We start from the raw sequence: 72,089 nt of genomic DNA on the forward strand, positions 1-72,089 counted from the left end.
ATCAGTGCGAGGGTATGTGAGGCGCGCTGTGCTATAATCAGTGCGAGGCTCGCTGTGCTATAATCAGTGCGAGGGTATGTGAGGCGCGCTGTGCTATAATCAGTGTGAGGGTATGTGAGGCGCGCTGTGCTATAATCAGTGCGAGGGTATGCGAGGCGCGCTGTGCTATAATCAGTGCGAGGGTATGCGAGGCTCGCTGTGCTATAATCAGTGCGAGGGTATGCGAGGCTCGCTGTGCTATAATCAGTGCGAGGGTATGCGAGGCGCGCTGTGCTATAATCAGTGCGAGGGTATGCGAGGCGCGCTGTGCTATAATCAGTGCGCGGGTATGCGAGGCGCGCTGTGCTATAATCAGTGCGAGGGTATGCGAGGCGCGCTGTGCTATAATCAGTGCGAGGGTATGAGAGGCTCGCTGTGCTATAATCAGTGCGAGGGTATGCGAGGCGCGCTGTGCTATAATCAGTGCGCGGGTATGTGAGGCTCGCTGTGCTATAATCAGTGCGCGGGTATGGGAGGCTCGCTGTGCTATAATCAGTGCGCGGGTATGCGAGGCGCGCTGTGCTATAATCAGTGCGCGGGTATGCGAGGCGCGCTGTGCTATAATCAGTGCGAAGGTATGGGAGGCGCGCTGTGCTATAATCAGTGCGAGGGTATGTGAGGCGCGCTGTGCTATAATCAGTGCGAGGGTATGCGAGGCGCGCTGTGCTATAATCAGTGCGAGGGTATGCGAGGCGCGCTGTGCTATAATCAGTGCGAGGGTATGCGAGGCGCGCTGTGCTATAATCAGTGCGCGGGTATGCGAGGCTCGCTGTGCTATAATCAGTGCGCGGGTATGTGAGGCTCGCTGTGCTATAATCAGTGCGCGGGTATGCGAGGCTCGCTGTGCTATAATCAGTGCGAGGGTATGTGAGGCGCGCTGTGCTATAATCAGTGCGAGGGTATGTGAGGCGCGCTGTGCTATAATCAGTGCGAGGGTATGTGAGGCGCGCTGTGCTATAATCAGTGCGAGGGTATGTGAGGCGCGCTGTGCTATAATCAGTGCGAGGGTATGCGAGGCGCGCTGTGCTATAATCAGTGCGAGGCTCGCTGTGCTATAATCAGTGCGAGGGTATGCGAGGCGCGCTGTGCTATAATCAGTGCGAGGGTATGCGAGGCGCGCTGTGCTATAATCAGTGCGAAGGTATGGGAGGCTCGCTGTGCTATAATCAGTGCGAGGCGCGCTGTGCTATAATCAGTGCGAGGCGCGCTGTGCTATAATCAGTGCGCGGGTATGTGAGGCTCGCTGTGCTATAATCAGTGCGAGGCGCGCTGTGCTATAATCAGTGCGCGGGTATGCGAGGCTCGCTGTGCTATAATCAGTGCGCGGGTATGCGAGGCTCGCTGTGCTATAATCAGTGCGCGGGTATGTGAGGCTCGCTGTGCTATAATCAGTGCGCGGGTATGCGAGGCTCGCTGTGCTATAATCAGTGCGAGGGTATGTGAGGCGCGCTGTGCTATAATCAGTGCGCGGGTATGCGAGGCTCGCTGTGCTATAATCAGTGCGAGGGTATGTGAGGCGCGCTGTGCTATAATCAGTGCGAGGGTATGTGAGGCGCGCTGTGCTATAATCAGTGCGAGGGTATGTGAGGCGCGCTGTGCTATAATCAGTGCGAGGGTATGTGAGGCGCGCTGTGCTATAATCAGTGCGAGGGTATGCGAGGCGCGCTGTGCTATAATCAGTGCGAGGCTCGCTGTGCTATAATCAGTGCGAGGGTATGCGAGGCGCGCTGTGCTATAATCAGTGCGAGGGTATGCGAGGCGCGCTGTGCTATAATCAGTGCGAAGGTATGGGAGGCTCGCTGTGCTATAATCAGTGCGAGGCGCGCTGTGCTATAATCAGTGCGAGGCGCGCTGTGCTATAATCAGTGCGCGGGTATGTGAGGCTCGCTGTGCTATAATCAGTGCGAGGGTGTGTGAGGCGCGCTGTGCTATAATCAGTGCGCGGGTATGCGAGGCGCGCTGTGCTATAATCAGTGCGCGGGTATGCGAGGCGCGCTGTGCTATAATCAGTGCGCGGGTATGCGAGGCGCGCTGTGCTATAATCAGTGCGAGGGTATGCGAGGCGCGCTGTGCTATAATCAGTGCGCGGGTATGTGAGGCTCGCTGTGCTATAATCAGTGCGAGGGTGTGTGAGGCGCGCTGTGCTATAATCAGTGCGCGGGTATGCGAGGCGCGCTGTGCTATAATCAGTGCGAGGGTATGCGAGGCGCGCTGTGCTATAATCAGTGCGAAGGTATGGGAGGCTCGCTGTGCTATAATCAGTGCGAGGGTATGCGAGGCTCGCTGTGCTATAATCAGTGCGAGGGTGTGTGAGGCGCGCTGTGCTATAATCAGTGCGCGGGTATGCGAGGCGCGCTGTGCTATAATCAGTGCGCGGGTATGTGAGGCGCGCTGTGCTATAATCAGTGCGCGGGTATGCGAGGCTCGCTGTGCTATAATCAGTGCGAGGGTATGTGAGGCGCGCTGTGCTATAATCAGTGCGAGGGTATGTGAGGCGCGCTGTGCTATAATCAGTGCGAGGGTATGCGAGGCTCGCTGTGCTATAATCAGTGCGAGGGTATGCGAGGCTCGCTGTGCTATAATCAGTGCGAGGGTATGGGAGGCGCGCTGTGCTATAATCAGTGCGAGGGTATGTGAGGCTCGCTGTGCTATAATCAGTGCGAGGGTATGGGAGGCGCGCTGTGCTATAATCAGTGCGAGGGTATGCGAGGCGCGCTGTGCTATAATCAGTGCGAGGGTATGCGAGGCGCGCTGTGCTATAATCAGTGCGAGGGTATGCGAGGCGCGCTGTGCTATAATCAGTGCGAGGGTATGTGAGGCGCGCTGTGCTATAATCAGTGCGAGGGTATGCGAGGCGCGCTGTGCTATAATCAGTGCGAGGCTCGCTGTGCTATAATCAGTGCGAGGGTATGCGAGGCGCGCTGTGCTATAATCAGTGCGAGGGTATGCGAGGCGCGCTGTGCTATAATCAGTGCGAAGGTATGGGAGGCTCGCTGTGCTATAATCAGTGCGAGGCGCGCTGTGCTATAATCAGTGCGAGGCGCGCTGTGCTATAATCAGTGCGCGGGTATGTGAGGCTCGCTGTGCTATAATCAGTGCGAGGGTGTGTGAGGCGCGCTGTGCTATAATCAGTGCGCGGGTATGCGAGGCGCGCTGTGCTATAATCAGTGCGCGGGTATGCGAGGCGCGCTGTGCTATAATCAGTGCGCGGGTATGCGAGGCGCGCTGTGCTATAATCAGTGCGAGGGTATGCGAGGCGCGCTGTGCTATAATCAGTGCGCGGGTATGTGAGGCTCGCTGTGCTATAATCAGTGCGAGGGTGTGTGAGGCGCGCTGTGCTATAATCAGTGCGCGGGTATGCGAGGCGCGCTGTGCTATAATCAGTGCGAGGGTATGCGAGGCGCGCTGTGCTATAATCAGTGCGAAGGTATGGGAGGCTCGCTGTGCTATAATCAGTGCGAGGGTATGCGAGGCTCGCTGTGCTATAATCAGTGCGAGGGTGTGTGAGGCGCGCTGTGCTATAATCAGTGCGCGGGTATGCGAGGCGCGCTGTGCTATAATCAGTGCGCGGGTATGTGAGGCGCGCTGTGCTATAATCAGTGCGCGGGTATGCGAGGCTCGCTGTGCTATAATCAGTGCGAGGGTATGTGAGGCGCGCTGTGCTATAATCAGTGCGAGGGTATGTGAGGCGCGCTGTGCTATAATCAGTGCGAGGGTATGCGAGGCTCGCTGTGCTATAATCAGTGCGAGGGTATGTGAGGCGCGCTGTGCTATAATCAGTGCGAGGGTATGCGAGGCGCGCTGTGCTATAATCAGTGCGAGGCTCGCTGTGCTATAATCAGTGCGAGGGTGTGTGAGGCGCGCTGTGCTATAATCAGTGCGCGGGTATGCGAGGCGCGCTGTGCTATAATCAGTGCGCGGGTATGCGAGGCGCGCTGTGCTATAATCAGTGCGCGGGTATGCGAGGCGCGCTGTGCTATAATCAGTGCGCGGGTATGTGAGGCGCGCTGTGCTATAATCAGTGCGCGGGTATGCGAGGCTCGCTGTGCTATAATCAGTGCGCGGGTATGCGAGGCTCGCTGTGCTGGGTGAGGCGCGCTGTGCTGGGTGAGGCGCGCTGTGCTGGGTGAGGCGCGCTGTGCTGGGTGAGGCGCGCTGTGCTGGGTGAGGCGCGCGAGGGTCGGCGAGGCGCGCTGTGCTAGGCGAGGCGCGCGAGGGTCGGCGAGGCGCGCTGTGCTAGGCGAGGCGCGCGAGGGTAGGCGAGGCGCGCTTGCTATTTCATATCCCTCTGCTGCTTCCAGTGGTGCTGCTCCATTTAAATGTTTAAATAGGCGCAGTAACACGTCACTTTCATTCTTACCAATCAGTGGTTGTCTCTTGGCTGTCACCTCTCATTCTGACCAATCAGTGGCTGTCTCTGGGCTGGAACGTTAGCTGCAACTCCGGACTGAGGACGTCCAGCTCCATACACGAGGCAGCCAATCAGATGGGGGGCTCGGGCTCGCTCGGCCAATGGGAGGCCTGCCTCGCGAAGCGCGCGGAGGGTTTGATCGCTGAGGAGAAAGGGAAGATGGCGGCGTGCGGGAGGGCGGTGTAGTGACGGCTCGGTGTCTCCGGGTAGCCAGCCCTGCACTCCCAGCCCTCTCCCGGGATACGGAGCGCGGGCGGTACTGTAGCGGATGTCCCCGTGATGGGCCGGCGGTAGCCATGTCCTGCTCACACAATGTGGTGCTGCTGCTGGACACCGCCGAGCCGGACCTCCAGGACCGGGTCAGGCTGCTTTCCCTGCGGCTGCTGAACTTCCTGGCCTGCCGCGCGGGCCTGGGGCAGGTCCGGTGGAGTTACCGCTTCCTGGACTCGCTGGGGGGCCGGTGCCGGCCTCCCCGCCGCTCCGACCTGCGGGAGCTGGGCCCCCGCAGCTGGGAAGAGTGTGAGGAGGAGCTGGGGGCCTGCTGGGAGCGGGCCCGGGGCAGCCGGACCTCCCGGGCTCACAGCTCCCGGGCCCTGCTCACCCAGACCGCCCTGAAGGAGACCCTGTCTGACTTCCAGTGGGACCGGCCGGACATCACTTCCCCAGCCAAGCCCGCCGCGCTGAGAGGCCGCCGGGGAATCCCGGTGGATGAACCCCTGCAGGCTCAGTCTCCCTCCCAGAGCCTCGGTGCCCCGAGCAGCAGGAACGCCGTGTTCCTCCTGTCCCCGTGCCCGCACTCCTGCGCACAGCTGGGACACTTCGCCGCGGCCAGCGAGGGCATTGGGCTCCAACACCTAGCGGACAAGCTGCTGCCCAAGGGGGTCCAGGATATGCTCACTAACAAGAGGGTCACCTTGTACTGGCTGGACACGTCTGATTGGGCCAAGGTAATGACCCAGCTCCGGATAACGTGTTTCTCTCCGGCTGTATCTCCTCCCCCGTATTATTACTTTTAACAACTGAACTAGAAACGTCACCGTATTTTCCATTTGCTTTGTATACAATGTGTGTGTGTCTTTATTTATTTAGTGCCATTAATGTACATGGCGCTTCACAGCAGTAATACACGTGACAATCATATAAATAAGAAATAATATAAATAACACAGGCTGCGTCCATAGACACTGCAGTCGTGCGCTTTCCCTGGCCTTACTATGCGTGGCGTGTCTATGGGCGGGCCAGAGGCGTCACGGAGCTGGTTTGCCCTCATTGCGCAAACCGCTTACGTGACCGCCCTTTCGTGCAAGAAATCAGTTTTGACTAATTTCGCCCGCACACTGTATAGACGCGATCACTGCCTTTAGGCAGTCTGATGGTCTGCCCCTGTATGGACGCAGCCTAAAGGGGAGAAGTGCTTCAGACATAAAATTAACATTTAGGAAGAGTCCCTGCTCCGAAGAGCTTACAATCTAATTGTATCATCTGTTTGTTTTTGTTTTGGGAGATATAAATCCCCAGATTATCAAAGTAATACCAGTTAAGTTTTATAAAGGGAAGGTAGAGTGCTCAATGCCACCTGTGAGCCACAATCTTGCTCCTTGTTTGCTTAAAGAACACACCAATGAGTCACATGCCCCATCGTGCCAAAGGTTGTCCCAAAACAACTTGTCTCCAATGCACTTGTGTATTCTTTCGTACACCAATGGAGCACCCCCTTCTACTGCACAGGTCTCTTAAAGATTAGTACGATAGAACCGAGAACTGAAGGGCTAAGTACCTCATAGAAAAGGGTTAACTATATTGGGATGATTTGAATGAGTGAGACTTTACTAGAGTAGGTCCGGGAAAGGTGATTAACATGTGGCCACCCTGACTCCTGGTAAACTGGCTGAACCTTCCATAGTCTGTTTTCATCCTGTGGCTGTATTGTGCTAGGATCCCATTTTACTGGAAAGGATGCATTGAAGTACCGTTACTTGGTGTAAGTTTCAAAAGCACAACTACCATAAAACCACTGTTCTCTCTTTATAGGTTTGGAGTTCCTCTGATCATTCTGGTTATTGGACAATGATTGAACTGATGCAGCTTGTAGGAGGACGAATTTTGCCATCAGAATCTTTAATGCAGTGTTTCAACCACCAAACAGAAAATGGCCCCCTTCTCCCCTTTGATTCCTCTATTAATTACTTAATATGCAATGAACCTGACTACCGGATACGGTTTCCCCAGCAGGAGGGCATTGTATTCTTCATGGAGCATGGTAATGTATATGCACAACTTACTAAATGGCCAATTGTCCGATAAATAGTCCACACGGCAATTACCCCATGGATTGGATTTTTGTGTGTACTGGATTGTAACCGGGAGGGGGGGTTAGGGGGTGAACAGCTAAGGCCATAGAGGGGTGAGCAGTTCGGAGCCGCGCTGACACTGAGACTCGCCTGTTGAAATCTGCGCGATTTCATGCCCATGCAGGCGAGCCAGCGTGCGCGATCGGGAGGCAGAGGGAGGCGGGGCAGTGACGTCGCTGGGCCAATCGCCCGCGACGCACCAACATCACAGCGCCGTGACGTTGACGCTGCTTCGCGCCGATTGGATGTTTTCAGCCGACAGTGCTCTGAAAAACAGCTTGGCTGTCGGCTGAAAAATCCAACGCCTCAGCACGCCTGCAGACGCTCGCGTGAGCCCCCTCTAAAGACATCCTCATTGAGGATGCAGGGGCTCAGCGCGGAGCGTCCGCACAGCTCAGCGCGGCTTGTCCTTCTATGGACTCGGCCTAAAGCAGAGTTCAGAGTGGATGCTTCGGACGCGAGCGTCCGTGCGCGCCTCCCCCACGTGCTCCTGCAGCTCAGCAATCTGTGTTCAGGCTGCAGGAGTCGGGTTGCGGCGCTTGGGAAAGGGGCGAATGTGTCACGGAGCTGGTTCGCTGAACCAGCTCACATTATGCGACTGCCGCCCCAAATATAATTTCTGGTTGTAGCGGCAACATTTTGCAGCGTCAACGCTGCACTTTGCCGCCAGTGGAGTTTTCAGTTTGAACACTCCTACTGAACAACCTGAAATTGCGACGGGCGTGCTCGCGCACATCGTGTAGCAGCCACCCTGAACACTAAGAATAGTGCAGTCTGGCCTAGAGGAACCACCCAGTTCCTAATATATTTATCTTTTTATGTGCCTGTAAGATCAAGATGGCCACTGTAGTCATCCAATAGGAAGCTGCAATGTTATTCTCTGATGACATTGTGGTTTCCCATCAACCCGTTGGACTGAGCTTTAGCTGGTGGCAATATTGGTTTCCTAGAACAGGGGTGTGCAAACTCCTGGGGGCGTGAGATTTTCCAGGGTGGGCGTAGAGCTTACAGAGGTCCCGTGCTCTTCCCCAAGGCATTTAAATGTTGGGGGACCACGCGAGGTCTGCAACTTCCCTTCCCTTACCTTACCTTACCTTACCTTACCTTACCTTCCCTTACCTTTAAGCGACAGCGTAAAAATAGGCAGATTTCTGCTTTTACATTTTGGTGATTTTCAGACTAACCGTTTTCTGGGGAAGGTTATATTTGTTAGGTGCATTGACAGAATGATTCATTCAGTTATCCTGTTGGATAGGTTGGGGTTAGGTGTGGCATCCACTGCAATAGATGATAGGAGTCTGGGTCGAGACTTTGTGCAAAAATTGAGATTAAAGACTAAACAAGTCTAGAGCACAGTCATGGGATTCATTAAATTCAGCAGTGCGTATCCTTTGAAATGACTATATGTTACAAAATGTGCGTTCATATAGTTTACCGTTAACAGTAGTTAGATAGCCAGACAAGTAGATGGACACCGCCATTAGTCTGGGTTTGAATGTTGTTTTTTTTTTTCCTGCTCAAGTGAACCATTTTCTGATATTGAATGTTGTGTTCATATGTTTAGTACTACAGCACTTTAGATCTTTTTTTTTGTTTGTTTTAAGCAATTACCTCTCATGATATTGAGAAATGAGCATTCAAAGGTTAATAAACTAGAATCTAATTTGATCTATTTTTGGTACATTTGAAACTTGTCTCATTCTTTGTGCCAATTCTTGCGATATCAGTGATGCAGGTTACCAGAGAAAGATTCAAATTCCCACAGGAGCCAAGAAAAAAAATGATTACAACATGTTTAAGAATTTTATTTTTATTTTTTTAGGGGGCGGAGGTTATGGGTTACGTTATATGTATTGCCAATGCATGTTTAAGGGGATTGCTTCCTAAAATGTTTTCTATTTTAGGTGTAGATGAACAGTGGGAATGTGCTGTTACTTTAGAGCCTATTTCAATGAATGAAATCTACTTCAGAAGCTTAATGAATATAAAATTAAAAGGAACAGTGCAAAATTGGAACCAGAACGGTTCTATTGCAATGGACACCTGGGTGCTTGGTCATTCCTCGAAAGACTCCTTGCCATGCATTTGCTTTCAGCATCTTCTACAGACACTGAAGTCTAGAGGATTACACATGGTAAATCTAACCTTCTTGTGGTTTTTAGTTGGTCTGTTGATATTTGTATACAACAAAAGACAGGGGAGCCCAATGCTACATCAAATTGACAAAACATATGCAGTAATTAGTATAAAGTTAAATACTTCAGTAATAATATTTTCTTGGTTATTTAGTTAAACCCTTTGGCCAAAGCGTCATAAGCGTGCATACCACGTCAAGGTATACCTCCAAACAACTGATGCCAGTAAGAAATTGAATTAACACACTTTCCCAGTAAGCTCAAACCTCACACCCACCACGTATGTATGTATGTGTCAAAGGGAGTGCTACTGAGCGTGGCAAATGTATACTACAAAAGACAGGAGCCCAATGCTACATCCAATTGACAAAACATAGTTAAATACTTTCCTAATAATATTTTCTGTGTGTGTGTAGATATGTATGTGTGTGTGTATATATATATATATATATATATGTGTGTGTGTGTGTATATATATATATATATATATATATATATATATATATATATATATATATATATAATTCCTCTTCAGCGCGGGGTGCTTTTTCCGCCCGTAATAGTTAACGTAGGCCTATAAATCATTCCATAGTAATATTGTAACTTGTCTTTTTATGTATTTGTGGGATATGCTAATTTGTTTAGCAGTGAAATATACTGTATACATTCCCTTTTTGTTCATTAGTTGCATGTCCTTTCTTTCCAGGTTGCTGATGTATGCACAGGGGAAGACTTGGCACTCCGCACAGGCATCCTTTCCCCCATTTCAGAAAGTGTTGCAGTTCTTAATGTGATCTGTAATGAAAGAGCTATTGGGATTGACCAATTGTTATTACATAGAACAGTTAATGAAGCCAGCCAGGATATCCCCTATGACCTCCCTGACATTGTGAGCAGTGTCCTAAGTCACGTGTATAACTCTGACAACATATCCACCACTGGTAAGAGATGTATTACTCTGCCTACATGAGTAAAATAATTGCTATACCAATTTTAAAATATTAATGTTGTATTTTTATTGTAAGATTTAGATCAGTATGCTCTGAAAATAGCTTTACTCTTAAGAAAGTAGTTAATGTCTAAACCTTGCCTTCCCTCCCCCCACTTCACAAAGTAATTGGAAGAAGTGCAAATTAAGATCATATTGCTATTTGCTTTGAATGAGCACTCTTCTTCCTACCCCCTTAATAGTATTGAAGCAGGGGGTCTCCAGCGCTGAACCACATTGATTTCAGCTCTGGGGACCCTCTACTTCCCGAGATACTTAGCTCCTGCTCTTAAACTAGAACGTGGCAGGCTAAGGGCAAACGTGAGGCAGTACCACGTGGAAAGGGTGGGGATTTTCCCAACAGAGGTGCTAGGGGCTACTACAGTAAGGGAGTTGGAACATACTTGGGATAGATGTAAGGTTATCCTTAATACAAAATAAGGATTAGGGTCAAATGGGGCCTGCGGTTTTACAGCAGTTGGGAAAATGGTGGAAGAGGAGGTGGGCCAAGTGGTTCTTATGTGCTGCCAAATTCTGTTTGTGTTACATCATATTATTTGTTATATTCTCAGCCTTTGCAGAGCTCCCGGTACCAGAGTGGGTTGAGCAAGAACTTTCTCAAAGCAGTCAATGGACTTCCTCTATTGTTGAAAGATGGTACCCTTTATCTGATGCCTCCGGAGCGAGCTGTAACCTGATGGAAGCTTTTCGGTAAGAAACACAATGAAGTGTAATTAAAATGACTTGCCATAACTTGGCCCAGCATACATAATGTCACTCCAGATACATTTTTAGTATTTTAAATGATGAATTTTCAATGATTATGTTCAGATTGATAAATGCAGCCTCTTCTGATGAGCGGGATGAACAGTCGACATCTGATGTAGAAATTGGCTCTTGTTTGTCTGAATTCTATCAGAAAAAATCCAATGACGAGTCTGGAATTGCAGGACAAGGGGAAAACCGAAAGAAACGTAAGTACAAACAGACCTGCACGGCTTGCATATTGGGTCACTGATGCACAAATACATGTTGCAAATGACTCATTTACTTTCAGTTAGTTGTGAATGATGCATTTGAAGTTTACTGCCCGGCTATGTTTCTGAATAGACACCTGCATTAGTCTGGGGTTTTTTCTTCAATAATGCTCCAATCGGCACAATCGCTGTTCTTAATAAATAACCCTGTGTCTTAAAATTACTATTTTTAGAATTATTTCAAAAAGATTGTCTTCACTTAAGGTTAGCCCTAACTCATCTGCGTGCGTGATATCCTTTTTACCCAAATCTGACACCTAGAAGTTTTTTTAAAGTGAGACTTGGGAGAGTTTGATTTCCTCTGGCTGCTCTCTTTTGTGAGATGTCTGTGTGCTCAGGCTACGGCCCCAGTCACTGCGTGCACTCTCGTGTCGGAGCGCCTAACAGCGCGTGCACCAGTTTCAGCCACGATCTGAGGTTTAGCGGTCGCGTTGGGATGCGCGTCTTGGCAAGAAGAGCACAGGGGGAGGCGTGGTGGGGCGCAGCCATGATGTCACGCGGCTGGTTCGCCCTCATTGCTCAGCCGCTGCGCCAAAAGACAGATTCCTGGTCTTTTGGAAAGGTAGTCGCGCTTTGTGCGCACACACTCCGACTGGGGCCTGCCCCATAGAGGACTGTACTTGCTGCCACCGGTGACGAAGCCTAAGTGCTTGTACAGCCAGAGTCCCCCCATCCCCACTTCCCCTTATCTTTATTCCCTCTGATAAGCACAGGATAGGATAAGGATAAAACTAAAACTTCCCTATTCAGAAGACGCTACGAAATTAAACTGCTGGAATGTACCTTAAGGAGCACTCGTTTAACTGCAAACCTTCTTAACCATAAAAAAAAAAGTTCACCATCATGATACACAAGCCGCGCTTTACAAAATAAACACACTTTTTTCATACCGTGCATAACTTTCTTTTAAGGGGGACTTCCTCGCACCCCGGTGAGGCAAAAAATGAAAACAATGCCCCGCTCTCTGCAGATGCTAAATGTCGCCAGATTGAATGTTAAGGCTCAAAAATCGCATCCAGAGGGAGTTCTACCTGCAACAAATGAGAAGAATTCCCTGACGAAACGGAGATCAGCAGATCAACAGGAAGAAAAGGGGAAACCATTGAAACCTTCTGGTGAGGTTTTCCCCTTTTTACATTACATTTATACTTTAGCATTGCACGCACTGCTTTTAACCTTCAACATTTTTATTTGGGAAAAGGTTCTATTATAATTTAGGTTTTTCTTCCCATTCTAACAATTACTTTCAACTTGTATGTATATCTTTATTTATATAGCGCCATTAATGTACATAGTGCTTCACAGCCGTAATACACGTGACAATCATATAAATAACAAGTAATATCAATAACATACAGTATCATGGGAAAAAGCGCTTCAGACATAAAAGTAACATTTAGGAAAAAGTCTCTTCCCCGAAGAGCTTACAATCTAATTGGTAAGTAGGAAGAACGTACAGAGACAGTAGTAAGGTTTCTGGTAAGTGCATCTGCAAGGTGTCAAGGGCGATGTATGAGATGTAAAGTTTCAGCCATGGAGCTATTCATATGCTTTAAGGTGGTGTGTTTTAAGGTGGGTCTTAAAGGTGGATAGAGAGGATGCTAGTCGGGTACTGAGGGGAAGGGCATTCCAGAGGTGTGGGGCAATCAGTGAGAAAGGTTTACGGCGGGAGAGGGCTTTAGATACAAAAGGGTTAGAGAGAAGACATCCTTGAGCAGAAGGCAAGAGTCTGGATGGTGTATAGCGAGAAATTAGGGCGGAGATGTAAGGCCTGTTCTATAGTGCGTGCACGGCAGTTTTATTTGGCTGAGGATAGTCAGCCATTCTATAATTGTTCCGCGCGCGCACACGGCAGGGAGCGTGGAACTGGCCAACAGGGGGGAAGATGAGAAAAATAAAATTTGCGCCGCTGAGTGTGTGTGTGTGCACAATGTTATTTAAAAAAATATTAAAGGATTTATTTATTTATTTATTTATTTATTTGAAAACTTTAAACACACATACATACATACATACATACACACACACACACACTACCTCACTTGCGCACAGTATACACACAAAACGTGTGCGGCACGCGCGCACGGCCGCACACAGTATATAACAGCCCTAAGGAGGAGCAGAAGTGTAAAGCTTTAAAAGGATGAAGAATTGAGTGTCTGATATGGGATTTGTTAGAAAGACAGGAGGGGAGACGCTGAGACAGATTTAGGAAAGAGTAGAGTGATTCTGGCAGTAGCGTTTAGGATAGATTGTAGGGGAGGCAGGAAGGCTGAAGGCTGTGATGGAGAAGAGGATGTTCCACAGTATCAAATGCTGCAGAGAGGTTGAGTAATATGAGCAGAGTGTATTGACCTTTGGCAGCATGAAGGTCATTGGTAATTTTATTGAGGGCTGTTTCAGTGGAGTGAGCAGTGCGGAACCCCGATTGCAGAGGGTCTAGGACAGAATAGGTGTTGAAAAAATACAAGACATTCAAGGAGTTTAGAGACAGGGCGATAGTTAGACAGGTAGGGTCAAACTTGCTGTTAGGGTTAGTAATGGTATGACTGTTGCATGTTTGAAGGAGGAGGAAAATGTACCAGAGTAGAGGGAAGAGTTAAAAATGTGTGTGAGCTTCGGGATTATATTAGGAGCAAGAGGTTTTAGGAGATGAGACGGAATGGGGTCGAGGGCAAGTGGTAAAGGGAGAAGAGAAGATCAGTAACGATACATCCTCCTCTGTGACAGTGGAAAAAGAGTCGAGGCAGGCAGGAGAAGAGTTAGGAAGATGGTAGGATGGGAGGAGGATACAGAGGGGATGGCCTGATGTTATTACAGTTTTTATTGGTTGGTACAGATATACGTCATATAGCATTGCTAGAATTACGTTCATGCAATCATATAGCTTCTGGACAATGATATTATGTTCTGTTTAAAGCAAAATTGCTCTTGGGCATAAGATTTCCCTTTCTGAAGGTGAACATGATACACTCTGAGTTTGCTTATCCAGTTTCAAGCTCCATGTAATATCCCAAATATGTATTCCTCTATCTTTGGAACATATTAAGTGCATACAGTAGGGTCAGCAGTTGCTGTTACTGGGATCTGTCTGCAGATATATTTGGGGTCTTTGTCCAAATCATGCTTCTGCTTGCTAGGAATCTGATGCTTTTAGATGTCATGGTGTCATTACATTTCAGAGTGCTCCTTTCTCCCCTTGATTTATATCCATTTACCTGTATCCTGATGTCACACTAAATAATGCGATTTTACTTCTCAGGTTTTAAAACTGAAGAGGAGCTGATTTCCTTTTTAAAGGAAGACTATGATAAGACTGTTTTTTCAGGAAATGATTCATTGCTAACACGTGCCAAGGATGCAATAACCGTAATTAAATCCTATCTGAAATCCAACAGCAGCAAACAAGTGGAGGTATAAGCCAGCCTGTGGCTTCTTGTTTCTTCCTGAGTTGTTTGTTTTTTTTTTTTGTTTTTTTTGTATAGTCTTTTTATTGGAGGTCTTACAATCAAATATCTCATACATTTCCAACTGTACACATAGTCACATCTGTCACTGCATATACATTCTGAGTGTTTTGTCTATGTGTCCATGCTTCTATTGTAAGTTCCATAATTTTAACATTGTAACATAATAATTGTTCTTGCATAGCGCTGCTTGTTTTTTACGTAGCGCTTTACAAAGACATTTTTGCAGACACAGTCCCTGCCCCATGGAGCTTACAATCTGTTTTTTGTTGCCTGAGGCACAGAGAGATAAAGTGACTTGCCCAAGGTCACAAGGAGGCGACACCGGGAATTGAACCAGGTTCCCCTTCTTGATACTTAGTGCCAGAGTCCGTGTCTGTACTCACTGAGCCGCTCCTCCCATAATTGACTTGATTGTTTCTTGTCAGCTTTTAGTACTTTCAATGTTTTTTTTGCATTTGACACCACCGCAAACGGCGAGTCGAACTGTTTGATATGATATCGCTGTCTTCTCCACAAAAATTGTCTGCCAGTCTTGATACTCCCTGAACTTCTTTCTCCCCTCCCTCCTTTTCTTAGATTTACAGACCTCCTGCTTGCCAGCTTGCTTGTCTGTTACCTTTGTCTTCCTCCCTCCTGACTCTCTCCTCAGGCATATCTTCTTGTGTCTTCTAGATTGGATGCCCACTTTTTACTGTGTGTATCCTCTGAGTTTCAATATTTATATCTATATAAGATAAGGCAAATTTCATTTTATACAATGTGTTTAGGAAACATTTTATACCAATTTATGCGTTGTATTTTCATTTTGTCTACAGATCGACTGTATGGCTAAAATCCGAAATCTTTTGAAGACCAGCAAAGCTATCAGACGGCATTATGGGAATAATCAAAACAAAGCAGCTAAACTTAGAGAGTAAGAAACCTGTTTATTTTAATTATTTTATGGAGAAGTAATTATTTAAGTCATTCTGTTTGCTATTGTTTAAATATTTTATTTGGTCATTTAGATGTCAGATTCAAGTAATTTTACGTCTGGAGATGTGCGTGCAATGTCCATCTCTACAAACTAATGCAGATGAACTGGAACAAACTGTTGAAGAGGTAAGTATCCTATTGGTTCTCTCTGTTTTTTTTTTTAAATGTGTGTATACAGGCATACCCCGCATTAACATACGCAATGGGACCGGAGCATGTATGTAAAGTGAAAATGTACTTAAAATGAAGCACTACCTTTTCCCACTTATCAATGCATGTATTGTACTGCAATCGTCATATACGTGCATAACTGATGTAAATAACACATGTGTAACAGGCTCTATAGTCTTCCTGCTTGCGCACAGCTTCGGTACAGGTAGGGAGCTGGTATTGCTGTTCAGGGCGTGCTGACAGGCGCATGCGCGAGCTGCCGTTTGCCTATTGAGCGATATGTACTTACTCGCGAGTGTACTTAAAGTGAGTGTCCTTAAACCGGGGTATGCCTGTATATATATATATATATTCTCAACATCGCAGTACCGAAAAAAAACAATAAACACCGAAAAACATACTTTTACACAATTGTTTTAAGTATTGCTCATCCATCATACGTATGATTTGAGAAATTCAACACATTAACACAAATAATATAAAGAAAAAACAGATAATCGCATTTTCGAAGCTATCAGCACATGGTCTCCTAACAGAATCTGGTGTTAGATCCCCACTCGCCATCTCCCAAATCAAAAATATACTATCATATTTCCTCAAGGTCGACATTATCTGTGGAACAGGGGGAAACCCGGGCGCTCCCTCAAAGATGTGTGACCGGGGACATATAAACAGATAATTACGACCGTGAAAACATGTACAAGGGTCCCCTCAGTTTCGTCGTCTCGTCCTGTGGCTCTGACCCCAATAGGATCTATCCAGGATCCTTGTTAGTCCGGGGATACAGAAAAGAAGGGGGAGCACAGGGTGAGGAACCCTACTATGGTATGTTTGGCCTCTAATGGATGATAATGGGTGTAGTGAAAATATATAAAAACACTTACACGGCCTTGTGTAAATGCTATCACATCAAGGTATCTTTACATTTTTCTTTTTTCTCTTCCTCTGCTGGAAAGGTTTTCCTTCTCCCCTCTCTTCAGGTCTGGTTCTCTTCTTACATTCGCCGACAGCTCACAGTTGTAGTGTCCCCCTCAGAGCAAAATGGACATAAAAACAATATGTAAGGGAAAAGATAACTCAGACTATGATAAAAAAGCAACCAAAGCTGCAATCACTCACACGGCAAGTGTGAGTGCAATCCTGGGAGGATATATCTTATCTTGCTTCTTGGATTTCAGCGTTTTAATGACATGGGGGTGATATATAAATAATAAAAATGTGTATACAGGATAATACTCACACGGCCTCGTGTGAGCAAGCACACATAAAAATGTCCTTTTGTTCTATTTGGGTTTCCAGTGTTAACTCCCAAATGTGGGAAGTGTAAGAGGTAGCCCCTCCTTGATGGTAGTGTAGAAATGAAGAAAGTCTGAGTTGAAACAGACTACAGTTTATTAAACCATATGTGGCACTCAAAAACACTTCATAAAAATTGATATAAAAACGGCAACATAAAAACAACAAAAAATAAATGAATAGAAAGAACAGCCAGTCATTCGGAGATGGATCGTGAGTCCGTGGGGTGCAGCAAACAGTGTCCGCGTCCGGAAATAGTGCTGCTTCCTCTGGAATCACTCCTTGACGTGGCTGTGTATAGGTACAGATTTGCTTAGTGGAAAGAGCAACGCGTTTTGCCCGCTTATGGGCTTCCTCAGGCTGCGTAGAAGGGGGGTAAGGCTTGGAATGAGTATATATGCAAAGATCAGCCAATCCCCTGTCCAGCTAAGCGACGTCTTCTCTGTTAAGGTCCGTTTTTCAATAAAGGCTAATGAGTGCTATCTGGCACTACACTTACTGTAGCAATAATGTTTTAGCCCCATGATTCTGATTTCGGCTGGAGATCCGAATAAAAAATAAACTTAAACACATGTAAATTTACAGAAAAAATGCAGACTGATCTAATACTTATGTGATTGAAATGTATAAGTGTATTTAAAGTGCTGACATAACTAAGTATAAATTACGTGACGAGTTGGTGTAGGAATTATGTGATAAATATATATATACAATTTCAGTGCGAGAATAAATGGTATTAAAAGTGTATGGTGAACATATATGTACAATTTTAGTGTGAAAATCAATGTGTATATACAGCTAAAAGCTGACATGACCGAGTATAAATAACTCAGTGTGTTGATGTTTAATATGATAGTGAAATGGGAATTCATTGTGCACATACAACAAATATGACCCCAATACTTTCATGGGTAACAATATATTAAATGGTGTGAGTGACCTAAATATATAAAAATGTATCTAACCTAATACTAATTAATCTAAATGATCGTATAAATTTGTTAGAAATAATAATAATGATAATAAAATAAAAAGATATCTTAATGCAATAACATAATTGTTATAATGTTTAAAAACAAAATATGATGCCATTAAATATGTTTATACATAGATATTAAAATGATTGTCTAATATAAATAGTTGGAAAAACCTTTCTATTCAGCATATGTAACTTTGTATAAAGATCCATGTATATCTATGTTTATACATAGAGATTAAAATGTCAACTCTTTAACTTTAAAACTAAATGATATTTCAACTGAAATAAGGTATACAATTCTATATACTGCTGCGTAGAAGTGGAATAATGATGTTGATTATTTCTACTTATGGCGTGGGTCATTCCAGCATTCCAGATCTAAAAGAAATTAGAAATGGTGAGGATGAATATCCATATGTTATATTATAGTTTTGATAAAACATGTTAAAACGTAGTATTTAAAAGTTAACCTGTGTAGTGTTTCATGTTTACAAAACATCATAACAAATCAATGTTTAGAGTAGGCATCATATCAAAAACGCTTGGAATAGGCATAAAATCCAGGACGCTTATCCATGAGCTCAGAACATTGTTATATGTTTAGATCTAAAAAAGTGAATAATTTTGAACAAGTGTGAAGGGGTGGTGGGGCGGGTACTGGAAACTATATAAAAGCCCCCAGGTCTATATCCAGACCTTTGGGGGTCAATGTTTTTAGTCTATAGATCCAGTACGTTTCTCTTTGGCAGAGTTTTTGGAGTCTATCTCCTCCCCTCCAATGTAAGTCTACTCTTTCAATCCCCTTAAAAGTGAGGCCTTCCGGGTTTCCTTCGTGGAATAAGCTAAAATGTCTTGAGACACTGTGTGTCAATACTTGTTTGCGAATATTGCCCATGTGCTCCAAAATGCGTACCCTCAAAGGTCTTGAGGTTCGTCCTACATATTGGAGACCACATGGGCACGCCAGAAGATACACCACAAAGTCAGTGCGACAACTAATTGTCTGTTTTATCTTAAATTCTTCCTTGGTTATATTGGAACTAAAAACCGCTTTATCTCCTTTTGTCACCTGTTTGCACGCTTTAAAGCGGTTTTTAGTTCCAATATAACCAAGGAAGAATTTAAGATAAAACAGACAATTAGTTGTCGCACTGACTTTGTGGTGTATCTTCTGGCGTGCCCATGTGGTCTCCAATATGTAGGACGTACCTCAAGACCTTTGAGGGTACGCATTTTGGAGCACATGGGCAATATTCGCAAACAAGTATTGACACACACTATCTCAAGACATTTTAGCTTATTCCACGAAGGAAACCCGGAAGGCCTCACTTTTAAGGGGATTGAAAGAGTAGACTTACATTGGAGGGGAGGAGATAGACTCCAAAAACTCTGCCAAAGAGAAACGTACTGGATCTATAGACTAAAAACATAGACCCCCAAAGGTCTGAACATAGATATAGACCTGGGGGGCTTTTATATAGTTTCCAGTACCCGCCCCACCACCCCTTCACACTTGTTCAAAATTATTCACTTTTTTAGATCTAAACATATAACAATGTTCTGAGCTCATGGATAAGCGTCCTGGATTTTATGCCTATTCCAAGCGTTTTTGATATGATGCCTACTCTAAACATTGATTTGTTATGATGTTTTGTAAACATGAAACACTACACAGGTTAACTTTTAAATACTACGTTTTAACATGTTTTATCAAAACTATAATATAACATATGGATATTCATCCTCACCATTTCTAATTTCTTTTAGATCTGGAATGACCCACGCCATAAGTAGAAATAATCAACATCATTATTCCACTTCTACGCAGCAGTATATAGAATTATATACCTTATTTCAGTTGAAATATCATTTAGTTTTAAAGTTAAAGAGTTGACATTTTAATCTCTATGTATAAACATAGATATACATGGATCTTTATACAAAGTTACATATGCTGAATAGAAAGGTTTTTCCAACTATTTATATTAGACAATCATTTTAATATCTATGTATAAACATATTTAATGGCATCATATTTTGTTTTTAAACATTATAACAATTATGTTATTGCATTAAGATATCTTTTTATTTTATTATCATTATTATTATTTCTAACAAATTTATACGATCATTTAGATTAATTAGTATTAGGTTAGATACATTTTTATATATTTAGGTCACTCACACCATTTAATATATTGTTACCCATGAAAGTATTGGGGTCATATTTGTTGTATGTGCACAATGAATTCCCATTTCACTATCATATTAAACATCAACACACTGAGTTATTTATACTCGGTCATGTCAGCTTTTAGCTGTATATACACATTGATTTTCACACTAAAATTGTACATATATGTTCACCATACACTTTTAATACCATTTATTCTCGCACTGAAATTGTATATATATATTTATCACATAATTCCTACACCAACTCGTCACGTAATTTATACTTAGTTATGTCAGCACTTTAAATACACTTATACATTTCGATCACATAAGTATTAGATCAGTCTGCATTTTTTCTGTAAATTTACATGTGTTTAAGTTTATTTTTTATTCGGATCTCCAGCCGAAATCAGAATCATGGGGCTAAAACATTATTGCTACAGTAAGTGTAGTGCCAGATAGCACTCATTAGCCTTTATTGAAAAACGGACCTTAACAGAGAAGACGTCGCTTAGCTGGACAGGGGATTGGCTGATCTTTGCATATATACTCATTCCAAGCCTTACCCCCCTTCTACGCAGCCTGAGGAAGCCCATAAGCGGGCAAAACGCGTTGCTCTTTCCACTAAGCAAATCTGTACCTATACACAGCCACGTCAAGGAGTGATTCCAGAGGAAGCAGCACTATTTCCGGACGCGGACACTGTTTGCTGCACCCCACGGACTCACGATCCATCTCCGAATGACTGGCTGTTCTTTCTATTCATTTATTTTTTGTTGTTTTTATGTTGCCGTTTTTATATCAATTTTTATGAAGTGTTTTTGAGTGCCACATATGGTTTAATAAACTGTAGTCTGTTTCAACTCAGACTTTCTTCATTTCTACACTACCATCAAGGAGGGGCTACCTGTTACACTTCCCACATTTGGGAGTTAACACTGGAAACCCAAATAGAACAAAAGGACATTTTTATGTGTGCTTGCTCACACGAGGCCGTGTGAGTATTATCCTGTATACACATTTTTATTATTTATATATCACCCCCATGTCATTAAAACGCTGAAATCCAAGAAGCAAGATAAGATATATCCTCCCAGGATTGCACTCACACTTGCCGTGTGAGTGATTGCAGCTTTGGTTGCTTTTTTATCAAAGTCTGAGAGTTATCTTTTCCCTTACATATTGTTTTTATGTCCATTTTGCTCTGAAGGGGACACTACAACTGTGAGCTGTCGGCGAATGTAAGAAGAGAACCAGACCTGAAGAGAGGGGAGAAGGAAAACCTTTCCAGCAGAGGAAGAGAAAAAAGAAAAACGTAAAGATACCTTGATGTGATAGCATTTACACAAGGCCGTGTAAGTGTTTTTATATATTTTCACTACACCCATTATCATCCATTAGAGGCCAAACATACCATAGTAGGGTTCCTCACCCTGTGCTCCCCCTTCTTTTCTGTATCCCCGACATTATCTGTGACCCATTGCAATCTTATTGGTACTCTTTAATGTTTGTGTTGAAAATTAATTTGTAACCTATAAATATTAATTGCATTGATTTTTAAGGCTTCTGCTCTTTTCAGAATACATGTGACTTTAAGAATAAAGGTTACAGCTATATATTTGTTTTTTGTATGATTTACTCATACTTTTAAAAAAAAAAAAACACACATTAGAAAACATTGCTACAATCCTTTTTTCTTTTTGTGTACTGTGGCAAATATTGCTCTTGCAGATGACGGATATGTTGCGGATTTTATCTCTAACGGAAGATCCGACGTTCCTAACAAAATTTCTGCAGGAAGATGTCCTTGTCACGTATGTATTTTTTGTTTTTCTTATCTATTACAATGCTGATATTGTGTTGCATTTAAAATACTTGTTATTTTGGAGCTTGCACAATATTATATTAATATATTTTATGCCCATTCAGAAGCCACAGAGATTAGAAGTAGTTAGAAGAATTGCCGATTGAGTCTTGAGAGCAAGGTATAACCAAGTGTTAAACTCCTGCAGATTTTGTCCATTTATTTACGAGTTAATCTTTATTGAACTTCTCTATTTAAATGAACTCCCTCGTCCAACTGCTTTACATTTTGAAAATAGAGTATGTTTAATTACAAAGCAATCAGTTGTATGATCTGGTTAGCCAGGATATTACTGATACTTGCTTCCATGTGGGCCTAATGCTTTCAGATGCGCTGTGGGAACGGTTGATATCCAGAGCTGTGTGGGGTTTTTTTTGTAATAGGAAAAATAAGCAGTTTTTTTTAGTTGTTTAAATATTTGTATTTGAACTCTCAGGTACGTAGCTACTATACCCAAAATCCTGGCAGACTTATACTTTGGTCTTGGGACACAAATTCCAGAGGATCTGGCCTTGGCTCTCCCTGCTGACTTCTTCAGTGACGATTCTGTGGTACAGGAAGGGAAAACCCCAATGTATTCCCAGCCTTCAATGTCCAGGGTTCCAAGTGTGGTTCCGTTTAACAGCGAGGCGGATCAGCTTGAAGAGCTGCGGACCAGATCAGCAAAAAAGAGGTACTTCAGTTGTATTTCTTTAATATTGATAACTATTTGTGTTCTGCAGTATATGGTCTTATTTATGTTTAAACAAATGTAAAAAATTGGTTAAAGGTATTTTTAAATGGACCACAGGTAGCTTGGATAATTAAAATATTTGTAACATTATTGTTCAGCTTGACGCTCATTTTAACTGGACCGTTTACTAAATGTGCCCATCTTTGTGAAGGTCGAGCACCATGGCGAGACACAGGAGTGTAACTGAATCCTCACACAGTTCTCGCCAGATTGAATTGCCAAAAGTTCCAAAGAGGCAGCTGAATAAAGTAAGAACTTGTTTTGTGTCTTTAGATGTCATGAGCAAAGTTGATATTTATGATTTTACATCTTATTAATTCCTGTTCACACGATTTTCACAAAATATATTCATGGGCGCATTTACAGTGTTAGAGCAGATGGTTATCTTTCTGCTGTTTTTTTAAACCTTGGGTCAACTCTGCTATCTTGTGGGCCTATAATTTTAGTTTTTTTTTATAAATAGTCTTGAAAGTGCGACAACATAAATTGTATGCTGTGTATTTTTGACGTGAAACTTCTTTGCTGGCACCTACCTACAAAAAAATGTTGCTAGGACAAATCTGCTTCATGGTGATGAAAGTCAAATGGAAGTGACATGCGCAGAAGCCAGTAACACCTTCCTCTCCCAGTTCCTTCCCTGCGCAGACGCGACTGGCGCCGCACACATGCACAGAGGCGGCCAGCACACCATGCGCAGACGCGAGGCGACACATACACCACCCCCCAATGAAGTGAAAGAACAAAACATGAACATTTCTTGTAAATGTATAATAGCATTATGTAAAAAAATAAATCAAGAAAAGCCAATCTGCAATGAAAAAGAGCCGATTTAATATATATTGGATCATAGCGACTTAGGTTGTAATAAATTATTGTATGTCGAGGAATAGAAAAGCTATTAAACGTTTCTTAAAGTAGATAGGTGAGACTTTAACAAGCAATTTACATTAATCCAAGTCCTTCCCCAATTATTGCATTACCTAAGCAAAAAGTAAAACCAAGGATGAGCAATATGAGCCCAACAACTTTCACAACTTGACACAAAAATCTTTGTTATTGGTCTTTAATAACAAAGATTGTGTCAAGTTTTGAAAGTTTACGGGGCAATTTGTTAGGTGGGAATAAGGCAGCATTTCTATATTAGAAGCGGTTCAATAGTAGATAATCGCTAGTAGATTTTAAAAGGGAAATGTTAAAACAGTAAGTACGTTCTAAATGAAACTACGCGATGTTTTTTCACTGAAATTTTGTTTTTGATAAACTTTTGAGAGTATAATACAATTTCAGTGACAAAACACAAAGTTTCACTTACTGCATGTGCAAGCCACACACCCTTTTTTTTTTTTTTTTTGTCTTATCTTTCCTTTTTTGTCAATTTCTTTAATCATGAATCCATTATATTATTTGATCTAAAGTGTAATTATAGTTGTAAATTCTATTTCCTACAGTACAATCACATTTGGTTAAGCTTGAACATCCCAGGAAAACAAATGTGGGCAATGAAAGATTTAAAGGTAGCAAGAAATTGAAATGCATGTTTGATAAATCAATGAGACCTTTGTAAAATGTGCATTTGTATAAATTGGCACTTTATTACATTCTGTGTAATATGTTGTAAATATTTGTCATTTCAGGAGAATTCACAATCTAATCTTATTGTAATGGTTGAAAAATTAAAATTACCTCTCCCACCTCAACCACAGAAAGAAGCCGAAGGTATGGTAAAATGTTTTTGCTTTTTAATGTGTTGATATTTTTATAAATGGGTACAATTAACTTTCTGAACTTGAGCATAATAATCTTGGTCATTTTAGTTGTAGATGTGCAAACAAAAAAAATGCATGTGGCTAGATGACCATTCTTGTTGATGGAATGTAATGGCTGAGCTAGTGTAATATGTCACCAGTTTTAGGTGCATAAATGTTCATTTTAATTTGCAATTATTTATTTTGTTTAAAAGCAACAAAAGTGCGTAGAAACCTGTTTATTCAAGAGAACCGCTCGCCAACAAAAAGATGCAACAAGATGCCAAGAAGCCAGTCTGTGTCGGCAGTGGAGGGTCTGAAACATAAGCGCAGCATGTCACACGGTGGCACCAACGGTACAGATTTCACTAATAGACTGCACAAATTTGTCAGATGAAAAAGCAATTGTATGTTTGTTTATGATTAATGGATAGGGTATGGTTTTTCATTAAAAAGTTGAAAGTTTTGTCTTCTAACCAGAACGCCTGATCAGTCTCTTGTATATTTAATGTAATTTGGGTTATGTTTTGAACTGCATATGTTTACAGAGAAATATGTATAGACAGAAAAAGTAGCACTAGACTAATGTGCTATATATGATTAAATAAACTAGTGTATGTGTCATACATAGGGTCACCTAACTATGTTTGATGTAGAAAGTGAATAAATATATACAATAGTGAAATGGATATAATTCCAATGTAACATGAATAAGGAACCAGTTCCAATGGTGTGGTGAATAAGAAGTCCAAATCCAGAAAACTGTTCCTTATGGAGTAGGCTGCACCTTCTGAGTGATCTAGCCTGATCATATGGATAACTACAAAGAAAAAGCGCACGCTCCATAGCATAATACTGTTATGCAATTTATTAAGATAAGAGTCAGTCGCCAGGACATGCACTTACAATGTGGAATGAAAATCACGCATTTGAGAGAAATCTCTACAATTTGACGTCACCAGCTGGAGAACGCGTCCGGTGTCGGTTCAGACGGTGGATCATCTAGTTCCGTTTTGGACAGCCTCCGGGTGTAGTAGTCTGAGATGATAAAGGGTTGTGGGTTAGTTTGCATGTGGCAAGTGCAATCTAATGCGAAAATGTTCAAAATAACTCTGGTCACAAAACTACAAAGGCAGAATACAGGATTAGTGATATTGTCAACTATTCTAAGTAGGCGTATATGAGAACGAGAAGCGCCATAACCAGGTCCTGCTCTGAAGCTACGAAAGTAGTACATCACGGACCAGGGAGTGAATTTGTGGAATAGCCTCCCAACGGAGGTGGTAGTGGCTAATACTGTAAGGAAATTCAAACATGCCTCGGCTAGACATGGCTCAATACGAAAGTATGCCAAGTGGTGCTTATTTGCCGTCAAATTTGATGTTTCAAAATGTGACTCTTCTAATTAAACTTCTTTACATTTTAGATCATTACATGTTGCTGACCAAGAAAGTGTCAGAGACCCCTCTTCATAAACAGATATCAAACAGACGTCTTCATAAACAGATAAAAGGCCGGTGAGCTGCGTTCTAATTGTATTATATACATGAAACTATATTCTATGTATAGGACAAAACTCTGATTGTAATAGTCTTTCAGTACTGCTGACCCTCAGTACTTCTGTCCTTCTGGCCATTTGTGTTGTTTTGTCAAACACTGGCACAAAAAAACGACTAAACTCTGAAATTGGTGTGGGAAGGGAATTGCTACTTTAATCCTTTTTTTGTGACATATTATTAAAAAATAATCGCATAAAAAAATAATCGCATAAAAAAATAATCGCATAATAGGTGTTACAGCCCCCCTCTCCCCACCCCCACCCCCCAAAAAAAAAATATTTTGTTCACACTTGTCTAGGCAATACAACTGAACAGTACTGTAATAATGGTAAAATAATGTAAGACGGTGGCAAGGTAAGTGTAATATACACAATTAAATGAGATAATGATAGGCAGAAGGAGTGGCTCAGTGAGTAAAGACACTGACTGACACTGAGATTGCTGCAGGGGAACCTGGTTCAATTCCTGGTGTCGGCTCCTTGTGACCTTGGGTAAGTCACTTTATCTCCCTGTGCCTCAGGCACCAAAAACATAGATTGTAAGCTCTACGGGGCAGGGACATGTGCCTGCAAAATGTCTTTGTAAAGCGCTGCGTACAATTAGCCGCGCTATACAAGAACATGCTATTATTATTATTATAATCAAAACATCAACTTTTGTCATAAAAATGTAGTGACATCTGTAACCGTTCTGTTCCTTGCATTCATTTTTTTTGTATTTGTGTTGTGTGGTTTGGTTTTTATTGCTCATGCAAAGTAAGATGTAGGATAGCCCCATAATAACTACTAACAGATCTATTGACACATTTGTATTTAAATAAAATAACAGTAATTAAGCAGTGGTAGAAGGATTTCAGTGAAGTTATAATACCCTAGGCATAAACTGTGTTGTGCTTTCAGGCATTCAGATTCTACACCTGACATCGGCATTGTTGAGGAATCTCCAGAAAAGTCTCTAACAGGTAATTGGGACATGTTGGGAGAGCGGGGCCCAAGTTGGGTATATATTATTATTATTATTCTTTTTAGTAACAGATTCGGATACCCCAATACATTTTAACTTTCCGTATTTTAACAATTCACAGAGAAAACTGAATCCTGTTGAGACAATTTTTCAACATAACTATTCATTGCCTTTATCACCCTCTTTCAATATTTTAATTATACGTTTTGCCCTTTAATGCTTCTCCAAAAGGAAAATGTAAAAAAAAAAAGAAACAAATGAAAGCAAAGCAGTTGCCAATTACCTTTGTACCCACACGTATTACTGTCATGGAAATGGCACAGGATCTGTACATCTATTTACAGTTCTAGCAGCATTGGGTATATTGGGTTAGTTGAATTTGAATTTGAAATACGTTCGCAATATTAATCATTTGCATTTTCACCCTATATGGTCTCGTAAGATATATTTTTTGTATGTTATTCTGTTTTTACTCTTCTTAATTATACGTTTTGTTTTATGTAACAGAAATTGATTTACGAAGAAGTCCTCGCATTAAGCAGTTGACCTTGACAAGGAAGAACTCTTCCTTTTATGCTTCCCAGCCAAAGTCTCGTAATGTGGAGAGGTTGCATTCAGGGTCTCAGAAAAGCGCGGATGCGCATCTCACACGTACGCATCTCGCAGGCACGCCTCTCACAGGTACGCCTCTCACAGGTACTGAGGGTACAGAAGGGGAGAGATTCCCTCACATTTCTTGGTTAGAAATGTGAAACCTCCAGCACGATACATGATGGGCAGTGTTTTATCTAAATATTAAATAACATCTTGTAAAAGCAGCGTTTCTTATTTCCAGTTTTTTAATTAATTAAATGCTGCAGTTAATTACATTGATGTAAGCTGCCAATCCATCCTTTCTCCCGACACCGATCAGTAAAGATTCTGCTTTCCTGGGCACACAATATGGCTGCCTATTTTTAAAAGAAAATTCTGTGGCTTGGTAAATATTTGCCATAGCACAGAAGGAAGCTTAATGCATTATATATATAATTAAGGGCATAAAGAGTATAAAACTAAGATAATGCAGTAAGTATTCTCTATCACTATACAAAGCATGTATTTATTTATTTTAAACAGAATTTTGAATTGCTGCTTCAAAGTGGCGTTACCTTATGGCTTATTAATGTATTTTGTAAGTAGGTGGGAAGCAGAAGGTCTCTGGAGCTGAACCGCTCTGATTTCTGCTCCAGAAACTCCCCAAATCCCGAGATACTTGCATTGAAAGGTGGTTCTGGTAGCGGTTCCGGCCACGACGTCGTCCCTTGCAGCTTCCTATTGAATCAGGACCTTTAAACAGCAGGGAGATATCGATGTCACCTTCTGATGTATCTCGGGAAGCAGTGGGGTCTGCGGAACTGAAATTAACGTGGTTCGGCACAGGAGACCCCCCTGCTTTTCACCTTGGGGGGAGAAAGAGATTGGGAAATATTTTTTAAAAAATGTGTTTTTTTTTTAATTAAGGCAATGGTTCTTTAATTGTTCTAGAACATCTGCAGCTTTAGGAAAAATGAATATTTAATGGTGTGATTATCATTTGAATTTATACTTTTAGTGACAAGTTTGTTTTGCAGGCAGCAGATCCTTTTCTGAGGTAAAAAACCCCAATCAACTTCTCTTTGGAGAGGTCCAGCCAATGAATAGTGCTCCTGTGACAAGATCAAAAATACATCTCTCCGATACAGCTGAGCCAGGCATCTGTCAGGCAAGTTACAAATATTCACTCAAAGCTTCCATGCTCTTAACTTTCAGCAATGCAGACCTAAATTCATACAGATCAACATATGCTGACAACCTTTTCTTTTACAGACCCCAGGAAAAATCCTGCGATACACTCCTCAGAAAACCATTCCCAACTTCAAAGACGTGCCAGAAAGGAACAAAATGATCCGTAAATCCCCTCGCACGCCTGTCAGGACTCCGAAGAGACTCAAAACACCGTCCAAAAGTTCATCAGAGAAGAAAACTGTGGCTAAAAATTTAGGAAAATATTTCTCGCCCTCTAAATTAGAGGAACATTCACCTTTTAAATCTTATGGAAGAAGAAGTGAACGATTGGCACAAATAACACCTGGGAAAGAAAGTTCTCCAAATAAATTGTTTGTGTCTCCATTAATGAATCTAATCTCCCCTCCAAAGGAAGGAGAAGGAAGACTTCAGGTTTTCAAAAGCCCCTTAAGGACACCTAAGAGAGGGTCAAACAGAACTACTCCTGCGAAACAAGAGATACAGACGCCGTGCACACCAAGAAAACCTCACACATTACTGGAGACAATAGCAGGATGTGCTACTCCAACAAGGTACATCATTGGAACACCTGAGAAACTGGTTTCACCTTTAGTCTCCCACACACATACACCTACACAATGTGTTGAAAGGGACCTTTCTGTTGCATTATCCTGTGCACCGGCATGTACTCCTGAAAAAGCACAAGCCTTTTCTCCAAGGAAACCTACAACTTTGAAGAATATACCTATGTCACCATATACAAGTATAACAAAGAGTAAGTTCACCAGGTCACCTTCCATCCAAGCTTCTGATGTGGAATACAATGCATTTTTGCTTTGTCCATTATCACCTGACACCCCCAGAAAATCTCCATTAGGAATTTTCAAATCGGCTTATTCCCAAAAGTCTATAGATACAATTGAATCCCCAACTAAAACACCAGCAGGACATACGGTATTTACAAAAGCAGAAGAAAATAATGATGTCCTCAGTATCATCTCAACACCTTTCCAACGTGTTTCTTCTGGTGAAGACTTTGGCCATTGTAGAAGTGTGTCCCTGTCTGAGACATGCATTTTATCTCCAAGTATGTCCCTTACAAGTAAAGGCGTATCTCCAAATCTGAAAAATGTTTCACCACCCAAGGGTAGTTCATATAAATGTAGAGATGCTGATGTAGTATGTGAAAGATTGGACTCTTCCTTGGCAAGCCCAGGCACATCCGAATCTTTTGTCAATAGTTCTCAAACGACAGAGGAAAGCATTGATATATCAGACGCTCGAGTTGTGCCAGCAGAAGGTTCTGGATTGAAGATGAAAGTCTTAATTACCCGAAAATCTAACTCTGGCACACTGAAGTGCTTATCTACTACTCCAAACGCTGTGAGAAACACAACAGAATGGTCCTCCACGCCATCCTATGGTCTTCGCTGTACTCCGGACAGGCGACAGAGAGAAGCAGCAACACGCCTCGGTACTCCAGAGATTCCTGCAACGTTTTCTACACCGAAAAGTCGCCGGAAAATTATCCCCCCTGTTATACCAACCTATGCAGTCGAACTTGAGATGCAAGCGTCCGGCCTGCCTAAACTTCGCATTAAGCGAACAGACTCCAACTCCACACTGGATGTGGACAGCATAAAGAAAACAGAGCATGCAACGGTGTCCAGGAAACGCAAAGGGGATGAAAGTCCCTCCGGTGAGAAGTGGTGTAATAAACATGCACTAAAGATAGACTCTGCCTGTGTGTCTCCTTCATGCGCACGCTCTTCTCATAACACACCTGGCAAAAGTAGCCTGCAAACCTATATCTGTCAGTCTTACACTCCAAACAGATGTGCCTCTAATGCTGCTTCTCCTCAGCCTGATGTTGGGGTTCCTTGGACACCATCACCAAAACACAAGGAAAAAACAAGTACTGATATAATAAACAATTGGCCTAGGAGAAAAAAAGCAGCCGCTTTAAATGCAACAAATATTTCAAGAGGAGAGAAGAATCAAGATAACACTGACAGCATGCCCTCCACTGAAGAGGAGGGAGAGGGGGCTGTTTCCGAGCATGAGAGAAATAACGTTCTCTCTTTGGAGGATTTTGAGCTAGAGGGTGTTTATAAACTCCAGGAACAATCTCCGACCATAGAATTGCAAAGTAAGGCTGAAGGAGGTACTTTTGGACTTAAATCTAGAAAACGAGGCTTTCACCTTGTGTCTCCAACTAAAGAAACACAACACCAAGTTAAAAGGTCGCGCACGACTAGTAACGCATGTGAGGACATGGAGAAGGTCACATTGAGGAGTGAAACCTGTGCAGAAGCGCCCTCTGTAAGCAGAAGCATATCCTCAAACCTAAGCTCTTCAAATCCAAGTTCCTGTGATGATGTCTTCAATATTTCAGGTAATATCTTGACTTCTATAATCACCTGAGCTGGTTCATTTCTAGAGGGGATGGATTCAAAATGGCTTGCGTCTTTCTTTCTTAGTTGCCTATGCTACCGCGTTTCTATCTAAAGCAGAAGTTGCTGTTGTGTATCGGGGCTGCTTAATGGCAGATTAAATATCCTCGTTTATAAATGATCCTGACTTCTATTTCTTTTTGTTTCTCAGGATTCACGCCGCCAAACAACGTATTGAAAAGTTCCTTATCTGTTAGTGGTCTGCTGGCCCTTACTCAATCACCTTTGTTATATCAAGGGAAAACCCCGTCATCCAAGAGGAAGGGGGGGATGAGAGGTAAGACTCTTCTACTAACCGAGTACTTACATGCAGCATTTATTCTTAGGGACAGTGTGAAGCTGCGGTACCCGTGCCCTGCTGCAGTAAGACACCTTTCTATAGCGTTGTATTGATGCACAGGAGGCATATGCAGCTCTGCATTGTGCTCACCGTTCCCCTCAGACAGATTTAGATCTTAATTTCTGTGTATGTTCAGTTACGATTATTTGTAAGTACAGTATGACAAACATCAGGGTGCATTCCCATATATGACCACATGGATCTCCTGGGGGTGGTGGTGATGACGATGACGATGATCTTAAAACAAAGATTGATCTGATCCTAATGCAATTTTTTATTTATTTTAAATAGCTTTTGTTTGCAAACATTGTAATCTGACGTTCACGGTTCGTTTTATTGCCATGAACTCCATCTCGTCTCTCCATTAGGGTCACTTTTCTTGGGTTTCAAATAAATCTGATTACATTATGAGTATTGTGTGAAGCAAATATCATTGATCATTATCTCCCCTTTCAGGGTCACTTTTGTAACTGAAAACAAGGGATCTTTTTTTTTTTTTTAAAGATAATTATACTTGCCCCCTGAATTAGTCCCGAGTGAGGCATAAAATATGCACTGAACACAACTTAAAACTACACTTAAGAAATTGATATAAGACCGCTTAAGTGACTGAATATTCAGAAAGCATTCTAGATATTATCTTTATTGGTAAAATGATCATATTATAAACTGTTTTCCAGGAGGTGATCTGGACCAAGGCACACCTAAGGAGAAGAGACTAGTGCTTCACACTGCTGCTGACTCCGATGAGTCTCCTTTTAGCAAAAGCGTCTCTGTGCCACCCATCACCAAAACCTACACCAGGAAAAAGTTGATCACCTGATCCCACTGACCGTGGGAAAGTACTTTGAACACATCTTTTTCCTAAGCGGGCAGCTAAATATTAGGGTACGGTACTTGAAGGGAGACCTGGATTACTGTCAGTTCCTTTTGAGGGGGCATTCTCTGTTAGGCTTCTGCTTTTTGTGGATAGCTGCTCAAAATAAATAGTCCCATACAGAGGTAAGCCCTGCAATTTTATTGTCAAACCCTGCCATTCCAAAAGAGCACTTTCGAATCATCAGCTGTGCAATGGGTTGCTGCAGCTATCAGAGTGGGGTATGGGTTTGTGGCATAGCAAGAACTATATCTGACTTATTTTTCAGTTTGACAATCCCTTCTGTGTCCTTGATGACTGACCACTCAAGTGAATGGAAATGCTTTTCAACATCTGCGTTTAACAGACCAACTGCTGCTTTGTTCTTCGAGGTAAATTCCACTAGGTTCCCTCAATATAGAATGAAGACATTAAACAGAAAGTCTTCCCTAAACCAGGGGTGCGTAAACTGGGAGGCAAGATTTTTTTTTGGGGGGGGGGGGGGGGGGGGAGAGTCGGCGGTTTTAGAGGCCCCGCGCTCTTCCCCACAGCATTTAAATTAAATGCCGGCGGATCGCGTGAGGCCCCTGCAACACTTCACTTACCGGGATTCAGCCGGCTGTGACGTGTCGCCATGGCAACGTGGCGTCAAATTACGCCGCTGGCTTGTGACGTCACACGCGTCAAATGCCGCTGCATCATTTGACGAGGATGGTGGGTGGGGGGGCACGAGAGCAGGACAAGGAAGACAGGGTGGCGCAGCAGGAAAAGTTTGCACTCCCCTGCCCTAAATGTTGGGAAGTACCTGGAAATCTGAAGAAAATGTTTCTTATTGAAACTGCGATTTGGTTCTTTATATGAGGATTGTTATCCAAATTATATTTTTACTACAGACACAGCTGAAAACTTATATTATGAATGGATGTAAATATTAAAGTTCTTGTGTTGATGTATTGACGATGAAAATATATTTTAAATGAATTTGACGTGTTTTTATGTGTAAGGTTGTGCGTCGTTTTTCCTCCAAACTTGCATTCAAAATGTTTCAAGTTTGGAGGTTTAGTGTGGGAAATTTTCAAATGTACAGATCATGCAAAATAGATGAAATTGTAATATTTTATAAAGTCCTCTTGTATAACAATAAACCAATTTGAACAATGCCAATTGCATTTTTTAATTACATTTATACCCAGCCACGTATGTGACGGAGGCTTCATGTGCTTTCTAGCAAATTGACATTGAACAGGAGAGCACGATATCTATGCAGCAGCTCACTGACTGGCCATTAGATGGCGCTGCAGAGCTCACTTTGCTGGCTCTTCTCCTGTTCAAAGGGAAGGTAAGTGTACAGGTAGTCCTCGCTATCCAACGTTTCACTGTACAACGAATGGCATATCCAACGCTTTACAATACAACCCTTTGGGCTGTTTTTCGTCGCCTGAATGCTTGATCCGACGCCTCAATGCGTTATCCAACGCTCGCCGCTACAGATTAACATGGGAATCACTTTACAACGGTTTCACTATCCAACGCTGCTTCCAGAACGGATTCCGTTGTTTTTTTTTTGCAGCACACACAGCCAGATTAACTTGCCTGGATGCAGCGGAGGATGGGAAGACAAAAATTTTTCCTGTATGCTGCACACATTCAGCTGACTAAATGGTTAATAGAGAAGACTCAGTGGTCTCCGAGTATATGACTCGTCACCAAATTGGTAACACAACTCCCTATGTACTCAAAAATAATAAAATTTTATTAACATGTGCAAAAACGTGAAAAGAAGTGTGTGTGTGTGTGTGTGTGTGTGTGTGTGTGTGTGTGTGTGTGTGTGTGTGTGTGTGTGTGTGTGTGTGTGTGTGTGTGTGTGTGTGTGTGTGTGTGTGTGTGTGTGTGTGTGTGTGTGTGTGTGTTTTTTCCCCAATGGTGGGTAAAGGGTTAGTATAGATGTAATAGATCAAAGATGTGTGGATACTATTATCTATAGAAAGGAAAGGTATACAGGGATATACCAAATAAGTAAACATGGGATGAATGTTGATCCAGGGATTAATCCAATTGCCAATTCTTGGGAGTCAGGAAGGAATTTATTTTTCCCCTTAATGGGGTTTTTTGTTTGCCTTCCTCGGGATCAATAAGTATAGATATAGGATACAGTATCTGTTATCTAAATTTAGCATAGGTTGAACTTGATGGACGTACATCTTTTTTTCAACCTCATCTACTATGTAACTACAGTATTTAAAATAATGGCTGGGTATAGGCAAAAGACATTGACTCATCACAGATGGGAATGATAATATATATCCCAAAGCAGTATCACAAGAGCAAGTGTGCATTTGGATAGTATAAGTGCACAGATATTTATATAAGCATAAGTGTCAGGCTAAATACCCTAAACTTAACAGTGTCAAACCAAAGACAGAGCACATTTGTTGCTACTAAGAGACACTTAATATGACCAAAGAGATGCACAAATTATAACAAGGATTTAGCGAATTAGTGTTTTAATAATTCGCTATTGGGTGTTCCTGGATAGATATCTAATACTATTAGTATAGCCCAGGAAAATAGTGGCATACATACAGTATCTCAAATAGTGAAACAAAACGCTATCGTTGCAGCTAAAATCGCCATATAGTCTCCTTGAGATGGAAAACGACCCGCCTCCACACCACGTTCACGTCACCGTCGTGACGTACACCTGACGTATGTTTCACGTGATAGAACACGCTTCATCAGGGGAGAGGTGCAGCTGAAACCGAATTGTCTCAAAAAATAAAACAAATTCAGACATCGCAGTGTTTGGAAAGAAAATGCAAAACAGTAATTTATTCAACATTTTGGCTTATACTACTTTCTTGAGCTTATAGTAGCTTATACTACTTTCTTGAGACAGTCTTATGTATGTATTGATTAAATAAATTACTTTTTTTTCTTTCCCTCTCCAAGTCTTGCGAGTGCCTGAATTTTTTTTTTATTGCTATACACTTGAACTCTGTTTTTGTAATAGGTGCATGTAAGTAACACACATTATTACTCTGACTGGTGTGTTGCAACAGGACTAACGTGTTATGTCGCCCATTGTAACGCATCAACAGATGCAATAAAGTGTGTTACATTTGTATGTATATGGTGTATATATGTTGTCTACGTATATAATACATGCATGTTGTGTAGTGAATGGTACATGTGTGGTGTGCATGTCTGTGTCTGGTGCGTGCGTCTGTGTATATGTTGTGTGTATCTGGAGTGTGCTGTGTATGGTGCATGTATCTGGTTTGCGTGTCTAAATGGTATGCGCCTCTGTGTATGGGGCGTGTAAATGGTGTGTGTGCACATCTGTGTATCTGGTGTGCGCCTATGTATATGGTCAATGTATCTGGTGTGCGTGTCTGTGTATTGTGCATGTATCTGGTGTGCGTGTGTAAATGGTGTGTGCCTCTGTGTATGGGGTGTGTATCTGGTGTGCGCCTATGTATATGGTCAGTGTATCTGGTGTGCATGTCTGTGTATATTGTCAATGTATATGGTGTCGGTGTATATGGTGTGTGGGCCGCCTGGTTCTTGGCCCAGTTTGTTGGGCTTGCCCCCAGGCTGAAATTAGCCAGCCTCTGCCTCAAAACCTGACCTGTTGGTAACTGGGGGACTGGAGTTGGCCGCCCGGCTGTAAACTATAAAAAGTTATTGTGCATGGACAGTTGTTTAGTCGTGTAAGTGTCCACAGATTTTTACAGGGCCCCCACAGGGCTATAAAGTATACAGCTGTTTGCACAGCTGGAGTTAATGGAGCACTGACAGAGCTGTTCATATGGCTGTTTCTAATAAACGTTAAAGGAGTCTTAGTTTATTTTGCTGTGTTTGTTTACCTGTTCATGCAATAACTACGTTTACTGCAGAAAGCTTTTTGTTATTAAGCGTTAACTTGTCTTGTGATGCAATGGTAAAATATTTTAGTGCGCTACTTAGTGAACTTCATCTATTCTTCAGCTCTAGAGAAGAAACACATTGATCTAACATTACATATAGATTTATAACGGAAATGTACCTGTATCCTTTGTGAATTATAAACGTGTACAAGTACAATATTAATAGAAATGCAACATTTTATAAAGTTGTAAAAATGCTACGTTATTCTACACTCTGCACATTATCGTCATTTTGTGGAAATCTGATAGTGTTGTGAGATGTCTGAGGTCTGAATTCGTGTTTGGATTGCGGTCCATCAGTCACACGCTTCCCTTTGCATACATTGAGAGCTGGCGAATGTATGTTGTGATGTGAAACACGTACATTTATTTAACCAAGACCATTTTTGATGCCCAGCGTCCAGCCGTCTCAATGAATATGCCTTGTCAGAAATGCCAACCAGTTTAACATTTCCAAATTGTGGACATAGTTGGGGTTTCCTTTTGGAGCCAGCCTGTGAGTCCTGAAGCCCCCTCTGTAGTCTGTCCTGAAAGATTGTCCTGTTCCCAATCCCCTAACTTGGATTTTTTTTTTTTTTTTTAAAGTTACATACATTTTTCCCTTGATCCACCACTGTAAAATGAATGAATAGCAGCCTTGTTAGCAGGCGGCTGCAACACTTTCTTCCGCCAAAGGAGAGTATTGTAGGACATTATTTAAAATATTTAACCCTTTGAAGGAGATCTGATTTTAAAAGCATTTGTAAGTAAAGCTCTACTTTATTTTTTTGGGAAATCCTGTTTCCTTTATTCCATTTGCCTTTTGTTTTGGCCTCACACAGGTTTCTTCTCTGTGACTGTAACTCGTCCCCAATTTCTTTTTCTTTTTTTTAAGGCGATTGATAAAACAAACATTTGTTCACTGGGAAAAATGAATATTAAAAGAAAACTTTCCTGAACTTTTTCCAGCTTTCTATACGTTGCATATAAAAAGCCACTAAATGAAACTATATACATTGAATAGTTTGAGTGTTGTGTCCTGACAATCCAACCCGTCTTCCATATATATTTTCTTTAACTGTGCATGCAATGTATTGTATATAATGTATACCCTGTTCATTTATGTAACTGTACTTGTAACCACGTATTATTTGTTTTACTCTGTGCCCAGGACATACGTGAGAGCGAGAAGTAACTCAATGTATTACATCCTGGTAACATATTTTATAAAAAATAAATTAGCAATCAAAGGTTAAACTGCAAGGGGATTGCGTTTTCGTGGCATATGATGTGTGGCCCGTGCCATGTTGGGCCTCGTCCAGGATGGCGCTGAACGGGCGGGTGCGATGAAACACATTGCGGCAATGTGTGTGGCAAGCAAATTTGATTTTGCGGCTCGCAAGCATGTCACGTGAGCGGTTCGCCCATTGAGGACGAACCAGCTCCGTGATGACTTACCTTAACATGGTTTGCAGGCTTGGCATTATTTGATCAAAGGATGTAACCAAAAGTCTCCTTTATCGTATAGATTTTTACACCATATATATTTATTCCCCATTTATTGCTATCCCAAAGGGAGAAGCGCAGGGACTCACTTCCTGTTTTTCACATTTGTATGGCCAATCCCTTCGCCAGCTGCATGCTCCTCACATGGAGAAGCGCGGCGATTATATATTTGTTTTACATACTATTTAAACAGAATTAAGCTCATGTGTTGGCTGTTACATGGGAATTGTTGCTTTCTCACTATCATGTCAATCCAGTGTAGGAAGAATATGACAAAGTCCACTTACATTTATATTTCCTTTATTATAACAATAGTATATCTAAGGTACATATGTTGCAATCAATGCCTCAGTGGGAACTTGCAGAACTATACCTAGTAAGCCAATACTCAATCATTGCGGTCCTGATCAACAAGGTGAACGCTAGGTTAATGTTTACCTACTGATACATGAACCACTGATTAACATGTTGAAAAAGAGCTTTAAAGTCCACAAAATAAAGCGTGGATTGTGGGTTTCAGTGAACGTGACCATTATGGAGTGGATACCGCTCCTTATATAGAGGAGTTTTTCATTCTGAGATCAGCATTGAGATGATCACTTTGTAACAGACCATTGATAGTATACTTCTCTAGGAGCACAAGGCTCTCCACGTTAAACCTCACTCCTATGAGAAGCTTTTTATTAGCTGCATTTCAGCGCCACAAAAAATGTGAGAATCCTGCAGGGGTCACTGCAGACTCAAATCATCTCAAAGCTTAATTACACTTATCCTTCCAGTATCATAGGTCTAGCATTACAGCCCTGAATACTGATTCTGTTATCACAGTACCTTAATACAGGGGTGCGGAAACTTTGTAAGTGACCCCCCCCCCCGTCCACTTACCTGCTCTCCGGCATTTCTCATCTCTGCGATGTAGCAGTGTCGTGACTTTGTGTTGTCGCTATCTGAATGAGGAGAAGCCGGAGAGAAGGTAAGAGGTAGTCACAGACGCCCCGGCAATCAATTTAAATGGGAAGAGCGGGGGTCCTCTGTAAGCACAGGGCTTAGTTCAGCATCCCCCCAGTTTGCGCAACTCTGCCTTAATATATTCCCAGTGGCTAACTATTGTATACCATATCTCCCAAGCGTCTTTCATGTGGAGTGAGTTATATAGTATCACTCATTTTAGCATCAGTCGTGTCCCACAGGGCCACAGACAGATTTCCCGGGCCCGGGACACTTGTCCCGCCTGTCCCCCCCTGTCGGTTGCCCTTGTCTCCCAGACCACCATAAAGTCTCATGCATTTAAGTCTCTTTTTCCATAAATAAATCAACATTTCTGAATTCGTACAGCATCATGCAGGCCTGTGATGGGGTCTTATATTCTGATGCTGTTAACCAATTGTCCAATGTATGGAAATGTAGGTCTCTCATATCCTGAGGAAACATATGAACGGTTTGCGTATATCTCAGACATCCGGATCACATGCATCGGTGGCCAGTGGTGGCCAGTGTCTTCTCATCATTTCCACACGTGGGGTCTTGTGAAATTAAAAACTGATCATAGCTTTGATTTTTCTGCAGATTGAAAGACGTTGGAACCCTGCATTTTATTAGCATTGGATACATTTCGACACCATCCTCTCAGCACGACTGAATGCAACTAACAGATTATGGGAAATCTCTGGTGACAGCAGAATTCCTCTTCCATACAAAGCCTTCTGATATAGATTTCCATGATAGTATACTATTTGGAAGAGCATACTCTTGACATGAGTTGATCCCAGGTTTTTACAAATCTCTGATTGTTGTTTAGACGTTTCTTTTGTTTCACTCTTTCAGTTCTTGGAGGGAATTGCTTATCAATGTAGTAACCTGGAGGTTACATAAATAGACAGTTGTGCTTGAACAAATGCAGACAAACCCCAAGAGAACACAGACAAGAAACAAAGCCGCACTGTGCCTTGCGAACACAGTATTGTGTTTTCGGATTTCTGTCAAATGACACAGGAAGATCCCGGCTACCTCCTAATTAGATGAAGCTGACCCAGACTCAACCCGGAATATCCATGATAACTCGCAGGAAGGCTGAAGGTTTCGCTTGGATTCCCTTTGTGTTAGCTCCCATGTGATCATGTGACACACACCCTGGACGGCAAATCTTTCCTACTGAAGCTATAGTTTTGGGAATCAGAATGCCATCTGGGAATCATTGGGACACGGTACAATGACAAACAAAAACACTAGAGTATTAATGAAGCACAGAGCAAGCCAAGTCTACCAGTGGGGTACAAATACACAAATATGCAATGGTGAATAAAGTGACAAAACCCCTTCACCGTGCAGCAATGATGAAGAATACTTCTGAGCACATTCATGTGTCTCTGACAGGTCACCGAAACCTACCTTACCCCATAATCACACAGCATCCCGTGTTTCCACCACAGCCAGGGATTCTGGGTAACGGTATGCAGATCAGCCCTCATAGGCCACCAGCCACATAAGCTTTAGCACGCCTTTCATATAAATGGGAATAAACGTGTGCTAAAGCGTGGCACTCTTTTGTGGATGTGGGCAATGGTGCATCACTTTTTTAGTACCCAGAGCAACACATAGACAACCACAAACTAAGTACAGCTCAGCACCACTTTCTGACACCTGCATCCCATGGTAAGGTTATTTGCCCCTGCAACCTGTAAATAGCACCACGCTCCGTTACCAGCTGCAATTTCTTCTGATTTGTCTAGTTTTCTTCTTGTTCGGTGGCGCTCACAGATAAGTATTTATGTTGTTGTCATTGCGTTTATTTTCTCTTTTTGTGAACTCCTGCAGTCTTTATTATCGTGTTGCTGTCGGAATTTTCTTACCTGTGGCTGTTTTTGTGCATACTCTGAGTTAATATATATTCTTCTTTGTTTAACTTCATAGGGTCTCTCGTTGAGTGTTTTTTTCATAAGAGTGCGGGCCGACTATTTGTGTTGTGTATATATATTTTTAGGGATCCCTCTGGTTGCCTCGCACCTTTTCATATTGCTGCGGTCACACATTGGGGTGCTGGTTCAAATTTTGCGCTAGAATATTACAGTACTTTAATGCGATAACTTGTGTAATCGCCCCTAAAAATATGCAGTAAGCAGAGATGGGCGAATGTGTTGAAATTCGATACGTAAATGATTAAAATGCGAAGATTTAATATTATGCAAGCGAATGTTTGCATTTCTGCCGCAGCCGCCGGCCGCTTGCACGTTCGATCTGAAATTCGATTTGAGCACTTTAATTCATCCAGACTTTCGATTCGCTCTAACATTCGATTCATCCAGACCCTGAGATGTAGGCATGTGATAAGGGAGAGAGTTCAGGGTCTGGGACTTCTGGCGGAACCGAATGTGTGAATAGTGGCGGCCGGCGGTATTGCGCACATTCGTTCAAAGGTAGGCAAGTGTCCCTTTGAAACCAGGCCGCGAATAAACGCCAGATTCGCAGCGAAGTCGAATGTCGTTAAATCATTTTCCCATCTCGAGCTGTAAGCTCCCCAGGCAGTGAAAAGGTTAAAATTTAAACCACTCCACTAAGATTTTTCCTGCCGTTTCTCTCAATAACCCTCTGATTTAAAAGCTCACATGTTCCGCTTTTGCATAAACGTCTTATACAGAAAGAAACAGAGATTACATCTCACGGACAGGGGGCCTTTTGTTAGCAGAGCTGTTTAACATGTCTTTAAGGAGCTTGGATTTGGCATTTAATATCTGCTGGAAGGTTCTCAAGCAGCAGTGAGGTTTGTTCTTGGTTTAAATTTGCCAAATCAGGAGAATAATCTGCAGGATCAGCAGAACATTCAATGTTACATTTAAAGCTTTACATAAAAAGGCATTTACTTCCATCAGCATGTGCAACTAGTATATTACCTCAGTATTAGGGAATGTGGATGTACGAACTGATTCTGTAATAAACAAATTATCTTTTTCCTATCGGCCATCACAACTAAGAAACAACACCAAGAACTTTCATAAACTAAACACCAACCCATGCTGACGCCCCACACAATTCCTGGGCCATAACAAACATATGAATATATGCAGCTTAATACACCCCCCTTTGAGATTATGGGGTCAAAGTATCCCCTGGATAAAACAATAGATAAGAGCGCTTGCCCCCTTCCGGTTTGGAGAGCAGAAAGGAATGCCCCAATTACTGCATCTCTGGGGGAGATCTGAATGCTTGCTGTCAGTTTGCCTTTCATAATTGTGCTGGAAAAGGAGTCGGAACAATGAAGTTCTGAAACATTCGGATCTCACGGCTTGTTTGTCAATGTGTCCCCTTTCCGAGTTTGCAAACAAAGGGACGGTCAGACCCTGAACACCCGGCTTTATAAACAGGGCAAGCAGGGGGTACAATGCAAGCTTTGTTCCTTATACAGAGGGAGTAAACATGGCACAGACACATTGTATTACGAAGGGGCAACAATTGTTTTAACCTTTTCAGTGCTGGAAGGGCAACGATACAATGAAATGGGATAAAGGCACAATACAGTGTGTAAACCCTGAAATGTAATAATATTCCTCTCTCAGCTATAAAGTCCCAACTTTGCACATGTTAGCAGCACTATTACAGTATCCGATACATAGAACTTTTGTTAATGCCCACTTCAAGGGCCAGTCCCATGTAGAGGGTGACATTTTTTTTCCCTCAGCAACTTATCAGTATAATTGGCGTCATCAGAAAGATTCAATCAGCCATAAAGTAACAATCTTAGTTATTTGTATGTAGTGAATTTTCCTGTGGCCTTGAAGGTAACATCACCAGAACACATACTGTACATAAAAATGTAAAAAAAATAAACTATTAATATGTTAAACGTTTTAAAACACAAAAATATTCATATTTTGTTCATTTCTTTTTTTAAAGGTGTAATTAATCTGCATTAAACGTCCTAAACATGGCACTGTCATCAATGCCTCTTTGAGGGACTGCCCCTTTAAGAATTATACCTAGATAAAAAGTGCAGTGAACACTGCAAAGCGCTCTGGCTCAGGGTGGAAATGGGTATTCATATGTTGATGAAAATGTGCCTTTGTATGCAAACTGTGCGGCAAAACATGTTTAAGCCCCAGTGAAGTAATTAGCAGAAGCCCCTCCTGTCCCCTTCACTTCTCAGTGAGAGTGGAGCTATGAATCAGGGATCAGAATGGCCTCTTTTGTTCTATCTGAATAAAAGTTCCAGTCGCCGGGCAGGTTAACCTCCAAAGGGACATTAAGAAGCACATGGCCCTGTGACCGCATAAGGGTGCGGGACTCGCTTTTCTTCTAGCCCTGTGTGACGAGCAGCGCGCACAATGTCACATCAACTGCGGCCAATCAGACTTAATTATATGTTGGAAACATAGCAGCTCTTTCACCTCTTAAAAACGATGAACGATTGTGAGCTGTCAGTGAAAGGATTGAGTTTTTCCCACATGGGGTCACTTCTCGGGGCTAACACGAAAGAATTGCAGTTTGGGTCATTCTGCCCGGCATCATTTTATTGTACTCGGATCTGACAGCCTCTATTCAGGAACCCAGTGACACCGCAAGCGGCACCTATATACCCTCATATTACACCTGTCCAAAGCAGCGTCTACTTCCATAAAGACCCCAGAAGCAGCCCCAAGGGGTCTGTGTAGAGATCGGCGAATGTGACAAAAATCGATAAACTGTTTTTTTTTCTGCAGTTTTTTAAAAATCAAAACATTTTCAAATACATTTGCAAAAATTCTCCAGTTTTAGAATAGGCACTTCATTTATTTAACATCTTTGAATATTCTAAAATGTTTGCATTATTTTCCGGGCAAATTTTAGAATTTTCACCTATTTTTGAATAATCATTTTTTTAAGCTTACTGGTACTTTTTTCGAACTCTAATGAACGTGCAAATATTTGAAAGTGTAAAGACCTGACATTTTTGCACCGAATTGGGATTTGGCAAAACATTTGCCCATCTCCCGGTCTGTGTGCTCAGAATACGTTAACCTCTCGCAGGCGCACATCTTCCCCAGTATCCAAGTCATTCCGTGTCCGCAATATCATTGCTGCTAATACACTCGCCTTCCGGAGACTGCTCTGCAGGCCGCTGCACACATGATAGAAACCCTTAAAGTTCAGCAATAAGTACAATATCTCTCGGACGCTGGAATCCCCGCTGTAAGCTCCATGAGGTCTAGTTACTGGGAAAGACGCTTTAACATACGTGGGAGGAAGGGGGTAACTTTGTTTGTTTCAGCTCTTGGGACCCCCTGCTTCCCGAGATACTTGCTGCCGAATGTGCCCCTGGTGCCATCACCTGCGGCGGAAACAAAATGGAGGTTTAAATCTCTCACGGCGCGCGTGTTAATAGGAAACCACAGAGTCATCCATCACGGCTTCCTGGCAGCCCCTGTGCTGCGTGTGATCCAGGAAGTACCAGCAGGGCCGCAGACAGCTTTCCAAGCCCCCCCCCCTCTCTTTCCCCACCACACCTCCACCTCTCTCCCTCCAACACCACCTCTCTCCCTCCCACACTCCACCTTTCTCTCACCACCCACCACCCCCACCTTTCTCCATCTCCCAGAACCCAAAACCCACTTCTCTTCCTCCCACACACAATAACCCTCCCCAACACACATAATAACCCCCCATCTCCAAATACACACAGCCCTCGCTCCCCAATACACATAATAACCCCCCATCTCCAAATACACACAACCCTCGCTCCCCAATACACACAATAATCCCCCATCTCCAAATACACACAACCCTCGCTCCCCAACACACATAATAACCCCCATCTCCAAATACACACAACCCTCACTCCCCAATACACACAATAATCTCCCCTCCACCAATATACGTAATATTTATTTATTTATAAAACGTTTTACCAGGAAGTAATACATTGAGAGTTACCTCTCGTTTTCACGTATGTCCTGGGCACAGAGTTATAATGACAAATACCAGGTTACAAATACATAGTTCCATTAAGTTAGCAGAGTTTATACATTATGCATAAAGACGTTGCATGAAAAGTTTAACATATGTTATCTTTTAGACATATGTAACAGTTACAGACCAGATTAAAATGTGAGAGAGCTTTAGTTTTGAAAGAGCTTAGCCTGGTGGCGGCTGTGAGAGTCTCCGGTAGATTGTTGCAGTTTTGGGGTGCACGGTGAGAGAAGGAGGAGCGGCCGGATACTTTGTTGAACCTTGGGACTGTGAACAATTGTTTGGAGTCAGATCTCAGGTGATAAGCTCTGTGTGTGGTCGGGGTGAGGAGCTCGTTTCTTGGTACCCAGAAAGTATTTGAAGGCAAAACAGGAAAGATGAACTTTGGGCCTAGACTCCAGCATTTCGCAGTGATGTGTGTTGTAGTTACATTGGAGGACAAAGCAGCATATTGAATTGTAGAGGGTGTTAAGTTTGCTAAGTTTGGGGTGCCGTGCCATATACTATGTCTCCATAGTCTATAATTGGTATTAGCATCTGCTGTGCAATGCGCTTTCTGACCAGCAGGCTTAGGCCTGGGACATGGTAAAGCAGGCCGCGCTGAGCCCCGCTGAGCCGCGCTGAGCCGCGCTGAGCCGCGCTGAGCCGCGCTGAGCCCCGCTGAGCAGATGCATTTACCCCCTGAATCTGCAATCAGCGCAGCTTTAGGCGCTCCTTCCGCATGCGTGCGGAGGCTCAGAAAATTTCAGGAGACAGGCAGGTTTAACTTTTCGCGCCGAGGGGAGCGGAGGAGCGGTCACGTGACCGCAAACATCCAATGGGAGCGAGGGACTAGCCCCGCCTCCCACCACGCCTCCGCTCCGCCTCCGTCACACCTTCACCCCGCCTCCGCCCCGCCCCCCAAAGTGCGCTCACTGCCTTGCCTGCCAGGACGCCAAAAAGCCCCCACTTGAGCAGGCGAGGCAGAGCAGGAGCGCGGCTCAGCGCGGCCCGAGGCCTAAGGGAGGATTTGTTCCTATATAGTACCCCTAGTTTGGCGTAGGTCTTGGATGTCAGGGTATCAATGTGTATCCCAAATGATAAATGGGAGTCAAACCATATGCCCAGGTATTTAAAGCTAGTGACAGGGACTAAGGTGGTGTTAGCGTTGGTTCTGATCTGAAGCTCTATCATTGGTAGATTTAGAAATGTGGCCTTGGTCCCAAATACCATTGTTACAGTCTTGTCAGTGTTTAAAAACAGTTTGTTTTGGGAAATTCAGTTTTCAAGTCTCCAAAAAATTTGATTGAAGTACGTGTTCAAGGTCAGATAGGGTCGGGATGTGTGTATATAGGATTGTGTCATCGGCATACATGTGTATTGAAGCTTCCTGACAAGCTGTGGGAAGATCATTGATAATAGTGCCCCTCCCCAATACACATAATAACCCTCCTCCCCAATACACATAATAACCCCCTCCCCAATACACATAATAACCCCCTCCCCAATACACATAATAACCCCCTCCCCAATACACATAATAACCCCGTCCCCAATACACATAATAACCCCCTCCCCAATACACATAATAACCCCCCTCCCCAATACACATAATAACCCTCCTCCCCAATACACATAATAACCCCCTCCCCAATACACATAATAACCCTCCTCCCCAATACACATAATAACCCCCTCCCCAATACACATAATAACCCCCTCCCCAATACACATAATAACCCCCCTCCCCAATACACATAATAACCCTCCTCCCCAATACACATAATAACCCCCTCCCCAATACACATAATAACCCTCCTCCCCAATACACATAATAACCCCCTCCCCAATACACATAATAACCCCCTCCCCAATACACATAATAACCCCCCTCCCCAATACACATAATAACCCTCCTCCCCAATACACATAATAACCCTCCTCCCCAATACACATAATAACCCCCCTCCCCAATACACATAATAACCCTCCTCCCCAATACACATAATAACCCTCCTCCCCAATACACATAATAACTCCCCTCCCCAATACACATAATAACCCTCCTCCCCAATACACATAATAACCCCCCTCCCCAATACACATAATAACTCCCCTCCCCAATACACATAATAACCCCCCTCCCCAATACACATAATAACCCCCCTCCCCAATACACATAATAACTGCCCTCCCCAATACACATAATAACCCTCCTCCCCAATACACATAATAACCCCCCTCCCCAATACACATAATAACCCCCCTCCCCAATACACATAATAACCCCCCTCCCCAATACACATAATAACTCCCCTCCCCAATACACATAATAACCCCCCTCCCCAATACACATAATAACCCCCCTCCCCAATACACATAATAACCCCCCTCCCCAATACACATAATAACCCCCCTCCCCAATACACATAATAACCCCCCTCCCCAATACACATAATAACCCTCCTCCCCAATGCACATAATAACCCCCTCCCCAATACACATAATAACCCCCCTCCCCAATACACATAATGCCCTCTCCCCAATACACATAATAACTCCCCTCCCCAATACACATAATAACCCTCCTCCCCAATACACATAATAACTCCCCTCCCCAATACACATAATAACTCCCCTCCCCAATACACATAATAACCCTCCTCCCCAATACACATAATAACCCCCCTCCCCAATACACATAATAACCCTCCTCCCCAATACACATAATAACCTGCCTCCCCAATACACATAATAACCCTCCTCCCCAATACACATAATAACCCTCCTTCCCAATACACATAACAACCCTCCTTCCCAATACACATAATAACCCCCCTCCCCAATACACATAATAACTCTCCTCCCCAATACACATAATAACCCCCCTCCCCAATACACATAATAACTCCCCACCCCAATACACATAATAAGCCCCCTCCCCAATACACATAATGCCCTCTCCCCAATACACATAATAACTCCCCTCCCCAATACACATAATAACCCTCCTCCCCAATACACATAATAACTCCTCTCCCCAATACACATAATAACTCCCCTCCCCAATACACATAATAACCCTCCTCCCCAATACACATAATAACCCCGTCCCCAATACACATAATAACCCCCTCCCCAATACACATAATAACCCCCCTCCCCAATACACATAATAACCCTCCTCCCCAATACACATAATAACCCCCCTCCCCAATACACATAATAACCCTCCTCCCCAATACACATAATAACCCTCCTCCCCAATACACATAATAACCCCCCTCCCCAATACACATAATAACTCCCCTCCCCAATACACATAATAACCCTCCTCCCCAATACACATAATAACCCCCCCTCCCCAATACACATAATAACTCCTCTCCCCAATACACATAATAACTCCCCTCCCCAATACACATAATAACCCTCCTCCCCAATGCACATAATAACCCCCTCCCCAATACACATAATAACCCCCTCCCCAATACACACAATAACCCCCCTCCCCAATACACATAATAACCCTCCTCCCCAATACACATAATAACCCTCCTCCCCAATACACATAATAACCCCCTCCCCAATACACATAATAACCCCCTCCCCAATACACATAATAACCCCCCTCCCCAATACACATAATAACCCTCCTCCCCAATACACATAATAACCCCCTCCCCAATACACATAATAACCCTCCTCCCCAATACACATAATAACCCCCCTCCCCAATACACATAATAACCCTCCTCCCCAATACACATAATAACCCCCCTCCCCAATACACATAATAACTCTCCTCCCCAATACACATAATAACCCCCCTCCCCAATACACATAATAACTCCCCACCCCAATACACATAATAACCCCCCTCCCCAATACACATAATAACCCTCCTCCCCAATACACATAATAACCCCCCTCCCCAATACACATAATAACCCTCCTCCCCAATACACATAATAACCCCCCTCCCCAATACACATAATAACTCTCCTCCCCAATACACATAATAACCCCCCTCCCCAATACACATAATAACTCCCCACCCCAATACACATAATAACCCCCCTCCCCAATACACATAATAACCCTCCTCCCCAATACACATAATAACCCCCCTCCCCAATACACATAATAACCCTCCTCCCCAATACACATAATAACCCTCCTCCCCAATACACATAATAACCCCCCTCCCCAATACACATAATAACCCTCCTCCCCAATACACATAATAACCCCCCTCCCCAATACACATAATAACCCCCCTCCCCAATACACATAATAACCCCCCTCCCCAATACACATAATAACTCCCCTCCCCAATACACATAATAACCCTCCTCCCCAATACACATAATAACTCCCCACCCCAATACACATAATAACCCCCCTCCCCAATACACATAATAACCCTCCTCCCCAATACACATAATAACCCCCCTCCCCAATACACATAATAACCCTCCTCCCCAATACACATAATAACCCCCCTCCCCAATACACATAATAACTCCCCTCCCCAATACACATAATAACCCCCCTCCCCAATACACATAATAACTCTCCTCCCCAATACACATAATAACCCCCCTCCCCAATACACATAATAACTCTCCTCCCCAATACACATAATAACCCCCCTCCCCAATACACATAATAACTCTCCTCCCCAATACACATAATAACCCCCCTCCCCAATACACATAATAACTCCCCACCCCAATACACATAATAAGCCCCCTCCCCAATACACATAATAACTCCCCACCCCAATACACATAACCCCCCTCCCCAATACACATAATAAGCCCCCTCCCCAATACACATAATAACTCCCCACCCAATATAAACCTTCCCTTGGGGAGGAATATGCTGAAGCATCGTGCTGATGCGGGAGTTGGGCCCAACCTCTGGCGTGGGGCTGAGGTGTCAGTAAAGGCTAAATCGCAGCAGGGGAGAGCTGGGACCCGACAGCCAACCGGGGCCTGGCAGCGGGACGCGGAGGTTGAGCCCCACCTCTGTCTTCCAGCGCCGGGACGGTTGTCTCGGCTCTCCCACCCTGTTGGCGGCCCGAGTCCCGGCAGCACCTACGCAGGTAAGTATCTCAGGAAGCAATGGGTACCGGAGCTGAAATTAACAGGGTTAGCTCCGCAGACCCCCTGCCTCGCACCTATGCAACGGGAGGGGGCACTCGCCATGGAATTCTCCGGTACGTTATATGGTGTTACCCATCTTACTGCTGTAACTGTTGGTTTAGGTCGGGTAGTAATCTCCACTTGGAATATAATCTGCCAATGGTGTCCATGCAAAGAAGTCCGCTTGTCTCTTCTTAACTCTGTGTAACTGTGTTACAGTCTGAAACGTTTTAATCAAGTTTCTTACAAGAATCCCAAACTGCAAAATAAGTGCACAATAGTTTGATGCTCTGACATTATTAGATGCAAGATAAAGCAATGTTTTCCTTTTCTTCCCTCAGTTCAGCAGCTTTGATACATGGTTTTGTAAGGACATGCAGAACACTTCCAAGTCTGGCAAAGATTTAGAGATACCAGTGAGTGAGATGCCCTTTATTTAACCCTTTCCCTGACAGAGGGGCCAGCAGCACATTACTTTTAAATGTATTACTGGCCCCTCTGGAAGATGAGAGTTTATTACAGACTACCCCAACCCCCACTCAACTCCTTTCGACCAGTTTCTATTCTCCTCCTTTTTTGTAACATTTAATGGCCTCTCCAGAATGTTTTGTGCTGATTTAATTAATAAGCCCAAGTGAGTAATGCCTTGTGACGGCTAATCCCGACTCAATGACTATACAAAGCTTTCCACTGAGTTTCTCTGCACAACACCGATCCGGGATACGTTCTGACCGTGCCCTCCTCTCTGGCGCTTTCATTAACACTTTGAGTTGCTTGTCCAAGTTCAACATATCTCAACACTGACTTTCTTTGCTTATTTACTTTCCGCTGGTCAACGGTAAGTATAGGATCTTTTTACTTGTTTGAAATGATTTGTTGTTGACGTTCGATATGAGAGATGCGTGGCTTGTTTTAAACCATGGCCGTCAGAATTGAAATAGATAAGAGTTTTCCTGGGTCTTTGGATATAATAAGCGATAGCGATGACAAGTGCCAGAAGAGGAAATGCATGGTTTCCATTTCAGGATACTTTGTGTACAGCACATCCAGACCAGATACAAGAATGTGTGTCCTGCTACCGTATGTCAGGTGGTAAATAATTGAAAGTTTTATTGTAAAATTGGCTCCACTTGTCACTTTGTATATAAATGGCTGATGTTTTCTGTAAATCCCAATCATTGAAAGTATCCGTACCTCATTCGGGGACCCAAAAGAAATCAGAAATGTTTCATTAATCTGCCACCTGTTTTCTAAATTAAGAAAATCTCTTTTGTGAGAAATGTTTCTGGTTAGTTACCATGGAGCTAAGTATTCTTACATAGTGTACTGTAAGAATGTATGTACTAGTAACTAGCATCATATCATGGTAACATATCAATACAGACAAGACGTTAAGAGTTATACAAGTATGGTCCCTTTTGGGAAAATCAGGGCTGAAATGAAAATGTTCTTTTTCGATGCAGTGAAAAGTAAATTGGACGTGTTGACTGCTCCATAACATTGAACGGCAATGCACATTTATTTACATATATTATCATGGATAAAAATGTCATGTATTCTTGTTCCCGTAATTAAAAGGCAATGCGACAGAAAAACAGATAACCCAGTGTGAGCCGAGCAGAACCGTTGGGTTTAGTGGGATCAGAACAAGCTTTGGGTGCAGAGAGAATTTAGACTAGAAACAGGGACAAAACAACCAGTGAAATGTTTTCTCACGCCAATGATGGAATATTTATTTTTGTAATTATTTCCCCAGCTTCCTGCGTGGACAGAGAGGAAGTGAAATGTCAGACGTTGTAAGTATTCTACTAATCATAGAAACGCAATAAAATCTCACTTAAGCTTCTTCTGCGTGTGGGATTTTCTCATTTGTGACCTTTTATTTTTTTTCTAAACAAATACATATTACGTGAGAGAAATGGCGTCCAAGTCAAAGGCACAGCTGTTTATGACAATGAATCCCACTATTCTCCACATATGGGAAATTCATTCATCTTTCTTAATGAATGTGTAATGGGGTCATTTCAGCACCCGAGCTCTCTGCTCGCAGTGCACTATTATGGCATGGAGTATGGTCAATGAAATAATACATGTGTGAGAGACACAGATTATGGTATTATTGGAGTGTCCATGCTATTCTGTGGTTTCTAATATTAAGTTCCACTTTTATTGAGGTTTTTATCAAGGTAAATCATTCATATAATAATGTATTTGCTATTTGTAAATGTTTCAGTTCAACATCTTTTTAACAAGTTTGCAAAGATAAGTTGTAAAGCCTAATTACAGCGAGAGGTTATTAGCAATACATCCTTCTTTTATTAGGGATATGCTGTTTCGTACCTAACTTTGGAAATAATGCTGTAACAGTTCCAATCTTGCGGTGATCAAGGATGTGTATTTTTTTAAGATCACTTCTCGGAAAAACGTACAAATGGAATTAATTTTAACCCGTACAGGACCCAATGCATTCATTAATTCGCTATACCAGTGCTGCTCAACTCTAGTCCTCAAGAACCCATAACAGCTCAGGTATGAAGGATATCCCTGCTTCAGCACAGGTGGCACAAACAAAATGTCTGAGCCACTGATAGAGCTAACTGTGCTGAAGCAGGGATATCCTTAGTACCTGACCTGTTGTGGGTTGTTGAGGACTGGAATTGAGCCCCCCTGCATTATACAATGTAAAGTAATGAAAGCGTTAACAGACTGTGTATGTATGTATGTATATATGTATACATATACATACACACATATATAATATTATATTTTCGTTACTCAGATTCATGTGAAGTTTTCCATATTACAAAGCAGCATGTTTTGTCTTCCTTGCTTTAGTCTGGAACATATCGCATTGTATCTGAAGAGGAGCAGTCTCTTCGTGCCAAGTTAGAACGTCTCACTACAAAAGACCATGGGCCAGTGTTTGGTAGATGTGAAAAGCTCCCGCAGTACACAGTGCAGAAGGTAAGAGTCCAGCATAGAAGTCACTTCCTTTTACATTCTTCATTTAACCTTTATTCTCACCTGGGAGACTTTGAAGAATGACACCCGTGCTGGCACCCTCATGGTCCTTGTGCCCTTCTCAGTTTGCCATGTCAAGGTTCCAGTAGCTGATCTCTATACTGCACCCAGAGAAGTGAGGGAAAGACTTCTCCTTTTGCTCAAGGCAGTGAGGAGAGGAACCAGAGCTATGTGAGTAGAGGAACCAGAGCTATGTGAGGAGAGGAACCAGAGCTATGCAAGGAGAGGAACCAGAGCGATGTGAGGAGAGGAACCAGAGCGATGCGCGGAACCAGAGCGATGTGAGGAGAGGAACCAGAGCGATGCGAGGAACCAGAGCTATGTGAGGAGAGGAACCAGAGCTATGCGAGGAGAGGAACCAGAATGATGTGAGGAGAGGAACCAGAGCGATGCGAGGAACCAGAGCTATGTGAGGAGAGGAACCAGAGCGATGCGAGGAGAGGAACCAGAGCCATGCGAGGAGAGGAACCAGAGCCATGCGAAGAGAGGAACCAGAGATATGTGAGGAGAGGAACCAGAGATATGTGAGGAGAGGAACCAGAGATATGTGAGGAGAGGAACCAGAGCCATGTGAGGAGAGGAACCAGAGATATGTGAGGAGAGGAACCAGAGATATGTGAGGAGAGGAACCAGAGATATGTGAGGAGAGGAACCAGAGCTATGTGAGGAGAGGAACCAGAGCTATGTGAGGAGAGGAACCAGAGCTATGTGAGGAGAGGAACCAGAGCTATGTGAGGAGAGGAACCAGAGCCATGCGAAGAGAGGAACCAGAGCTATGTGAGGAGAGGAACCAGAGCTATGCGAGGAGAGGAACCAGAGCTATGCGAGGAGAGGAACCAGAGCTATGCGAGGAGAGGAACCAGAATGATGTGAGAAGAGGAACCAGAGCGATGCGAGGAATCAGAGGGATGCGAGGAGAGGAACCAGAGCCATGCAAAGAGAGGAACCAGAGCCATGTGAGGAGAGGAACCAGAGCTATGTGAGGAGAGGAACCAGAGCTATGTGAGGAGAGGAACCAGAGCTATGTGAGGAGAGGAACCAGAGCTATGTGAGGAGAGGAACCAGAGCCATGTGAGGAGAGGAACCAGAGCCATGTGAGGAGAGGAACCAGAGCCATGTGAGGAGAGGAACCAGAGCCATGTGAGGAGAGGAACCAGAGCTATGTGAGGAGAGCAACCAGAGCTATGTGAGGAGAGGAACCAGCGCCATGCGCGGAGAGGAACCAGAGTCATGCGCGGAGAGGAACTAGAGTCATGCGCGGAGAGGAACCAGAGCCATGCGAGGAGAGGCACTAGAGCCATGTGAGAAGAGGAACCAGAGCCATGCAAGGATATGAACCAGAGCCATGCGAGGAGAGGAACCAGAGCCAAGCGAGGAGAGGAACCAGAGCCATGCGAGGTGAGGAACCAGAGCCATGCGAGGTGAGGAACCAGAGCCATGCGAGGAGAGGCACTAGAGCCATGTGAGAAGAGGAACCAGAGCCATGCGAGGATATGAACCAGAGCCATGCGAGGAGAGGAACCAGAGCCAAGCGAGGAGAGGAACCAGAGCCATGCGAGGTGAGGAACCAGAGCCATGCGAGGTGAGGAACCAGAGCCATGCGAGGTGAGGAACCAGAGCCATGCGAGGTGAGGAACCAGAGCCATGCGAAGTGAGGAACCAGAGCCATGCGAGGTGAGTAACCAGAGCCATGCGAAGTGTGGAACCAGAGCCATGCGAAGTGTGGAACCAGAGCCATGCGAGGAGAGGAACCAGAGCCTACAAGGAGAGGAACCAGAGCCAAGCGAGGAGAGGAACCAGAGCCATGCGAGGTGAGGAACCAGAGCCATGCGAGGATAGGAATTAGAGCGATGTGGACCATATGACCCTGATGTCAAAACAGATCTATGACACTTTGTACCAACACACATTTTACCCCTGACAGGATTTGAATAAAGTGAACAATTAAAAGTAGTGATAATGAACCTTATTTTGAGATGTTTCAAAGGAATAAACAACAAAGAAAACTTCTCTGGGCCTTATTTTTAAATGATTTGTGTTGAATTAGGGATAAAATGAAGCTTTTCTACAATAATGTCCCTTCTCTTTAATAAAGAGTATTGCCTGAAACATGGTGTTCCGCCTCCTCTCTCTTAAGGCCAAAGATGAGTTAAATGAGACAGAAGAGACACGTGAGTCAGCAACAAAGGAACTACGAGAGCTGATCCAAGAGAAGGCCACCACAGGGGAAGACCTGTGCAAGGCCGTGGCAGAGAAGGTGCATGGCCAAGGAAACGGCTTCCTCCTGAGATTTATACGGGCCCGGAAATTTGATGTGAACAGATCTTATGAGCTTCTCAAAGGTAGGATGACCTAGAATATTCTAGTAATGTATATATTTTATATTATGAAACAATATAATATTATGTCGACTGCTCAATCAGTGGAACTAAAAGTATTTTAAACACAATATATTTAGGAAGGGGGAAAAAAAAGTGACTGGGCTGTGTAGGGTGTCTTCTGGCACCCGGGAGCGTCGTTTGGAATAGAAGCGCCTGCTAAATATTTCCCTTTATCCCGTGGAATTCCAGTGCTCTGTTCCCAGGGTTCCCATCGAGGTCTGCGCACTTGATGTCCTGTTGGTGGCCAGTAGGCGGCACTGGTGGACCAAACAGCTCAAGATGTGGTTAGGAAGCAACAAAGACTTGGAATTGGGGGAGGGGGCTATTACAAAGCTTTCATACCCTCAATGATGATTATTCACCCCCTGCATGCTGTGCTGGGTTAACCCTGTGCTGTCAGAGTAGTATGCACTTTTTGTCCTACACTTTACATGCTGTTCTAGAGGAAAAGTGATAATTAATAATGATTAATAATTAAACTAAAGCAGTGATAAAAAATGACTTGGACTTGAGCGCTTTATTGCAGTAATTTAGGTACTAGCGTGTGATTCACGTTCAGAGATATGTTATTATGAAATACACACAGTCACATATTATTTCTCTGCGCATACTTCTAGTACACATAATAATTGAGGGGACGTTGTTTCCATAGGTAGCGTGTTGCATGCTGGGATTTCTACATCTCGTTTTATTACCTCGTTTCCCTTGGGTATTATTGTATGTACATTCAGCCCCTGGAGGAGGTGTCCCGGCACTTTGTGGCAGTGTAAACAAATGCTTGAGGCTGGGATTTCTCTTTCTTACAAAGTAACTATGTTAATTGGTAGAAGGTCACAGCTCCTGGTTACACAGGGCAGTGCAGACATGTCAAGTCACGTTTTTAAAAAGGCCATTTAAAACCATGTTCCATCATGATGGTGAAGAAGAAACACATGTTCCGCACCCTACAGAAATTCACATATTTTACTGAAACATATGGTCAGTGCATACAAAAAAATGTATATATGCGGGTAAAACAGAACAATTTGGGTCTGTACGTACTAAGCATCACAAAGCCAAACTTTATGGCCCATTTAAGCCTTATTAATTATCTCTTATGGCTTTGTTTTGCTCTTGAAAGAACTAATATGCCACCCGTTGATATTTGCTGTTATGTTCATTACAAATGTGTGTGTTTATTTTGGTTTAGGTCATATATACTGTATATGAACATACTTGTAACATCTTGGCAGACCAGTCTTAGGCTGCACATATAGTGCCAGCGACGCGACGTCGTGTCAAAACATATGTATTGTCGCCGGCACTTATAGTGGACGCGACGGAGCGACAGCGCTACCAAAATTCTGGTAGTCAGTGGAATTTGATTTTTGGAGAGACGGTCTCCACATGTGACTGGCTATAAGCCAATCAGGGAGCTTCTCCGCCCGTCTGCTGATGTCACTTGCCTTGTAGCCAGTGACGTCACCAGAATCTGAAATAGAACTTTCGCAATGGCGACGGGTGACATCATCAGTCGCGTCGCCGGCTGTATAAGCGCAGCCTTAGGACAATGAATAAAAGCGAGTTCAGTATTAGATTAGTTACCAATTAGATTGTAAGCTCCTCGGAGCAGGGACTCCTCTTCCTTAATGTTACTTTTATGTCTGAAGCACTTATTCCCATGACCTGTTATTTATATTATTTGTTATTTATTTGATTACAACATGTATCACTACTGTGAAGCGCTATGTACATTTATGGCGCTATATAAATAAAGACATACAATACAGTATTAGAAAATAATTTCCTCACTGCCTATAACGATCAAATGTCCTTGTCTGCCACGTGGTTAGGCCAAGTTCAGCCGGAAGATCTCACAACAGGCCAATTAATAAACTAATTAACTTAGCTGTAATTGTCATTAAGACAACCTTAACATATGCATTACCCTGAAAACCTGGCCTGTTGGTTGATTGATACACTGACCTCCGCAGTGTCCCATCTCCATAAAGTATCTGTGTCAAACCGGAGCGGAGATATATGTTGCAGTTATATAAAAATAATAAAAGACAATGTGATTGCCATGGAGAGGTTGTTATTCCATCATGCTACAGTTTCTGATATTGAGCAATATTTTCCTGCTTTGTACATTGGCATGAAATAAAATAACATTCTTCGTGGCAAGTTCCTGGCAAAGTCTTACAGAAGGCTGCTCTGACCTTCATGCCAGCGGACCCAGAAAGCCGCCCTGGTGCCGGTGTGAACGGATCTAGACACAGACGGATGTCAGGATAAGCGCAGCAGAGATGACAACCTCCTAGTTGAATTTTCATACAAACGTGCGGCCTTCTATCAGTGAGACGCCAATGAAATCTAACTGCGGGTAGTGGAAGCCGGCGCGACTGACTCCAAATCAATGGGACTCACAGAAAATCAGGGACAGTTGACATGTTGGTCAGAAGAATGCTTAGCTGAGCGACTTTCAGTGACAATGGAGTCACCAAGACATCTGCGAGACTATGTACACCCAAGTAGATTGAGACGTTTTCAGACAACATTCTCCATTAAAGTCAATTAGGTATTTTGTCTGAGAACAGCCCCATAGCTGCTCGATATAGGATATCGGATATAGAATCAGCCCCTAAGAGATGTCTAACCATCTGATAACCCACTTGGCTCTTCTTAGGGGTGGGTGCAAGGAGACTAATCACCAGTAGGAAATCTGAAAGATTCACCTCATCAGCTGCATAATGTTATTTTTGTGGCAGTAACTGAGACCAATAGTGAGTGTACTTACTTATTTAATTAGCCTTACAAGGCCACAACAACCATATGGTGCTGTGATTTATTTATTGTGCCTGGGTGTTCCTGAGAGACATAGTTCTGTATGACTTCCCTGGCCTCACAACCTCTCTGCTTATCCAGCCTTCGCTCCACCCTGGAGTGCGGTGTGACAATGTGTTATGGATTTGCCCATCGCTGTTCTACTTGTTGCATCTGGGATTTCACTAGTGACCCGACCTTTGCCTTCATTTGACCCAGTGTTTGAATTACTGCTTGGGCCACCTACAATGCTCAACCCTTTTACTCGCAATGCAGATTGGTTTGTAATGGCTTTGTATGTAGTAATGAGATCCGTTGGGTGCTCGGGAAGTTGAGCAGTAAGTGTTTGGCCCTCTGATTTATGTCTTTGCTATTGAAACTATTATGTGAATTGTTGGCTATATCCCCTTTTACTTTGTGTTTACCCATAAGGCAGCGGTTCCAAAACGTTGTACAAAAAACAAACTGGATCAGCACTAAAAAATAATACAAATGAAGGACTTATGTTTTGCTTTTGGTCTCACTAAGTTTCTTCTTTAATGTATCAAGAAAGCAGCAATACAGAAAAAGCAGCAGACACAGGGAGAGGGAAGTTTGCAGACACGCACTTATTATACGTGCAGAACAGAGTAACGTTTCAAGGCCCCGTCCCCTTCGTCAGGCTGTTTTGCTGCTTTTTTGATACATTAAAGAAGAAACATGGTGAGACCAAAAGCAAAACGTAAGTCTGTCATATGTATTATTTTCGAGTGCTGATCCAGTTTGGTTGTTGTATAGCTGTATGCATCGGTGTGGATACCGGATCATAGCACCTCTAGCACTTTATTGCGCCTGTTCCTTTAACACGCCAAAACATTCAACTCCGCTTTGGAGAATATCTAAACCTTTACTCCAGCCTTCTCTAACTGGGCGGGTAGCTAAGTTAGTTACCACCCCAAACACACAAACACACAAACACACACATCAGTCCAACAAGAAAAGTCTCTTATCTGCTTCTGTTGTAGCTGTAGGGGAAGGCCTCTCTGCTCTCCTGGGTCAGCACCCTTGTGTGCTATGGCACTCTCTGTGTCCAGGTATAGAGGTCTTGTCCCCTTGTCTTGCTGTCGGCATACAGTCCTTCTGTGTGCATCAAGACATCATATTTTCCTCAGGTCAGTCCAGTTGTGGGCTAAGGAAAATCTCTGCAGTCCTCCCTCTCCTTATGTCAGCCCAAATGTGAGCTAGGGAATCTCTGCCCTGTGTCTCACATGAGGCTTTTTAGTCCAGGTGGAGACTAGTTAATTGAGTGGTTGCAATTAACGATCTCTCTGCTGGATTCTCAGAGCTGTGAGGCTGCTTTATTTAAACAGGGATCAGTCTCCGTTACACAGGGTGTGTGCTGGTGAATTCTGATTTTTCCAAAACTTTATACACCTCCACTCCCACCTGAGCCAGCGTTTGGGCTGTGGGGGACTCCCGCTCTTACAAGATTTGGTTAAATCCCAAAAGATTCCCCTTGAAAGAAGATTATTTAGCTAGTGGGATATATTATTTGGGTTATGGATATAATGGGAGTTTCTTTGTCACTGTTGTCTGTACACAGAGTTTCATTAGTCCCTTGCCCAAGGAGCTTACAATTAATTTGCGGTTCCTGATACACCGGCAACACCCGGATTTGCCAAAGTTTACGGATTGCCGACACTGTGATTGGGAAGTTCACATTCTTCAAAGGTAACATTGATGCCACTAAAAACAACACCCGTTAGCCATTTCCAGAGGGGAACAATGAAATGAATCCTAAATGGCAGCCCGGGAGCGAGGTTTTCTGAAAGGGCAAAAGCAGCCGCAATCCTGCCCCCCTCGGGGTTTTATTATATTCACATCATTTCCATTGGGGGGGCCGGACTGCTGTTTGTACCCCCGGGGAACGCCTGGCTTCCGAGATCGTTACCCATTTTGTTAGTTACATAGTTGCCAAAGCTGAGGCTTTGCTGTTATTTGACTGTTTTAATTTTCAGGTAGTAACATTGGCAACTAAATGGGTATCTCTGCCACTTATAATTGCATGTTTTAGCTATGGTGGACCCCTCGGTTACTGTAAGTTAGGGAAATCAGTGCCCCAACTGGGCGGGATCGGTGCGGTAAATACTGCAAAACGGAATAACTTATACGCCACTGAAAACCAGGGTGTAATATTGAATGACCAGATGAATCACAACACAGTTTGGTAACTAGATGTAATAACGCAGCACTTGTACTGCTGACCATACTGCGTATAAGGGATGCATTGTGTGGCAGTGGCAGGACAGGGCAGTCTCTCTGTATAAACTTTGGGCAGTAACAGTGCGGTAGGTGTTCCTTTCTCTCCTGTTGAGACCGCCAGGAAGTGGACGGCTCCACTTACAAACTAAACACCCTGCAGACCGGAGACACTTACTATCCTGTCAGCAGTTTCGCAGGGATTTCCCCTGTTCATGTTGTGTTATCTTTTCCCTTCTCACAGCTCCAGTTCCCAGACAGAGGGTTTAGAAATAAGTTCCATTCACTGTACCTCATCGGTTATATCCGGCACTGAGGCAGTTAAACATTGACGTTTTGTGGTTACACTATTCCCGGATCCCACCCTCTTTTTGCCGAGTCTTTGCTTTGTAGAATAATTCCAATTGTGTACACTAGTAGTAGGGTTACAAGGTGTCCAGTATTGAACTGGACTTTCCTGTATTTGGACACTCTGTCAAGTAAAAAATTAGAGTTAATACTGGACATGTATGTGTCCGGTATTATATCTTTGGACATAGTGACCTGACTGACTTGGGGGGCCGCGGGATTTCCCCGAGCAGGGCAGTGGCTAGGGGCTTGGTAATACAGCCAATCAGGAGGAGGTGTCAGGAGCCTAGGGGTGGGGCTAACTAGAGGAGGAAACAGCATGGAGCGGTGAGGTGTTTGTGTGTCTCGAGCGCGTCGCACCTTTCACCATTGTGTCCAGTATTTTTGGAGAAGCCGCCTTCTGAGTTTTATTTACTTTCTCACACATTATATTGGATTTTAAATGTCTGACTTTTCAGCAATGACAACCACCAGTAAAACATGAACACACCTAATAAGTCTAATTATTGTGGTCATTCTCATCCTATTTAATCACATACCGGATGTGGTACATTGGGATACCCGAATATTTGGGATGAAGATAGTTGGGGGAGCATTGATTCCATGATTCCGTATAACGGAAGAAGTCACAAATATTCCACATTTATCCGCACGTTAACGGCAGCTTTATCCGCACGTTAACGGCAGCTTTATCCGCACGTTAACGGCAGCTCGTCCTGCTGCTTCAGCACTGTTTGCAATAGCACATTTTCTTAAAAAAAGGGATGCAACTATTTAAAGATCCATCTTAAGATCCAATCAAAATCACGGGTTCTCTCTTGTTCTGTGTCCTTCCCATTAGGTTATGTAAACTTCCGCCAGCAATATCCAGAGCTGTTTGAAAATCTGACTCCTGAGGCTGTGCGCAGCACTATTGAAGCTGGTTACCCCGGAATTTTGACCAGCAGAGATAAGAATGGCCGGGTCATCCTACTTTTTAACATTGAAAACTGGGACTATGAAGAGATTACTTTTGATGAGGTTTGTCACATTGTTACTATTAGACACTGGTTCCATTAATGAAAGTAATGCAGGGCCCCGCTTCTTGGCACTCTGCTTTTCGACGATCCGCCGTATCGGCGGCATCAAGAAGGGGGCCGCCATGTTGGATCCTAAGTCACGCGTGCGCAGAACGGGCGGTTGTGTCTGGCGCGCATGTACAGACCGTAGTTTACGCGCGCAGACCATAGGCCGCGCATGCGCAGAACGGTAGAAAATGCCGGTTTGAGCATGCGCAGAACTGAAAATCACTGGATCCTCCTCCGGCGATTTTCACTATACGGTGGGACACTGGAACGGAACCTGCCGTATACCCGGGGCCCTGCTGTATGTTGTATAGGCCGCACTACCTAATGTATTAAATATATTAGGAATATAAGTACGTGGTGGGTGCTGGGGAACAATGAAGAGACCCCTAATCTCTCCTAAGGACATATAGAGCACAAAAAATGTTCCCCGCACTCCGAATGAATACAAAAGAATCAATGATACTGGAAATGCTGATATGTATTAATGAGCAAAAGTGAAGAACCTGAATTGACAGTGTGCAAAAAAACACAAATCACATAAAATGAACAGGAGGGGGAGGGATGGTGAGGGATAGGGAGGGAAGGGGGAAATGTGACATCACTAAAAAGTGAGGGATATGATAAAGAAATCCCTAACAGGGAAGGAAGTGGGTCCGGTGAGACGTAAGGGGCAACGTTTCGGGGTCACTTACCCCATCTACAGGCCCATTCCCATAGTCACCCCAAAGTGGGACTATGGTACTTCCCGACTCCCAGTGTTAAAACAAATGCAAAAAAAAGTGTCTAGGCGGATGGATGCAAGCAGTATTAAATTCAATGAGTTATCTCATCTGATATACATGTATATATATATGTTTAGCTGATGCCCTTGACACCTGACAACCCCTTGTAGGCTAAGAGCCTGAAAACAGAGCTCACATATATGTGTATACTACCAAGCAGTATTAAATTCAATGAATAATGTCATCTGATATGTACTTAGCTAGTACACGTGTATCTGGTCTCGAGTTTCACAATTAACCAATAAAAATTAGCTTTTGTTTATTACTTTCGTGAACAGTCCAATAGCCGTATTGCAGTCAGAAAAAGTTATATTCCTTGCAGTTTGTGAAAGTTACTAAATTCACCCCAATTACTGATTTATTCGAAGAGTTTTTCACCTTGCTTTCTCCAAGCTGAATTTGGGCTTAAAAGAGGATCATCCCAGAGAACTGTTGGAGAAAGGTGGGAAGGGGCAGATTTTGAGAACACAGACTGGGGAGAGTAGTTAAAGATATAATAAGGGGTACGGGGGTACCTGTGTACCTCCTACGAGGAAGACTTTAACATGAGCCCCGGTTTAGGAACGGACCTTTGCAGTTTTGTAAAACCATGTGCTGGAATTATTGTACTTTATTTTTATGTTGGCCTCAAAAATTTGCGAACCGTCGATCTTGTGGGGATAACTCAATAGTTTGCGGTTGACTCTCTGCGTTTGGATTTGTTTCAGATCCTCCGTGCTTATTGCATTATTTTGGAGAATCTGTTGGAAAATGAGGAGAGTCAGATTAATGGTTTCTGCATCATTGAGAACTTCAAAGGCTTCACAATGCAACAGGCTTCGGGCATCAAACCATATGAGCTGAAGAAAATGGTGGACATGCTGCAGGTAAAGTCAATGTTGTAATCATGCGGTCTTTCTCTGGCTTTCTTCCTTCAGTTTCACGGTCTGATGTGTGATGGTATTTGGGGTATTGATGATATTCATGGGATTCAGGGTGAGGTATTTGTTGGTATTGGGTACCACACATTTTCCATTTCCATTATCACATTTCCACATTTCTAGCAAGAGGAGATTTCTTTGAAAAAGGATAATCTCCCAGCGAATCCCAATACAATAAGCCAAACACCATCAACACCGCTTCCATTTGGCTTCCAGTGGATTTCCTTCATCCTATACTTCTTTTGAACCCTTTCACTGCCAGGGGGCCTGGTTTGTAATGCATTGCTGGCCAAACTTGCCACAAAGGAATTAGTAACCTTTCAGGGATTATTCAGGTTTCTTCTTTGGGAGATTTTGTTTTGACATAAAATTAGGGTGGTCACATTTAAGTTTGTATAATACGGGACGTCGAAATCCAGTATGAAAGTGTGACATAATGAGTGATGAATGATTTGCAAACGCTCGGAGCTGAATGGTATCTCCCGCTTCACCTTTCCTCTTTTTACTTCTCTTATCTCTAAGGAAGTTAGAAATCTTGCGGCTACATCCATAAAACAATAACTCTCACAATCTCAAACATTCCAAAGGAAATAGGTTATAAAGTCTTATGGAAACAAATGTTAGACATCTGATACTGAGATATCTGATACTGAGACATCTGATACTGAGACATCTGATGCTGAGACATCTGATGCTGAGACATCTGATGCTGAGACATCTGATGCTGAGACATCTGATGCTGAGACACCATTTTATATGGAAACCAGATCAGTAGTTGAGACAGTAGTGAAGTTCTGCTCTTGTACAAGCGTCACAGATCCATAGTCGTTGGCAAATCACGTTCCCTCACTGAGACTTCCAGATGCATCCAGATTGTAAGAACGTTGCTAGTGATAGTGACCTAAATGTACTTCCCACAGCATTACAGTGCTCCTTGTAACTGTCTTTCTGCACAAGTGTGCGGCTGCACGGATTTAGCTGGTTTATTTTCTCATTGTGTACATGGCACCCCGCTATGCTCACCATTATGCACACCGCTATGCTCACCATTATGCACACCGCTGTGCACACCGCTATGCACACCACTGTGCTCACTGCTGTGCACACCGCTATGAACACCATTGTGCACACCGCTATGAACACCACTGTGCACACCGCTGTGCACACTTCAATTCTCATCGCGCTTCACAATATCTCGGAGCTGGAATCCGTGGCAGCTTCAGTTCTACCGGAGTCTGAATACTTATGTGACTGAGTTTTCGTGGTAATTACAGGCATATTTTGGGGCGCTTGTATATCCAAACTGAGGTCACAGTGTCTCCTATTCGAACTATTCCACACTAAACTGACAAAATAAACCACATCACACCATCTGTTGCCCACAGGACTCGTTCCCCGCGAGGTTCAAGGCGGTGCACTTTATTTACCAGCCCTGGTACTTCACCACAACCTACAACGTGGTGAAACCTTTCCTGAAGAGCAAACTCCTTGAGAGGGTGAGTCGGAGTAAGTGGGAAGTTTGGGTTGATGAGATCTTCCTTCTGGATACAGCAAGTTATTTTAATGCGGACATTCACGGGGTGCGCAAATAAGCCGGTGGGGCTGGTCTGGTAAAATAATGAGATATAGCGGATTTACGCCCCTTTTTCCTACAAAATCAGACACCTAGAAGTATTTTTAAAACAATTTAAGTTCTTTTTTAAAATTGGGAAATTAAGACATGGCTTTTTTTTATTTCCTCCTCTTCCTCGTGTGACGTCCTTTACTTGTACAGAATGGGAGAGAGGCAGAGTAATCGCTCGATTTACAAACAAGCAGCCACATTAAGGGGCTCTGCGGAAAAGAAACATATGTATATTTTTATTTAGGTAGCAACAACAATGTACACAGCACTTTACATAATAAACATAAGAATCCTAATGAGGATTGGAAGAAAAGTGCTTTTTTAGCATCGGTATGGGTGAGGATGAATGGTCCTGTAACCGAGGTGTCTCACACATGATCCAGGTGTTCGTGCATGGAGAGGACTTGGAAACCTTTTACCAGGAGATAGATGCCGACATCCTGCCAGCTGACTTTGGCGGAAATCTGCCAAACTACGATGGAAGAATTATTGCTGAGAAACTCTTTGGGCCAAGAAATGAATCCGAAGACACTGCGCTTTAACATACCGTTGTGCCCTCTTTGTATCTGAATATTAGTACAAACACAGGAGCCACTGCTAAGCCCTCCTGCTAAATTGTAGTATTGGTAATAAAGATTCATTCTATAATCAGTCATGCGGAATTTAAATAACCAGACACAAAGCAGGGCTGTGAAATCCATTAATTACTCTCTTTTTAGCCACCTGATTTAAATGACACAATGTAAGAATCGGGGAGAGTAAGGAATGCCGTAGGGTGTGATGAGATGAGTGAGTATGGATTTCCAGAGTCCGGCACCCCCGAATATTGACATAATGTAGCCAATAGCATTGAACTAAATGTTCTGTGGATTGCTGGGGTGCGGAGCGATGGATTCCGAAAATCTGAACTCGTTCATCTTTAGTTGTGACACCTTTTAATGGACCAACATATTAATCGTGCAAGGTTTTCTTGTGCATTAGCATTGGAGACTGGAGAGGTCTCCAGATCTCCAAACTGCAGGTGTGAGGCTTAAATACACAGCGCATGAGGTTCATCACAGTGTACTCATCCATGAATCAGGTGTAGAGTGATAGGTATACTGATGCAGAGTATTGTCCTCAGGTATCACTGTGAGGTGTGAATAGATGGAAGTTTGAATAGGTCTGTAGACACCACTAACGTGCTGACTGAAGTTTGCATCATGAAGCTAATCCTGATTCAAGCCAAAGTACTCGGATTCCATGTCCTTTTGTACAGAATACTACTGACGTTACCTCATAGAATTAATAGTGATAAATCATTAGTATAATATCTGGGTAGTGAAAAGTGCTGACCAACTGGCGTTCTGGTGTCAGGGTCTAATATGAAGCATTTGTGGTGGTTCATTCTTTTCTGGAGAGCTTTTTTGTTTTCCCCAAAATACGGCATTTTAGAGCATTAAATCAGATGAATTCGTGTAGGTTTCACTATAAGATGGCTCTCAGACATTTAATTCTGCGGGTGCAGGCTGCACTCCTCGGGTGGGTCTGCCACCGTGTGATACTCTGTGGGATTTAAGAGTTCTGAGATCTGCTCTTTTGTGGGCTTTATTTCATCACTAATTAAAGGGGTCACATGTTATATGGCAAAATAAAGTCTATCTTACTGGTCCATGTAGACAGCACAACTACATTAAAATATGGTGAGGTTGATCTTGTAGGATATGGTGAAGAAGATTTATGAGTTTTGACCCAATTTTGCTTTAATGGAAATCACTGTTTTGCAGTAATGTCCATTGCAAATAATGGAATTGTTTAGTTGATCCGTGGCAGTTTTTTGGCCCAGAACAAAAGTGGAATAAAATAACTGCATTAATTTGTGCGCATGTGAAACGGGCCAGAACCAACGTGCTGGAGCAAAGACTTCAGGGCACGTTTTCTTCAGGGGTCTTTTGACCCTTGAACTTTCCTCTGACAAGATAAAGTTACTGCTATATTCCAGGTGTGTTTCTCCGTTGCTTATAAATCATAACAATATTCATTGCAGTGATGCACGTTTTGTTATTTTGTATATATGCCTGCAATGCAAAGATCTGACAGTACTATGTAATAAGTGAGCCCAGTGTCTGTGCAGAAGAGCCTTGTGTGCATATCTGTGTATAACCAATATACTGACATCACAGGGTCTTAAGAAGTATCTTTGAGGTGGGGGTTTCACAAAGTCCCGTTCCACTGACCCTGCCCAATGTTCTGATCCGTATAAATTGCCTTTATTTTTGCTCACCCATCAGATCACGTTTTCTTTTCTGCCATTAGGGAGAGTCTCAGCGCTGCTAAGAGTTTAACCCTCGATGATCCTGGCAGATTCAGAATTACTGCTGCATTCCTCCCCTAGTTATTGAGGAGGCGCCAATGAAATCCGGACGTTTTGTATGATCGGTTGCTTTTTGCTTTGCAATGTCTGACTTTTAGACCTAAATTTAAAAGTAATTCATATTTCTTACATTATAAAACCAATGTTACAAATAGAGAAAAAGTTGGCAGTAATTGTACCGTACTTGGGGATCCCACTGATGTTTAAAAACCATTTAATTGACAACATATTCTGATCACATCTACCTGCACATTATAACATCACCTTGAGCGTGTCGGTAAACGTCCCATGTAAATGCACAGTACCACATTCCCTTGCCAGGAGAACTGGGGCGTTCGTCATTTCGATCTCTTCCACACATTCTGAAGGCTACAAACCCAACATATGGGTTTCTTTCTGGAAATATAATGTTGGATGTGCAGAGCCCGACCTGTACATTGAAATGATCCAACATACCAACAAGAGAGGCATTCATCTTTAACCTGGCTTGCAATCAAATCAAACAGGACGTCTGCAATGTGGTGGGAGAGAGGGTGGAGGGGTGGAGGGGTGGAGGGGTGGAGGGGTGGAGGGGTGGAGGGGTGGAGGGGTGGAGGGGTGGAGGGAGTGCGGTAACGTTAGCTCCATGTCAAAGAGTTTTAAAGGATCTGAACACCCAACGGTCAGTTATTTACAAACGTATAGAATTATTGCCCAGCGGTTCTTTATTCCCTTTTAACTCGTGTTACAGGCTCCCGTGGCAGTAAACCTTCCCCTGCGACATTTGTAGGAGTTTACAAGATATGACTGAATGAAATTATATAAATCACTGATTTTCTGCTGTTAATACGGTTAGCGGAATATCCTGCACATGTAGCTGCACCCCCCCAAGCAAGCGGAATATCCTGCACCCCCCCAAACAAGCAGAATACCCTGCACATGTAGCTGCACCCCCCCAAACAAGCGGAATATCCTGCACCCCCCCAAACAAGCGGAATATCCTGCACATGTAGCTGCACCCCCCCAAACAAGCGGAATATCCTGCACATGTAGCTGCACCCCCCCCCCCCCAAACATGGTGAGAAAGGGAGAGATATTATATTCTTGCTTCAATCCCTGTCTAACCCCCCCCCCCCCCCGGGGGGCCTGCGGTTTCCCATCGCCTGGGGATCTGAGCATCGTTATTGGCCCTTGGTTGCAAAGATACTTACCGGTAAAAACACCAGCGTTACTTCCTGGTTTCACACTGGGATATAAATGGCCGTCCAATCGGAAACCGCAACGGATGATGATGTGGCTTCCTATTGGCCCATGTGACACAGAAAACTTTAACCACCATTTGCTTCCCCTGGAGGGGACGGAAACACCACTAAGTTTCTTGGGAACCAGTGTCACCGGGGCTGAAAATAGCCAGGTGCAGTGGAGGGGAGCGTGTAATAAGACACGGAGCCGGGATTGCGGCTTTAAGCCCAATAAGAACTAATCTCAGTAAAACTACTTAAAGTCACTTTAAGAGTAACACTATATTCACAAAGGACAATAACATAACATGATCATGATAGCGGGACCTAGAACGTACATTAGTGAGGACATGCCAATGAGGCGCTATCGTACCATCTTCTGCCCCCTAAAGCCTGTTAAGGTTAATGCAGGGACGTGACATTATCAAAGATAAACCCTTTTGCCACTCCAAGGGCCTTCAGCGCAATCAACCTGCAATAAATGCATAGGTTATTTACGATTCGGAACGGTGATGTCATGTACAAAGTAATGTGACATACAATGTATCAGGCTTTGAGGAGAAATCCTTCCTGCACGGCCGATGCAAAACCGTCCTATTCTCTATCATTTCTGTTGCTATGGTGATTATTTCTGGAAGAGAGAAGAGAGAGAAGAGAGGAGAGAGAGAAGAGAGAGAAGAGAGGAGAGAGAAGAGAGGGAGAAGATAGATATATATATATATCTAACAACGAAAAGAAAAAGAAAAGCGTCCCAACTCAGAACTCAAGTATACTCAGAACAAATATCAAAGAAAATTATGATTTAACAACACAAATAATCAAACATAAAATACAAAAAATATTAAAACAAACCCTGACCTCCTCCTGTGATAGAATATGTGTCAGACAGGGGCAATCCCCTATGAAGATACGGATGGACCCCTAATACCCAAGGCAAGGGGGAAAAAAGCCTATAAACACAAAATATATGTAGAACAAGGGGTTAACAATAATCCCTTGAACCTACAAGGCCGGCCTCACCCCTAGTAAATATAAAACCACACAGCAAGCATAGATAACACACGCACCAAATTACCTAATACATGCTGATGTCAAATACATGTTATATACATACACCGTAAATGCAGTTGGTATAATCATAGGGGATTTCCCCTGTCTGAAACATATTCTATCACAGGAGGAGGTCAGGGTTTGTTTTAATATTTTTTGTATTTTATGTTTGATTATTTGTGCCGTTTAATAAATCATATTTTTCTTTCATATTTGTTCTGAGTAAAAAAATAGGCAGTTTATTAAAAAAGGGGGAGACAAATGCAAATGAGCATTGAATATAACACCCGGTTACCGGCTTGAGACTCCGCGGCCCCCTGGACAAAGATTTCTATCCGTGCAGACCTGCAGCAGTGATGGGGATGAACCTCAGCGTGCGTATACCAACCTCCGATTGAAGGGGTTAACCAGTCCCGCTACCCCCGGAACGCCTAAACATCCATCCTTGGGGCTACTGAGGAGCATAAATGTCCTCATACAAATGTCTGAATGTAAGCTGCACAAGCCAGCGCCATCCAGTCTCCCGCATTTAGAGGAAATCCCAAAGGTATAACGGAGATCAGCTGCCCGCTATGGGAGAATCATGCATGGCCCGGCGTTGCCTGTCAAGGCTGCGCGAAGACGCACTAGCCCTACTCTATACATATCCTGTTAACATTTTGTAAAGACACATTTTTCGTCCTCTAGTAGTAATTGCGATGACTGGATATTGGACGTTTGCTGCTTAGGTTTTTCTGCGGCTTGAAGAGGCTGCAACCTTCATTTATTTAATGGCCCTGCTGGCACCAACAGGGCTGGAAAGTCTCTTTAGATCTTAATTTTCATTTTTCACCTGACTGACGGGCTGACAAGTCGGAGCCTTTTAATGTTTTGGCATTTCAGGAATTCCCCATTCTTTGCATATCCAGACAACACTTTCCTTGGCCATTGGAATCCGGTCTCTTTGCCTGGGCAGCTCAGCAGGAATCTGCAGCGTCCTCCGAATAAATTAACCCATTTCCTGAACCGTAATCATTTATTTCACATACCTTAAGACAGAGACCGAGGGCGGCTCTGGGACGGTATCCATGACCCTTATTAGAAAATCTTTTGAGGATTGAAAAATGCAGCAGTAAGGACAATATACGTTACAGTGAAACATCAGACTACTTACAGGGGACAGCTGTTTAACGATTTCATTTAACAGGATTATGTTACGCAAAATAAAAACAAAAACCTGGTATTCATCTGCTTTTGGCAGGTGGTAATATATTTTTTTCAAAAATACTATTACATTTTCATAGTGCCTGGGCTCGATTTTAAAGTCAATTAATTTAACAGTTCGATGTTGCCTAGAGAAATAAATTATTTCCACCTTCACTCACATGTTGCAGATCTCAGTAGTGTATTGGCCGTCCAATAGGAAGGAAGGAATTTAATTTTTTCCCTTATGAGATCATTGGATAATGTGTCACCTGGTTTTTCGTTTGCCTTCCTCTGGATCAATATACTGTAAGTACAGAAAGTATCTGCTATCTAGATTTAGCATAGGTTGAACTTCTTTCTTCGACCTAATCTAATATGTAATTATGTAACATGATAATAAAAATACTTCACAGGGAGCAAGATCAATATTTCAAGTTCTGCTAGATGAAAGACTTTAAACTATCAGATCTTAAGATCTGAGTATAGAGAAGCATGTTATCTATGTGGCATTGAAAATTGTGGTGATGCTGAAAGATTGCTGGGCATACACTGCCTGTACGGGTATGTCAATTCTAAAATGCATCTATAAATATTTCAGAATATGTTTCTACTTTCAGATCTTGCTTTTCCCAGTCTTGTATTATCATACCCAGCTTGGGAACCATGTGTCCAGGATACACAATCAGATTGTCAGATTTAATTGAATCCATGCCAAATATTTGATTTTCAAAATGAATTGATGGGCTGTCCTGCAAGTTGTTAATATTCAAGCGTGTGTATTGTGACAGAGCAATCAGAACAAAACAGCCAGGACCTAAAGTGTTTAGCCCAGACTTAAGTGGAAGAAACGTTGGGAAAATGTATGATCATGAACGTAGGGGGGTCACTATTCAATATGTGGTGACAAGCTCTTCCGTGAACTTAAGACCTTAATACCATTTATGTGTAGCGGGGTACTCCCTGGCTTCTATTCTACCCTATGGACTGGCAGTAAACCCTGGTATTACAGGATTGCCAGTAGTTGGTATGGGGTTTTCCCTTTCACCTTTGGTACTGCACTTGAGTGACAGCAGGGTGTGGTACATCCTGTTGTAGGAGTGACAGCAGGGTGTGGTACATCCTGTTGTAGGAGTGACAGCAGGGTGTGGTACATCCTGTTGTAGGAGTGACAGCAGGGTGTGGTACATGCTGTTGTAGGAGTGACAGCAGGGTGTGGTACATTCTGTTGTAGGAGTGACAGCAGGGTGTGGTACATGCTGTTGTAGGAGTGACAGCAGGGTGTGGTACATGCTGTTGTAGGAGTGACAGCAGGGTGTGG

At 43.2% G+C, this 72,089-nt stretch overlaps 2 protein-coding genes across 5 annotated transcripts; both read left to right on the forward strand.

Annotated features, from left to right (window-relative positions):
• Positions 1–4,431: 4,431 nt before the first annotated feature.
• On the forward strand, positions 4,432–33,661 carry TICRR (TOPBP1 interacting checkpoint and replication regulator). Of its 4 annotated transcripts, none has more exons than XM_075575174.1 (22): positions 4,432–5,397; positions 6,482–6,710; positions 8,706–8,935; positions 9,643–9,877; positions 10,497–10,635; positions 10,756–10,898; positions 11,873–12,076; positions 14,224–14,375; positions 15,247–15,344; positions 15,439–15,532; positions 21,759–21,841; positions 22,328–22,564; positions 22,776–22,872; positions 24,259–24,340; positions 24,585–24,725; positions 25,796–25,886; positions 26,828–26,889; positions 27,399–27,572; positions 28,502–28,632; positions 28,737–31,050; positions 31,260–31,385; positions 32,129–33,661. In XM_075575174.1, the coding sequence occupies exons 1-22, from the start codon at positions 4,747–4,749 to the stop codon at positions 32,269–32,271; spliced, it is 5,856 nt and encodes a 1,951-aa protein (XP_075431289.1). In that variant the 5' UTR covers positions 4,432–4,746; the 3' UTR covers positions 32,272–33,661. The 4 variants fall into 4 exon arrangements, with proteins under 4 accessions (XP_075431289.1, XP_075431292.1, XP_075431290.1 ...); XM_075575177.1 differs by having other exon boundaries at positions 27,399–27,542; XM_075575175.1 differs by having other exon boundaries at positions 10,506–10,635; positions 32,129–33,660.
• A 16,786-nt stretch (positions 33,662–50,447) lies between these two features.
• Positions 50,448–65,614, forward strand: RLBP1 (retinaldehyde binding protein 1). The gene is made up of 8 exons (XM_075575179.1): positions 50,448–50,618; positions 51,537–51,576; positions 52,616–52,744; positions 54,939–55,143; positions 61,412–61,590; positions 63,127–63,285; positions 64,725–64,835; positions 65,347–65,614. Exons 2-8 carry the CDS (start codon positions 51,565–51,567, stop codon positions 65,503–65,505), a joined length of 954 nt encoding a protein of 317 aa, XP_075431294.1. The 5' UTR covers positions 50,448–50,618; positions 51,537–51,564; the 3' UTR covers positions 65,506–65,614.
• The last annotated feature ends 6,475 nt before the right edge of the window (positions 65,615–72,089 follow it).

The sequence above is a fragment of the Ascaphus truei genome, chromosome 18, assembly GCF_040206685.1.
Source record: "Ascaphus truei isolate aAscTru1 chromosome 18, aAscTru1.hap1, whole genome shotgun sequence".
Lineage (NCBI taxonomy): Eukaryota > Metazoa > Chordata > Amphibia > Anura > Ascaphidae > Ascaphus > Ascaphus truei.

Coding starts and splice junctions, on each gene's coding strand:
- TICRR (XM_075575174.1), top strand. CDS start 4,747: ATGTCCTGCTCACACAATGTGGTGCTGCTGCTGGACACCGCCGAGCCG. Junction 9,878..10,496: donor TGACAACATATCCACCACTG/GTAAGAGATGTA, acceptor TTATATTCTCAG/CCTTTGCAGAGCTCCCGGTA. Junction 14,376..15,246: donor ACAGCAGCAAACAAGTGGAG/GTATAAGCCAGC, acceptor TTTTGTCTACAG/ATCGACTGTATGGCTAAAAT.
- RLBP1 (XM_075575179.1), top strand. Junction 52,745..54,938: donor CGCAGTACACAGTGCAGAAG/GTAAGAGTCCAG, acceptor CTCTCTCTTAAG/GCCAAAGATGAGTTAAATGA. Junction 55,144..61,411: donor ATCTTATGAGCTTCTCAAAG/GTAGGATGACCT, acceptor CCTTCCCATTAG/GTTATGTAAACTTCCGCCAG.